Here is a 59,324-nt window from a genome sequence, read left to right as displayed (position 1 = left end):
GTTAATAAGCAAAAACACTCATATAAAAGAAAATAGTAGATGTAGGAATTGCTTTAAGCATCCGAACCACTATAAAATTTTCACTATCTTATTTATTATTCAGTCTTTGCACTTTATTGTAATCTTATCTTAACTCAAATTAATCACGTATAATTTCTAAGACCCTCTTAGCATTTTGCATGTGCAAGGTCGTTAGTGTCAAAATCATGCATCAACATATTAATTCATCACTAAACGAAGATGCGTCAAGGTTTAGACTAACACATACCGATAACAGAAGCGTAAGGGGCTAGTTTTTCATGGAAGATAGGATCATAGTTCTTTAGATGTGTGACAGGCTATTAACAAGTGTACGAAATCGCGCAAGTAATAGAGTTTGAGTAAACGAGTGTCGAATCCCAAGAGAACTACCTACCAAGTACCAAACTAGTCTATTTTATTGCTATTTGATGAAACAAAATTTTAAGAATGAATTTAATGAAAAAGAAAATAAACTAAAAACTAAACAAAAACAGAATTTTATTAATACTTTGGTAAAAAGATCAATATGACTAAACTTAGGGCACAGATTTTACACCAATTTAATCATATGCATTGACAATTATTGCTAACCTATTTAAGCTTATTCTAAAAGCTAAACTCTCTAATATTCCACTAACTTTCTCTCAAACAATTAGCGAATTAACCCTTAAGCAACAACCCAAAATATCTCTAAGTTGAATTTAGAAGCAAAGAGATCATTAAGTTCTATGAAATTTACCAGAGCCTCACAGATCGCGATAACCTATCTCTAGCGTTCGCTCAATCTATGGTTTTATTACCTTAGACTAATCAGGTTTTATCTCTCGATCTCAACCTAACCCATGATATCATTCAACTCTCGGATCCATATGAATTGAAAGCATTACACACAATAATAAAACTTAGAATTAATGCTCAATTAAAAATCAACAACAATAACGTCAACACATATTCATAAATTGGGCTACATCTTTAGCCCCAGAAAAGGGATTTAGTTCATAATTGCAATAATAAAAACAACCATTGTATTTAATAACATAAGTTCAACAAAGAAAAATAGAAAAACTTCTCTAATTGGCGAACGAGAACTGCAAGAATTCCGATCTCCAAAATAGTAGCCGTCATTTCTCCTTCTCTAATCGCCCCTAAAAATGAATTAAAACCCCTTATTTATAATGCTAGGGTTTGGAGGTTAATTAGGAAATAATTAAATGTCTTAAACCATTTAGATTCGGACTAAGAGAATACAATAACCCAAATAGGCCCGTGATCCATCCTTGCGGCGATCAGAAACGGTCGTTATGGCGATCGTTCTTTCTGTCCCACGAGTCTGTAATATTTAGAATTTGGCAAAGTAATCAACACTAACTTTGTAGCTCTCTGAATAAGCTTTCCAACACCACAAGAATCATTGAATTCCGATTTCTACAGCTCAAGTTATGATCGAAACATCGAAGCATGCTCATCTTGAAGGATTTCCACATTTTACGTTGTATCTTCAACGCGTCACAACTTTCTCGTTTCAACTCCGATTCTTGCACCGTTTATTCCTACTCATCACGAATTCCATTGACATCATTCTTTTTGCTTCAAATATTAGTTTTAACCTGAAAATACTCAAAATACACCCATGATCCCGTAAAAGGTATTTATGAAATAATTAACTCAAATTTCACAAATTAAACTCATTTTTCCACAAATAATCCAATTAAATCACCAACAAAATATATACTTTCAAGCTCTTATCAATGTGCATAATAGTCATCCTGAAAAGGAAAAACTTTTAATTTTAGCATATATTTGCCTTCATATGAGGTAGGTCAAAGACATTAGCATTCATACTTTCCACTTAAGGCAAATAACTTCTAAAAGAAGAAATGATATGAATGCAAAAATCCAAAATAGAAAAATCAGAGTTACTTTGTCAAATACTCTTGTGATATCTTTGTGTTCAACTATGTCTTCACAAGTCACAACACAACCATAAACTTGAAAGACTCTCTTCGTAGTCCTTGAGGAATCCTTGGCCTAAGGCAAAAGAAGAACTTAATTAATGAGATTAGTCCCAAAAGAATTGGCCGTATGTAACATCAAATAAACAAAACAGAGAACATCATATATAAGAAATTCTGATCATTGATCATTGACTAATAATGGCTGTATAGTGAATTAAGGATATATATTTATATAAATTTTTCGCCTTATCTAACAAAGGCATGTTTTCAGGCTGCGCCTTATGAGTATGAGAGAAGAATCCATAAGCTGGATCAGGAAGAACCATCTGCAGCTGCATTAATTCGAAACCAACATAAGAATTACATGAAAGCCGCTCTCAAGCTTGTTCCAAGTCCCAACATTGAATATAAAATATTGAGCACAGAGAACCCACAACCTTCGGCTTTTTGATGCCCAAGATAAGGCCACTTTCATATGAGTCATCTGATACATCACAAACAGCATCCTCATACTGTGCATCACTGAAGATACGCTTTGTTGATGCTGCACAGTAATACGTGCCACCCCTGATTTTTGTTTGCCTGCTATTAGAAGGCGAGCACAGTGTGATGGATTGAGAGGTGCTCTTCTTTCCCATTTATTCTATGTCTCAGCCAGAATGCCAACAACTCCATTGCGTACCATCGTCTACGCTTATTTACCTGTGTTCTTTTATGATTATAGACGTATTAATAAAAGGTTTCTTAACCCATCTTTTTATGTGTATTAAATAGTGTAATAAATACGTTTTTATTCAATAAAAATCATGTTTAACGTAATTTAACCCGTACTTTATGACAACAAATTATATATATATATATAGTTTTCTTTAAAACTGGACTGTTAAATATAAGCAACAGAAAGCTTTAACTTCCTGGGGTTGAAGTATATACGGTCTTCATCTTGAAGAAAGATGATCTATAGAAGATGTTTACATGGACTAAAACGAAACGGGTCTGGTAGTTTGTTTATGTAAATTAGATGAAAGAAGATGTTTAAAAGGACTAAAACGAAACAGATATAGTAGAAAACGCAAAATAATGGTGACAGAAATAACTCACCAGAAAGAATAAAAATGTATAGAAGGAAGTTATCAGCAACTGAAATGGATAAAACAGCAAATACTAACACCCGTGGAGTTAATCCATGAAAATAATCCGAGACTGAGAACAAAATCAACAGAAGATACAATTCAGTATTTTAACGTTGAGGAAGAAAGAAGTAACTCCCCATTGTTGAAGTGTATGGTGAAATCAATTGTGGATTGTTCACATGGCTGGACCACTCAACTGCAAGAGTAATTTGATTTCGTAAATGGGAAGAGATGAATGAGTAGTTAATTAAAGAGAATTTTCAGGTGAAAATATTTGTTTTTAAGCAGACTAATTGAAATCCAATTTGTTTTATTTTGTTATTCCAATTAAATGACACTTTATTAACAATTTAATATTCAAAATGGATCCCTTTCTTTATTTTTATTTTTACCGCTTCATTATACTTTTAAATACAAATTTCAATTTTTTTTAAATAAAATTAATAATTTCAAAAACATTAATCGTATTTTATTTTTAAAAAGTAATTACGTTAACTAACTTTAAAAAATAATAAAAATAATAATAATGAAAAAACACCTTTCCCAATCATTTATGCGATCATATTTATCCTTTAGGTTCATTACTCCAAATATTGCAGTTTAAAGTATTAGGATATATCAGTCTAATTATAGAAAATATTAAGAAAATATAAACAATTATTGGTAAACTTTTCTGAATAATATTATATTCTAAATATGATAGGATATGATCTAATCAAATATGATGGGATTTTGAGAATGTGTTTGTTGTATTTTTTTAAAAATGTTTTTTGAAAATATTTAAATTAATTTTAACACTTTACATTTGTCAATTTAGTTAAATATGTCTCATCCTCTACAATAAAAGTTTATAAATTAACAAAAATACTCACACTCGTTCAATTGATTGCTAGTAGCTGATCACCACCATCCGACGATGGCTGAAAATCGTTAGAATTGTGCACAACCAACTGAATCATCTGGTGGTAGTGGTTGACTGTCAGCAATCAGTTGGATAATAGAGGTGTTTTTGTTAATTTATAAACTCTTATTGAGAAAAGTAATTGTTAAATGTTTTGAATTGAGTAAAATAAGATTGGATTTTGAATAATATTAAAATAAGCACATTTTTCATTTTTTAGAATAGAATAGAATCAAAAAGTTGAACAAAAGGGGGTAAGTTTTTAAAATTTAATAATATCAAAATGAAAAATATCTTTTGTTTATGCTTTATGTCACGAGATGCTGATGTGGAGGTGATTGAACTCAACGCCTCTTTGTAAGGCGTAAGGATTATCTTTTTGTATGGTTCTTTGTAAGGTTAGTGTTACTCTATCTAAATTTCTTCAATTATATTGGACGCGTGTCACTTATTTAAAGCGTTGATCAAATTACTTCTCAGAAAATTACTTTTGACCGCCTCAGAAAAAATTATCTGGCGGAGTTATTATTCTTAAATGATATTATTTATTTAATATTCACTTGATTTACCAAATACTCACTTCATCTACACGATTTACTCCATTTAGTTTTAGGTGTATCAAAATTAGAGTTGTTACTGTTTTTTCCGTTAAATAATGTTGAGATTATATCTCTAATTTCACAAGTCTTATACTCATGTCTTATAAAAATGAATATTTATTTTAAGGACTAAAACAAAGGTATAATACAGAAAAATGCGATGGTTGACGCATAATGTTTTCCTTAAAATCTTCTGATTAATTACAACCTATAGAATTACAATTATATCCTCCTTTTAATTGGAATATAGGAAACTGGTGGAGCTTAAATAACATTTGTCAATAAAATATTGCTAAAACAAAATTCAGTCACAATTCATGTTAACATATTGGGCCCAAGTTATAATATCAGTCATCATCAGTTGGGTAGCCCATTAATGAATATTCAATAAGCTAACGATAAGATCACCCAAACCCAAAGCTTTAAAAGATGCGCTAAGCTAATTACGTCTTCCTTTTTTCTGCTACGGTGTATCGACAATGACTAGATAATAAAATGGAAAGAGGAAAGCCTAGACTTGAACTCCAATGATGCTGTGTCAGAGAGGGAGAGTGACAGACACCACTTTACACGACCAATACTATTTACTCTTACAAACTTTACTTACTGTCTCTATAGATGTAGTGATATTTTGTGAAAGCAATATTATATTTACAAATCCTTTTCATTAATTTTTTTTGTTTGTGAACGTGTTAATTCATAATTTATTAGCTTATAATGGACCTTATTTACCCAATAATAGGTCTTACTTGACTGAATATAAATTAAATAATTATGAGTTATCATATTAACATTTATGAGAGAAAATTATGGGAAGTATTTGTCAATCTATCTTTATTTTTTCTTTGAAAGAGCTTTTACATTCGTATACAGTAGTATTATTCTTTGAACGAATAATAGTTAGTTGACTNTACTGTCTCTGTAGATGTAATAGTATTTTGTGAAAGTAATACCAGGCTTACAAATCATTTTCACTAATTTTTTCTCACAAATCATAAATACGACGTGTTAGCTTATAATTTATCAATTTACAATAGATCATGTTTGCCCAATAATGGGTCTCATCTGACTAAATGTGAACTGATTAATTACGAGCTATTACGTTAACGTTTATGAGAAAAAATTATCAAAAATGTTTCTCAACCTATCTTTATTCTTCTAAAGAGTCTTTACATTTGAAGTATTATTCTTTGAACGAATAATAGTTAGTTGACTTTTCATTTTTGCTCTATTGATAATTTTACGCCACATCACTATGTAACTTTTATACCACTATTTAACCTTTATATGTTTTATATTAGTCATTAAAGGAATAACAACTTAGACAAACTATTATTACCAATATATCTTTGATCAAAATTACTATGTAAAACCCATTCTTCAAATTGAACCTGCATGTGAGATTAATTGTCGGTGTGCCCACTATTTACCTTGCATCCAATCATGGTTATATACAAATTAAATATACAAACTCTATATATAGTTCTTGTATATAAACTGATGTGATACAACTCTATTATTATTATTTTTTTATGATGTTCAAATCAGTTTACACATATTTTAACTAATCATCCAGAACTATAAAATTATCAGTCAAATAAGAGTTTCAGTGAACACCCTTATTAACAATCGTGAGGATTATCACATAATATATTTATTTTTATCAAACATTTATTGAGTTAATTTTTTATGAGCAATATTATGTTTATAATTAGTTATACAACTGAGTCATATAAATAGAAAAAAAACAAATGATAAAACAGTTATTTTACATAAATTTTATATAATTTTTGTTTATTTATATGACTCCATTATCAGCCCAACATTATTCAAATGTTATGTCAATTTGCACGAAATCATTTTTACCTGTACTGTTTTTTTCTTTCTTTCGTGCGGAAAGGATATTTTGAGATTATGCTTGCCCTTTTATGGCTTTTAGGATATGAATTAAAGGGCAAGTTGATGGAGTGGGCCTAGAGACTCCATGTGAGATCAACTTTGGTGTGTCGACGGCCCACCTCTAATTAGGACCCAGTATTTAAGAATAAATTTATGAGCCCGTTAAAATGTGTGAGAGAGTTAAGTCAACTAGTCAACTAAGCTTGAAGCTTTGATGTTGACGGTACGATAATGATGTCGTTGAATCTGAAGGACAAGGTGCGTGCCTCATCTGATTTTGTGTAATAAATTTTACTTACTTTCTGGTTTTATCATGTTCTCTCCATTCATGCAAATACCCAAACCCAACACATGCCCCAAAATTAAGGTGATCTTGTTGTGTTCCTTGCTGCTATACTTTGTAACTTACAAAATATCTTTATAAAGTTTTTGTAATATTATTGTATAAGAAATAATACTAATACATACTTTCAAATACACATGTTAACTGCATATAAGGAATTTATGTTATTACTATAGTTATAGAAGGTTTTTTGTTATTAAATTATACCTAAGAAGGTATTTTTTTTTTTTTTTAAATAATCGAAGGTATTTGAATCAGTTTACTCGAATTCTCAATCAATCATTTTAGGATCTTGAAACTATTGATCGGATAAGAGTATCGATAATTACTTTTATTATCAATAGAAGAAAAACTCAAAATAAGGATTTCTTGAATTAAAAGAGTCAATTCCTCAAAGATGGATAAAAGTGATCATGGTTATTAACCCTTGTATTCTAAATATAGCTTAAAATTTATTATAAAAAATTGAAAATAAAGGATACAAGTCGAAGTCGGATAAAAGAGGAATCAAAAGATTTTGGAAAAACAAACCCACTGACCAAAGCGTGTGTAATATGTCCCACTAAAAGATTTGGTCGTCGTGCTTTTGGTAAACCCAACAGATTAAAGTGGAAAAATTGGAGATTAATTAAATAATTAACAGTGAAAAAGATATGACCTCTTCATGGATCCTGCACATGAAACAGTCAGATGCATGGAATGGTGTCAATAATTTTGATTTATTAAGTCCTAACCCTAAGTCATTAATTATTATTCATTATGGTGGTGTAAAATAAATGTACTTTGACTCTTTGAGAGCTATTTAACTATTCTTTGAATCTCTTATATTTAATTAAAGTCACATGGTACATTCTTTAATAACCCCTAATCATTATAGTAGTTAATGTAAATTTATTACACAAACGTACATATGATTTTTATCCAAATTTATTTTATGTGAACAGTCATAAATTTTGTATTTAAATAATTCAATTTTTAACATATATATCTCTAAAATTATAAGTTATTTTCTTTTATTGTATATTATGGTGACCATTGAACCGTCCATGGGAATTTGGAATCTGATTGGAGCACAAATTGAAATTGTGAGGGATGGATTGTGATTTATGAGATCATATCCTTGCTCTCTGTTGATATTTGATAATGACAATGATGGTGAAGAAAAATTATACTAAAATGAAGTTACTTCTAGAAACAAGGGCCAATTTTTCTTCGTCAACGTCAAGTGTCGGTTCATTTTGCAGTCAACACCATTCAACTATTCTTTTTATTATTATTTTTTATCATTAACTATTCAGTTCACTTTGTCAACATTTCAACTAATTGTTTAGGGTCTTAAAACTATCAATCAAATAATGGCTTCAATGATCACCTTCAAAGACGTAGTAGGATTTTGAGTGAATGGATTTAAAACATCTAAATTGATAAATTTACAATAAAATATATATATAAAAGTTTCAAATCTTATAACTTAGGCTTTTCAAAATCTAAAATTCAATCTTCCAGTTTCAAACTCACTTATTAAACTCAACAAAAACCTATTCATGATTTTTTTATCAATTAAGAAAAAAAAAATCATCATTTTATTTTGTAACCTTCAAAAGAATAACTTTTTTTGAGTAATTTAACCCAAGAAAACAGGTAGTATGAAAGAGAAGGAGAGGAATTGGAAATTGAGAAAAGGTCAAAAAATGTTAATTAATTCAAGTTTTTGTGTGGTTAAAATTGTAAATTCGATAATATATAAAAACTTTTTTTTTTTTTTCAAAAGTTAAATTGGTTAAGTTGTAGCCAGTGTTAGTGACTATTGACTTGTGAAAGTCAAAAGGAAAATGCTTTAAGAATACGCTGCCATATGGCTGTTTTTCAATTAAAGTCCAATACGCTGCCATTTTATGTTTTCTTCTTACTAAGTGTAGTTTTAGCAGCAAAACGAAAGAGTAAAGCTGCTTCGTATATCTTTGTAATCTGTTTTCAACATTTCAATTTTAGTTAATGAGAAGAATGATTCAATTTTCAGCTCACTAAATCCTCTATCACACAATATTTCTCTTTTCTTAACTGCTTTGTTTTTCTTATATGGTATCAGAGCTACTGACTTGCGTCAATGGCGAATTCCTCCAGCTCTCTCAACGATTCTGACGAAATGTTGAAGCAATCTTCTAATCGCACTGCTTCGGCTTCAGCTGTTAGCTTACAAGTCATAAATCCGAAGCTTACTCAGAACAATTATCGTTTTTGGAGCTCTCAAGTTCTGTCTACTGTTGGTTCACACGAACTCGAAGAACATCTTCTCGGTAGAGTTTCCTGTCCTTCACCTTTGTTAATTTCTGATTCTACTATTGAACAAGAGTTAGGTCAAGTAGGTAATACAGTAAGAGCGAGTAGTGTTTCGATTGATGAAAAATTGAATCCTGCCTACATAATGTGGAAGAGAACTGATAAGTTCCTAGTGAGTTGGCTCTTAGCATCAATCTCAGAAAGTATGTTTGGATTTGTATCGAAATGTAGAAACTCTACTGAGATATGGTTTGCCCTAGAAAATGAATTCATTACTAATTCTAAAGCTAGAGCTTTACACCTCAAAAACCTACTTCAGACAACACAGAAAGGCAATCTAAGTGTAGGTGACTATGTTAAGAAGATGAAGGAGATAGCAGAAAGTTTGTCTGCCAGTGGTTTAATAATAGCTGATGAGGATATTTTACAATATGTCCTGGATGGACTTGGTCCTGAATTTGATGCAGTAGTAGTAAACCTCACTTCCAGGATTGAGTCAAAATTTGACTCAGTTACACTTCAGGAAGCCCAATTTTTACTTCAAAAGTATGAAATTCGACTAGAAAAATTCAATTCAATCGACTTGTATAACTGTTCAGCTCACCTTGCCTCAACTAGTAATCCTAACAACAACACTAGTATCCCTTCAAAAGCTGATACTACAAGTCACCAACCTGATAAAGTTCCTGTTCACAGTGGTATACCCTCTCTAATATCTCTAGGTAATCCCAATTATCCCCAACTTCCTGTTATCCCTACATCCCACCCTCAAATCTACAATCCTCATGTGTATAACAATTGGCCTTTTGGAAGTGGAGGAACATTTTATGGCCGAGGAAGGGGCAGAGGTGTTGGAAGAGGAAGACTCATCTGCCAATTGTGTAATAAAGCAGGACACTCAGTGGGCCAATGCTATCACAGATACAATTCTGCTTATACAGGCATGGTGCAATCTCTAGTTGGAAATGTGTCACAGCAGCCTATCTCTTACTATGAGGAACTACCCTATCAGTCACATAATGCACATCCTTATGGTTCTTCCTTTAACACTGCTGGTTCTCAAATTGGCACTGCTGGTTCAAATTTTTAGCAATTTGGCTCCACTGGCTCACAAATCGGTGCTCCTAGTTCACAATTTGGTTCTACAGGAACTGTTCATCAGCAACTGGATGGTCCTTCACAAACCTCACAGTTTGGTATGCAAGGTTCTGGCCCTATGAGTAATGCTGCTTTTGGAGTTCCTAGTCAACAGTTTCATAGTCAGAATTAGGCTCACTTTGCAGCTGTTGGCTCTCAAGTTTTTATTGGTACAGCTCCTGTTGTATCTGCTTTTAATCATCACTACAACACCTCTTTACAACACTCTTTACCATCAAACCAACAAACAGCACTTGCTACATCATTAACCCCAACTGATCCAGTGTGGTATATGGACTTCGGAGCTACGGATCATGTCACTGCAGACCTGCATCATCTGACTACCAGTAAGAACTACAATGGAGGTGATCAACTTCAGGTTGGCAATGGTGAGTGTCTACAAATATCCCATACTGGTCATACTTTTCTGCCTAGCAATTTACATACTAAGTGTTTGCATCTTAAAAACATCTTGTGTGTTTCCAAAATCACAAAAAATCTACTTAGCATTTCTAAATTCACCAAAGATAACAATGTTATAGTGGAATTTGATGCTCACTGTTGTGTTGTCAAGGACAAATCCACCGAAGCAATACTACTGCAAGGGGATCTTAAGGGTGGCCTGTACCAACTAAATGCCTTCTCCATCCTGCCTTCCATCATACCTCACATGTCCTCAACTAGTCAACATAGTACACAACCCTTTCAACTTGCCTATGTCAATACTGTTAATCATTCTGAATTCAATTCTTGTAATACAGCAAGTTGTTCTAGTAGTAGTCTATCTAATGTCAACCCTACAGTGTCTAATGTTAGTGCTGATGTTACTGTTAGTTCAGATGCTTTTGTTAATTCTTGTATCAGTAACTACACTTCAGTTGCTGATAATAAATGTGCTGACAATAACATAATTGGTGATAACATCTCAAAATGTCTTGCTTCTTGCATTGATAATAAACCTGGTTCTGTTTCTGATTTGAGTAACATTCATACTTGCACTGAAGACTCTGTTTTTGATTTGAGTAACACTGATATTTGTAATGAAATTACTGTTTCTGATTTGAGTAACACCAATACTAGTGCTGAAACTGTCTTTTCTGCTCCTGATATGCATTTTTCTGATTCTAATATGCATTGTTTAACTACAAAATTGCATACCACTGATAGTATGGTTTGGCACAAATGTTTGGGGCATCCACACTCCAAAGTGCAACATCAAATTTTAACCACTTTACAACATAAATTTCCTTTAAAACTAAACACTTCTCTGAACTCCAACTTCACATTCTGTGATGCCTGCCAATTAGGCAAGCTACATCAAAACAATTTCCCAATTTCTCATTCACATGCCACTTCTCCCTTGGAATTAATTCACAGTGATGTTTGGGGTCCTGCCCCTTGTCCTTCTATTGAAGGATTTAAATACTATGTTCAATTCTTAGATGATTATAGCCGTTTTACATGGTTGTTTCCTCTTAAAACCAAGGCTGAAGTAAGGTCTATATTTATTAAGTTTCATCACCTTGCTGAAAGGCAATTTGGATGCAAGATTAAGTACTTGCAATCTGATCAAGGTGGTGAATACAAAGCCCTTCTCCCTTACTTAGTTGAGCAAGGAATTCAGGTTAGGTATTCTTGTTCTTATGTACATCAACAAAATGGTAGGAGTGAGAGAAAACATAGGCACATTGTAGAATCCGGACTTACCTTGCTTGCTCATGCTTCTATGCCTTTGTCATATTGGTGGCTTGCTTTTGAAACAGCCGTTTATCTAATTAATAGAATGCCTACTGCTGTACTCCATAACATCTCTCCTTATCAAACTTTATTTCATCAAGTTCCTGTTTATGAAAACTTAAGAGTATTTGGTTGTTCTTGTTTTCCTTATCTTAGGAGTTTTAACAAACACAAATTCGATTTCCATTCAACAAAGTGTACTTTTGTAGGATATAGCTTAATACATAAAGGGTACAAGTGCTTAAAACCTGATGGACAGCTCGTAATCACCCCTAATGTTCAATTTAATGAGTCTGAATTTCCTTTTGCCACCAGTGGTTCAGCCTTTTCTTCTCAATCTCAATCTTCTTCTACTTCACCTCAACCGTGTGTCCTTGACACTCTTAGCCATACTTCTGTTTTGACATTTCCTTTTGGGTTTACACAACCTACTGCTACTAAATCTTCAACTCAACCTAACACTTCCACTCAATCAGCTGCCACTAAATCTTTATTTCAACCACCTGCCACTAACACTTCAGCTTAACCTACTATCATTAACTCCTTTGCTGCCCCTAATTCCCTTATAGTGTCTTGCTCCCTGGACAACTCCAGTTTTGACAATGCAACAGTTGGTAAGAATCCTTATAATTTTGTTAATTCTCATACTGATTACTGTAATAATTACTCTACTAATTCCAGTGATCAAAACACTTCAAACAATACTTTTACATCTTCTTCTCCACACACATTTACACCAACTATGTCACATACATCTCCAACGCTAACCAATTACTCACCAAATGACACATCAAACCCTTCTCAATCACCTACTATCTCACCACCTGTTGTAGCTCCAATCCACTGTCCACTTGTTGTTGATCTTACCTCCTCTCAGTTTCCTGGTAGTTCAGCTGATTCTGGTCTTATCAGAACATGTAGTCTACCTGTTCCTCACACTGTTTCAGCACCAGTTAACACTCATCCTATGGTCACAAGAGCTAAGTCATCTGCTCAGTTACAATCTGTTCCTTCTGACCAAGATAGCATGCACATAGCATACGTTATTGATGGGTCTGAAACTGTTGAGTCAGAACCAATTTCAGTATCTGCAGCACTTAGTAGTGATAATTGGAAGGCAGCAATGAAATGTGAATATGATGCCCTTGTTCTTAACAAAACCTGGACTTTTGTTCCACCATCACCTGATATGAATGTAGTTGGGAATAAATGGGTTTTTCGAGTCAAATATAATGCTGATGGCTCTCTACAGAAGTATAAGGCAAGGTTGGTTGCTAAGGGATTCCAACAAACCCCTGGACTGGATTATTTTGAAACTTTCAGTCCAGTAATTAAACCCTTCACCATTAGGATTATCTTGACACTTGCAGTCACAAAAGGGTGGGATGTGCAGCAAATTGATGTCAACAATGCATTTCTGAATGGAGTTTTAACTGAAACTGTGCATATGAAGCAACCTCCTGGATTTGAGGACCAGTCCTTTCCATATGCTGTTTGCAAACTCAATAAGGCACTTTATGGCCTTAAGCAAGCCCCAAGAGCCTGGTTTGATAAGTTGAAAACAGCTCTTCAGCTAAAAGGTTTCAAAAATTCAGTTTCAGATTCAAGCTTATTTAGTCTCCAACAGAATTTAGGTTCTACTTATATCTTGGTGTATGTCGATGATATATTGATTACTGGTTCAGATGGAGAGTTTATTAGAAATCTGATGAGAAATCTTAATGATGATTTTGCTCTAAAAACCCTTGGGTCACTTAAGTATTTTCTTGGGCTGGAAGCAACAAGAACACAGGCTGGTCTTCATCTCAAACAGTCCAAGTATGTTTCAGATCTTCTCATCAAAACCAAAATGATGGAAGCACATTCTTATCCTACACGTATGACTGTTGGTGTTAAATTGAGCTCTAATGACAGTGAACTATTCCCAAACCCCAGCCTATATAGAAGCACTGTAGGAGCACTTCAATATTTAACACTTACTAGACCTGACATCAGCTTTACTGTGAACAAGTTGAGTCAGTTTTTACAAGCTCCTACTGAACTTCAATGGCAAGCTTGCAAAAGGGTTTTAAGGTACATCAAAGGAACTATAGACTATGGACTGTTGTTCAAACCAGCAAATGCACTTCATATAGAGTGTTATGCAGATGCTGATTGGGGTGGAAATCTTGAGGATAGAAGGTCCACAAGTGGATATTGTGTCTACCTAGGCCCAAACTTGATACAATTGAGCTCTAGGAAACAAAAGGTTGTAGCACTCTCTTCCACCGAAGCTGAATATAGGGCTTTAGTTCATACGGCAACAGAAGTAGCCTGGTTGGAGAGTATGTTTCATGAACTAGGGCTGAATTTTCACACTATTCCAGTCATTTGGTGTGACAATGTTAGTGCTGGAGCTCTTGCATCCAATCCTGTGTTTCATGCCAGAACCAAACATATTGAGATTGATGCTCACTATATTAGAGAGCAAGTATTAGCAAAAAAGGTAGCAATTCAGTATGTCCCATCCAAGTTACAAATAGCTGATGTTCTTACTAAAGCATTATCAGCCGCTCATTTTACTGAACTAAGAGCAAAACTGAATGTAACTCATTCTGGTGAAAACTGCATTGGATGATTACTGAGATGAACTGCTCTGTTGAGTGTGTGTTGCTGAATTTTGATATAGTGCATAATTGCTCTGTTGTGTGTGTGTTACTGAATTTTTGAAAAAGTGCAGAATTGCCTTGTTGTGTATGTTGCTGAGTTGAGGTGCAAAACTACTTTGTTGTGTATGGTACTAAATTTTTGAAAAAAAAAAAAAAAAGTGCAGAATTGATTTGTTGTGTATGTTGCTGAGTTGTGGTGCAGAACTACTTTGTTGTGTATGTTGCTGAGTTGTGGTGCAAAACTACTTTGTTGTGTGTTGCTAAGTTGTGAAATCATGCAGGAGCTACTATGTCAGTAGTTAATATGGGTTGAAAATTCATTACTGCATTGTGGTCTGTTGTGGAAGAATTCAGAAGATGTTATGTTGATAGTTAGTCTGAATGCACAAGATGTTTATGATTATGGTTGGCAGTTGGTATAAATGGAGAGGCTACTTTGTTGATAGTTGGACTGAATGCAAAAGTCCTTAAAGGTTATTGTGTTGTTAGTAGAGTTGTTTGCAGTTCAGAAATTGGTCATCAGGTTCTTGAAGAAATTGTGAAAGTCTGCAGCAGTTTATTGCAATTGTGAAATTCTGCAGTAGTATATTGTGAAAGTTTGCAGAGTGTTATGAAAAATGATGCAGTAGTATGTTACAATTGTGAAAGTCTGCAGAAGAAAGTGTGAAAGTCTGCAGGAGTATATTGTGAAAGGTTAATTGTGAAAGTCTGCAGCAGTATATTGCAATTGTGAAATTCTGCAGTAGTATATTGTGAAAGTTTGCAGAGTGTTATGAAAAATGATGCAGTAGTATGTTACAATTGTGAAAGTCTGCAGAAGAAAGTGTGAAAGTCTGCAGGAGTATATTGTGAAAGGTTAATTGTGAAAGTCTGCAGCAGTATATTGCAATTGTGAAATTCTGCAGTAGTATATTGTGAAAGTTTGCAGAGTGTTATGAAAAATGATGCAGTAGTATGTTACAATTGTGAAAGTCTGCAGAAGAAAGTGTGAAAGTCTGCAGGAGTATATTGTGAAAGGTTAATTGTGAAAGTCTGCAGCAGTATATTGCAATTGTGAAATTCTGCAGTAGTATATTGTGAAAGTTTGCAGAGTGTTATGAAAAATGATGCAGTAGTATGTTACAATTGTGAAAGTCTGCAGAAGAAAGTGTGAAAGTCTGCAGNTATTAGAACACCAACTCTTGTGGTAAGGCTCTCTCATCTACACTCTTTTGGTGGGATTAATTATAACTATTTTCTCTTCTATCTCATGACCACTATTTATAGGTGTAAAGAATTTTTTTTATTACTAGAATCACATTACTTCTTATATGATTTGTATCCCTTCTTAAAATCATTCTTCACATAATACAAATCTTATAAGGAAACAAACTTTATGAGAAAAATGCTCCTAAATAATCTCTACAACAATAGTTTTTCTTCCTAGACCATGGAAACAGATTATTCTCTGACTAGAATCCTTTTTTAAAAAATAAAATAAAATAAAGGCTAGGAAATATTCCACAAGCATCTTTACTTTTATCAACCATCTATTTTCTAGCTTAAAAGAAATCTCATTGCAACTTTAAAGAGTTACTTTAATGATGGCTTCTTGACTTAAAAATTCATAATTTCATATAATTTTCCAAGTAATTGGACCGATCACGTTTTAATTGAATTATACACATTAATAAATTATGTAGGAGTATCACGACAGGTCATCGACAACATCTTGCAAGCAAAGCGAGCTGGATAAGATCACAAAGTGGGTTTGAACGAGGGGAGGCCATGTGTTGTCTAGTAAGGAGTTACAGACCAAGCTAATAGAGACTTAGAGAAAATGTAAATACTTCACTTTTGCTTTAATGTTCTAGAAAAAGACACATGTACATAGGAGAATTAAAGTAGGGACACTTGTCACTAGGGTTGTCAAGATTAGGACGTGTAAGAATTATGTAGCTAGGTTCTTTTAGGGTTTTGTACACCTATATAAGGGTATTATTCATAATGTAACAGTAGCTTTTGGAAAAGAATATACAACAAAACTTTAAGTAACCTTTGTGGTCACTCTTAGAATCCTGTGTGAGTTCACCATCCTTTGGGCTTACTCCATCCTGAGTCCTTTCCTTTTGATTTGTCTTTCAGCTCCACTGATTGCATCACCCTTAGTAGGAACAATTTACCCCCTGGTTTCCTGCATCAGTTTGGTATCGGAGCAAGTTTTGGTTTTGGGAGAGTTTTTCGGTTACAACAAGCTTCTTTTGTTTTTGTTTCAAAGTTTCAGAAGTGATCAGTTGTAAAAATGGTAGAAACAAGCAATGTTTGTGGGCATGGAAGAAACGTTGGTCGGGGAAAAGGCTATGGTCCAAAATCAAAAGATGAGGCTCGTGCCAATTTGAGAGAATTGAGTGATATAGAGATTGAAGAGTTGAGGAGGTTGCTTCAAGAAACCTAGTTGCAAAATGATCAGCTCCAGTAAAGGGTACTACCGTTGGAGAACACAGTTGAAATGAACCAGGTAAATGGGTCGATTGGAGCATTTATTAGTGGAGACGAAAACGACGAATACAATAACCCATTTGGGGAGTCTCTAAGTGGAAGGGATTGAAAAAATGAGCAATGACAAAGAAAAACATCATCAATGTTGGTATAAAGGTGGAGATTCCGAAGTTTGATGGAAAAGCACACCCAGATGACTTTTTAGACTGGCTTCACAAGTCAAAAGAGTCCTTGATATTAAAGAGTTCGTGGAAGAACAGAAGGTGAAGATGGTCACTATTTGCTTAAGAAAACATGCTTCTATTTGGTGGGAACATGTCAAAAAGCAACAAGCTTGAGACCACAAGCCTAAGATAGCGACATGGGAAAAGATGAAGAAACTCTTAAAGTGCAAATTTGTTCTTGAACACTATAGATGGGAGGCTTATATTGACTATCCCAATTTGTCGCAAGATAGTTTGTCAGTGGAAGAGTACATCGTAGAGTTTGATCACTTGAGAATGAGATGTGATGTCATGGAAGAGGACGAGCAGATAGTCACGAGGTTCTTGGGAGGTTTACGACATGAAATATCTAACAGTGTACTTGCAACAATACTATGGCTACAATGATGTTTGTCGTCTAGCAATGAAAGTCAAAAAACATTTAAAGGTAAGAAACGCAAGCTTTTTGCATTATACGAAGAAATTTGTGGAAAATGAGAGCTCGAGTGTGCAGAAGAGTGTGAAACAGATTCCAAAGGGCAACCCAAATCCACTAATAAGGGACATGAAGTGAGTGAAGCAAGCTACGGGGGCAAGCAATGTTAAAGTGTCAAGGTATCGGACATTTTGCAGCTAATTGTCTGAACAAACAAGTTATTACTCTGATCGAAAAGGAGGAAGACGTGGAACTGATCTATGACAAAGAAGTACCAAAATGGGAAGAGTTAAGTGAAGGAGAGATCGTTTATGGCGATTAAGGGGAGTGTTTGGTCGTTAGGAGGACATTAAATGTGGAAACCGCGGGTAAAGATGACTCATGTCTTTGCAACAATATCTTCCATACAAGGTGCACAATGTTTGCCAAAGTGTGCAACATCATCATCAACAGGGGGAGTTGCAAATATGTGATCGCATCAACTATGGTTGACAAGTTAAGTTTACAGACGAGGAACACCCTAGACCCTACAAGCTTTCATGGTTTACAAAGGCAATGAAGTGTGAGTTCGCCAGAGATGCCTCATACAATTTTCGAAGGGGAAGAACTACAAAGACGAGATCTAGTGTGGCATTGTTCCCATGGATGCATGCCACATTCTATTAGGAAGACCATGGCACTATGATCGGTGAGTTTTGTATGTTGGGTACAGGAACACTTACTCATTCAACAAAGACGGAAAGAAGATTATTCTAGTACCATCAGACTCAAATTAAGTTGAAAGGTCTGGAGAAAACCATTATCTATCAAAAGCCAAATTAGTGGAGGAGATCAACAATAAAAAAGAAGTCTTTGTTTTAGTCATTGTCGAGGAGAACAAAGAACGGTTGGATGTGCCAAGACAAGTGTGACCAATTCTAAAAGAATTCAGAGATGGTACCAAAGAAGGATGGTTCATGGAAGATGTCCATAGAAAGTCCAACTGTCAATAAAATAACCATCAAATATTGATTCCCCATCCCGAGGTTCAATGATTTGCGAAATGGTTACCATCAAATCAGAGTGCAAATTGGCGATGAATGGAAGACTGCATTCAAAATGTGAGATGGTTTGTATGAGTGGATAGTTATGCTGTTTAGTTTATCGAATGCGCCAAGCACGTTTATGAGACTAATGAATCAAGTGTTTCGAGCATACATTGTCTAGTATGTGGTCATGTATTTCGAAAACATTCTTGTCTGTAGTAATAATCTAGATCATCACCTAGAGCATCTAAGGAAAGTTTTCAAAATTTTGCAAAAGAAAAGGCCATTCAAAAACCTGAAGAAGTGTCAATTCTGCTTTCCCGAGGTGACATTTCTAGGGTATGTGGTGTTCGCATAGGGAATTAGAATGGATGAAGCCAAGGTCAAAACGATCTTGAGTTGGCCAATTTTGAAGAGCATCCATAATGTTAGAAGCTTTCATGGGTTGGCTTCGTTTTATAGATGAATTATTCAAAACTTCAATATGATCATCGACCAATCACTAAATGTCTGAAGGGTGGAAAATTTGAGTGGATCGAGGAAGTTGAGGGTGCATTGTCGCTTTTAAAGAAAAGGGTAACAAAGGAACTAGTGCTCACATTGTTAGACTTTGAGGAGGTGTTTGAAGTACATTGTGACACCTCTAGAGTAGGAATAAGGGAATACTGAGTCAGAAGACCTAATTGATTGCATTTTCAGGAAGAAGTTGAACAAAGCTTGGAGAAAGTATTCGGCCTATGATAAAGAGTTCTAAGCGATCGTGAGAAGTTTGGAATGTTAGAGGCACTATTTGTACTCCGAGTTCGTGCTAAATTCTAATCATGAATCATTAAAGTGCATCAACGGACAGCACAAGCTCAATTCAAGGCATGTGAAGTGGGTGGAATTTTTGTAAGCTTTTACGTTTGTTATCAAGCATCAATCTGAAGTGACGAATAAGGTCGATGATGCCTTAAGCTAGAGACATGTACTGCTTGTGACCATGGATGTCTGGGTCAAAGGGTTTGAGGAGTTTTAGGGACTATACCACAATGACCCTTATTTTGAAAGAATTTGGGAAAGATGTCAAGAGCGACCATATCAACAGTTCTTGTTGTAGGAAGGTTATCACTTTAAGGGAAACACACTCTGCATCCCTGACTACTCGTTGAGAGAAGCAATCATTTAACAGACTTATGGTGGAGATTTAGTTGGTCACTTTGGGAAGGATAAGACAATGGCCATGATCAGCGAACACTTCTTTTGGCCTCGCATTGAGAGAGATGTGATGGGGTACATCGAGCGATGTCGGACATGCCGATTAGCGAAGACCCAAAGTGCCAACAATGCACTATATACTCCTTTACTAGTTTTTATGGCACCATGAGAAGATCTAACTCTAGACTTTGTGTTGGGTTTGTTGAGGACTCAAAAGAACAAGGATTCAACCATGGTAGCGATTGACCACTTTTCCAAGATGGCGCACTTCGTTTCGAGTAACAAGACCTTCGATGTCTCACATATCGCAAGATTATACTTGAAAGAGGTTGTTCTTTTCCATGGGGTTCAAAGATCACTCACCTCATATTGTGACATGAAATTTGCGAGGCACTTTTTGAGAATGATGTGGCAAAAGATGCGGACAAAGTTCTAGATTAGTTTGGCTTATCACCCCATACCGATGGATAAACAGAGGTCGTTAATCAAAGCCTGTGAAATCTTCTAAGAAGTTTAATTGGTGACAATCTGTGACAATGGGACCTGGTGTTACCATAATCTAAGTTTGCATGCAACATATTACCCAACTGCACCACGAGAAAAAGTTCATTTGAGATAATCAATGGGACAAACCTATTTACACCGTTAGACTTAGCACCATTGTCGATTATACATCACTATAGCTCTATAGAGAGGAACAGGCCAAGATGATCAAGGATTTGCATGCCCAAGTAAAGAAATAGATTGCGAAATAGAATGAAATCTACAAACAGAGGGCATACAGTCATCGTAAAAGAGTAGTGTTCCAATCTAAAGACCTGGTTTGGATCCATCTAAGGAAGGAAATGTTTCCAACATAGAGATTCAGTAAACTGCAACTATGATCTCACAGACCCTTCGGAGTGCTCAAGAAAATCAATGATAACGCCTACAAGATATTTGAGCTACCAAGTGACTATGAAGTCTTAGGTACCTTCAATGTGTCTAATTTATTGCCTTACCTAAAGGAAAACATCTAAGAAAAAGCAGAAGAAGATGACATCAATTCGAGGTTCAATCTTTTTCAAGGGAAGGCAAATGATGCATGAGCATCAAGACAGGTCATCGACAACAACCTAGAAGCAAAGTGAGTTGGATAAGACCGCGGAGTGAGTTAGATAAGATCGCGAAGCGAGCTTGAACGAGGAGAGGTTATGTGTTGTCAACTAGGAGTTACAGACCAAGCTAATAGGGACTTGGAGAATAATTGTAAATGCTTCACTTTTGCTTTAATGTTCTAGAAAACGACACACATACGTAGGAGAATTAAAGTATGCACACTTGTCACTAGGGTTGTCAAAATTGGGACAAGTTTAAGAATTCTATTAGGTTCTTTGAGGGTTTTGTGCACCAATATAAGGGCACTATTCACAATGTAACAATAGCTTTTGGAAAAGAATATACAACAAAACTTGAAGTAACCTTTGTGGTCACTTCTAGAATCCTGTGTGGGTTTATTGTCCTCAGTGGGCTTTTCTCAATGAGTCCTCAGTGGGCTTACGCCATCCTAAGTGGGCGTACCTTTCCTTTTGATCAGTCTTTTAGCTCCATTAATTGCATCACCCTTAGTAGGAACGACTCACCCCTTGGTTTCCTGCATCAATATATATCTTGACATTAATTTTATGAAACACTTTATAACAATGAGAGGAATCTTATTGGGTGCGTTTGTTTAGATATTTTGAGTTGTATTTTTAAAATATTGTTGTTAAGTAGAGTTGGGTAGTTATTACGAAGTAAAATTTGACAATTAAAAATAGTTAAATAATTTAGGATAGGATTTTGAGAATAAGAAAATAAATATGTATTTTGATTTGGAATACAAATAGAAGAGAGAAACAAACGCGTATTTGAGTTATTTGGAGTAGTATTTTTTAAATATTATTATTTTTTATACATCAAATATTAAATTTGACTTAAAGTGTCAATTATTATAATTATATTTTCTTTTCTTAATCTCATTAACTTGGTATTTAAATCTATACTTTCGTTTAAAAATATTAAAGAACAAATAAATTTAAATGATATTGAATTTAAACCCTTAACTTAAAATCAAGAAGACAACCAAAGAAGAGAGGTCTTCGTCAACAACAACCATGGGATGTCAATGAAAGTATGCGTCGACCAAGCCGTGTAGAAAGCTAAATGAGAAATTATTAAGTGTTTGGATAACTTTACCACTTTAGAATTTAGAGGGATCTAGCTAAATGATGACATCCAATACTTTAGAATTTAGAGGGACCTCGCTAAATGATGATATCCAATACTTTAGAATTTAGAGGGACCTAGCTAAATGATGATATCCAATATTTGCTCTTTCGCAATTCTAACGCTATACAATAAAAACTTCATCCACTTGCTTTGAACTCTTTAAAATTCATCAATTTCATATTTGTTTTAGAAATTTTATTTGAAACTTTAAAAGTTATCATTAATTATTTTTTACTCTTTCAGTAAAGCTCCATAGAGAGGAGAAAATTTTATTAATTTAAACCCAAAAAAAAAAAAAGGGAAGATTTTTTATAAACGTTGACAGAATCAGGAGAAATTTATTAATTTAAGAAAAAAGGAAGAAGAAGAAAACTGATAGACATAGGATGTAATTAGCGTGATGCCTCGTGAGGAAACAAAGTACATAATAGAAATGCAAATGAATGAAACAAAAACGTGTTTTTTTTTATGGATAAGAAATAAAATTACTTTATAAATTAACTTTCCGATAAATATATGAACAAGCAAAGTAGACACCTTGCATAATGTATATGCAGTTAAGCAATTTAGACCAATATTAGTTTTTTTTATGGATAAGAAATAAAATTACTTTATAAATTAATAAAGTATAATCATCAGTCATCATAAAAGTTAAAGGAAGCCTTTCTTGATGTTAGCAAAGTATAATAAATCTTATGGCCACCTTTTTTTTTTTTTTTTAATTTATTTTCTATTGACGAAGACTGAGCTAAACATGCAGCCCTACATGTACACACTGAAAGCATTTCTTCTCAGACCACTCTAGTCTTCTGGAGTTCAACATTGGTGACCAAGATCTATTGAGAATTTGAAATCTTTCTGCAATCAACTCGATTCGGTGTATCTTTCATCAGGTTGTTGTTTTCTTTTTCCTCTCTTCCAAGCTAAAGTTTTCTTTGCCTTAGGTTTTGTATGGCTTGCTTGCTTTAGTTCAAGTTTCTGTTTTCTAGTTGTGTGTTTCTGGGAATAATTTCAGTCGCCTCATCGATCCAGAAGGACAAGGGCATATCCTGACCTAAGTCTATAAATTATATGGTCAAGATATGTTACAACCAAAACGAAGTTTTTTGATTGATTGGTGTTATATATGAATCACAGTTGTTTATGAGTTTGGTTTTGTTTTAATGATGCATAGTTATTAGTGGAGAAAGTTGATAACAGGTTAAAATTGTTTTGAGTTTTTTTCCTTTTTAAAGTGCACATTGAGGAAGATGATAACATAATACTGTGGTATGATCAATCTGTTAGTGTCGATCTACTGGCCACTAACGGCAAAAAATTCTATTTGACGACTGATAACATAATACTGTGGTATATAGACTGACTCTTGGTAACGGTTGGTTACCACCACTGTTGGTAAATAGCACAATTCCAACCTTAGCAAGGAGCAGAATGTCAAACAATGCAGAATGCCAAACAAGCTGCAGTCTCGTTTGAGGGAAGAATGCCAAAGTGTTCAGACTCCAGCAAGTTGCAGTCTCGGTTGAGACCAACTAACATAGTTAAATAAAATCTGTATAATTAACTAAGTCGTTAGTACTTAAAATTAGCTTGTTATACAGATTTTATTTAACACTTGGTCTCAACCGAGACTGCAACTTGCTGGAGAGTGGAGACTGCAACTTGCTGGAGTCTCCACACTTTCTGCACTTTACCAACTTGCTGAAGTCTGCACACTTTCTGCACTTTACACGAACAACCACCAACAGTCGTCCCATGAATCTATAGGCTATTTTTTATTTAAAACTTATTTTGAAACATATTTTAGTAATTATAAAAATAACTTTTTTAATAAAAATGTTTATTTTTTGTTACTTTACATGCAACATTAGCAAAGTAATTTAAATATATATAACAAAGAGAAAAAAAAAAAAAAATTTACCAACCAGACTGTCTGTTTTGTTTTAAAATATTTAATATAAAAATTATAACAATTTCAAACTAGACCAGTAAACCTACATCTTATGGTAGATATGATTGAGGCCGGTGAGCCATCACCGATCTCCATCTCAATCAACCAATTACAAATTGTATGATCAAGTGTCAGTGTTTGAATATTTACAAACTCGTACAATTAAATCTTTTGTTGCTGTTAATAAAATCAAACACTATTATAGAAGTGTGTGGCTTTTAGAACACTATATTATTTGCATGGAATCTTTTGATTTTGATTTAGTATATTGGCATGTATGCAGAAGAATTAATGGCCGAAAGAGATGTGAATTCAATCCATGATCCTGAAATACAAGAATCACATTCAAGTGCCATACAAGAAATAAAAATCGAAATGGTTGTTGATCCAATAAATAATGCTCCCCAAGTGCCAGATGATCAGGTTCAGAATGGTACTTCAGCTGAATCAACTCAAGAGACGCCTTCTAGTGAGCTCCCTCTCTTTAATTTCAAGCTAATGACATTTTATATTATTGATTCAATCTGATGACAATTTATTTTCGTTATTTTAACTTAGGTGAAAATGGAAAGTTTTATGCCCAAGAAAGAGTGGATCTTTATAGGGCCGCATTAAAAGGTGACTGGGCAGCTGCTGAAGGTTTGTTAGGACGAGATCGATCACTGTTGCGTGGCAAGATCGCAAAGAATGGCGAAACTGTTCTTCATATTGCAGCAGGAGCAAAACAAATTGGATTTGTAGAGAAGTTGCTACGATGGATAGAACCTCAAGACCTTACTCTGACAGACAGAAATGGAAACTCGGCCTTTTGTTTTGCAGTGGCAGCTGGAGCTATCGAAATTGCTAAAATTATGTTGAAAAGGAATGGAGAACTGTTGGCAACTCGAGGGGGGCAAGATATGACTCCAATCTATCTAGCTGCGATATTTGGTTACAGGGACATGGCATCATATTTATATAGGAAAGTTCAAAAAATGGAAGTTAATTTGCGCGACGAGGACAGAGCTTCTCTTTTTTTTGCTTGTTTGTATACAGCATTATACGGTAAGAGTACCTTCAATTTAATTCTGTTCTTTCGTTATCATTTGTTATTGGAATGAATAATTTTACCCATACATATTATATCTCATATAAAAAATTCCATCTTAAATGTAAGTGTGTGTATATATATATATATCTCATATAAAAAATTCCATCTTAAATGTAAGTGTACATATATATATATATATGCAAATAATAACATACCGCGGTAAGTGATATAATATAATGTCACATTGGATAACACATCAAAAAAGACATATAATATTGCTTTCATAACTGCATGAAGCGTGTTTTTTACACTGTTGCGCTTAGAATTTGGTGAATTTCTCAGATCTTGCAATGGTCTTGCTAAAGGATCTTCCAGATTTAGCTATGGCTCGTGACGAAAATCAAGATACGGCCTTGCAGATTTTGGCACGACAGCCTTTGTCATTTGCTGGCAGAAAAGGAGGACTATTGAAGAGGCTAATCAGCTCATGTTAGTTTCTCCATATATGGTTGTTTAGTGTGGTTATCTATTTAATGATTATACTCTATTTCTATATAATTGACCTAAAAAAACAAGTGATTTTACATATTGCATAAGTTAAAATTCTATATATTGCCCTTCTCTTTGAACATTTAAAAAAAAAAACAAAATTTTTGAGTATCCTGATATAAAATTTTGATTGAAATTCTATCTATTTACCTCAATTACTCAGTGGTGCAAAAGACTAATATACTTAAAAAAAAACATGGGTTTCCACACCTAAAAAAAAAATTATTTTAAAACTAAAAAAATTAGAAATAGCTGATAGAAAATTATTCTTTTGGATGTCTTGCTTGATATCATCAAACGTGGTATGGAAAAGCATTTTTTTTTTTTTTTTTCAGTAGTCATCACTAAGTTAACTAAGGATTAAACCATTTAGTAGTAATTTTGGTTATTCTTATCATTATCACAATTGTTATTTAGCAAGGATTTATTATGTTCATTGTCAGTCCCGGGAGTGAAGAATAATCACAAAACGGATTCGGCATCAACCACAGCTCCTGAATTAGCATAACGTCTTTTGGACATATTATCAGAAAAAGGTGAATTGGAGGACCCAAACCTAAACTTCATGTTTGATGCAGCTAAATTGGGAAACTTCAAGTTCTTGAACCTGTTCATTAGCCGTTATCCAAATTTGGTTGACAAACTTGATGAAAATAAATATAGCATATTTCACATTGCGGTTATACACCGTCATGCTGATATATTCAGACTAATATTTGGGATACTAGACTTGAACAGAGAGGTAATGACCATCTTAGTAGACAAAGATGAGAATAATATATTGCATTTAGTTGCGAAACTTCCAGATCCAAGTCGACTTAGTATCGTATCAGGTTCAGCTCTGCAAATGCAACGAGAGTTATTATGGTTTAAGGTAATTCATTTTTTTAACTTCTACAACTTGAATTGAGAATGTCTTAATTTCATTTTTGGAGCTACTAATTATCTTTCAATTATAGTTCAAAGTATTATCTGATCTAAAATATTACGAAACATAACATTTTAATGCTTCATCTTAATGTTTATATACAGGAGATTGAGAAGGTGGTGAAACCTTCTTATAGAAAAAAGAAAAATTCAAGCGGCAAAACACCTCAAGAATTGTTTACGGAGAAGCATAAAGGGTTGTTGAGAGATGGAGAATCGTGGATGAAGAAGACAGCTAGCTCATGTATGCTTGTTGCGACAATCGTCACCTCTGTAATTTTTGCAGCGGCATTTAGTGTACCTGGTGGCTATGAGGACAAGACAGGAATACCTAATCTTTTGAAAGATAATTTATTTCAGGTTTTTTCCATATCAAATGCAATAGCATTGTCCTCCTCTATCATCTCAGTTTTGATGTTTTTGTCCATCATTACCTCGCGTTATAGAGAAGACGATTTTCTTAGGTCATTACCACTTAAATTGATTGTTGGACTCTTATCTCTCTATGTCTCCTTAGTAACCATGATGATAGCTTTCATCACATCCTTCTTGCTAGCTTATCATGACAGATTAAATTTCGCCACCATAACTACTATACTAATGTCTGTGGTAGCCACTCTTTTTGTTCGGTTACAATATCCCCTTTTGAGAGACACATTTTATTCAACATACGATTCTGGGTTTCTGTTCAAGTCAGGTACTGCTATTTTTAAATGAGCCAGAATAATAGAAGTTAGTGGTATTGTAGCATCTAAATTGATGTTAAATAAGCTTTTCAATTAAATNTCGAAATTGCTGCAAATATGTTGAGAAGGAATGAAGAACTGTTGAAAACTCGAGGGGGGCAAGATATGACTCCAATCTATCTAGCTGCGATATTTGGTGACAGGCGCATGGCATTATATTTATATGGGAAAGTTAAAACCATGGAAGTTAATTTGCGCGACGAGGACAAAGCTTCTCTTTTTTTTGCTTGTTTGTATACAGCATTATACGGTAAGAGTACCTTCAATTCAATTCTGTTCTTTCGTTATCATTTGTTATTGGAATGAATAATTTTACCCATATATATTATATCTCATATAAAAAATTCCATCTTAAAGGTAAGTGTGTGTACATAAATACATACATACATATATATATATATATATATATATATGCAAATAATAAAATACCACGGTAAGTGATATAATATAATGTCACATTGGATAACACATAAAAAAAGACATATGTAATATTGCTTTCGTAACTGCGTGAAGCATGTTTTTTACACTGTTGCGCTTAGAATTTGGTGAATTTCTCAGATGTCGCAATGGACTTGCTAAAGGATCTTCCAGCTTTAGCTATGTTTTGTGACGGAAATAAAGACACGGCCTTGCATATTTTGGCACGACAGCCTTCGTCATTTGCTGGCAGCGAAGGACTATTGAAGAGGCTAATCAGCTCATGTTAGTTATCTATTTAATGATTATACTCAACTTCTATATAATTGACCTAAAAAAACAAGTGATTTTACATATTGCATAAGTTAAAATTATATATATTGTCCTTCTCTTTGAACATTTTAAAAAAACAAAATTTTTTAGTATCCTGATAAAAAAAAAAAAAGTTTGATTGAAATTCTATCTATTACTCAGTGGTGAAAAAGACTAATATAATTTAAAAAAAACATGGGTTTCCACACCTAAAAAAAAAAAAAAATTATTTTAAAACTAAAAAAATTAGAGATAGCTGATTGAAAATTATTCTTTTGGATGTCTTGCTTGATATCATCAAACATGGTATGGAAAAGCCTTTTTTTTTTTTTTTTTTTTTTTCAGTAGTCATCACTAGGTTAACTAAGGATTAAACCATTTAGTAGTAATTTTGGTTATTCTTATCATTATCACAATTGTTATTCAGTAAGGATTTATTATGTTCATTGTCAGGCCCAGGAGTGAAGAATAATAACAAAACGGAGTCGGCATCAACTAAAGCTCTTGAATTAGTACGATGTCTTTTGCATTCACCTTTTTCTGATGAAAAGTTATTATCAAAAAAAGGTGAATTGGAGGACCCAAACCTAAACTTCATGTTCGATGCAGCTAAATTGGGAAACTTCGAGTTCTTGAACATGTTCATTAGCCGTTATCCACATTTGGTTGACAAACTTGATGAAAATAGCTATAGCATATTTCACATTGCGATTATACACCGTCATGCTGATATATTCAATCTAATATTTGGGATAGTAGACTTGAACAGAGAGGTAATGACCACCTTAGTAGACGAAGATAAGAACAATATATTGCATTTAGCTGCGAAACTTCCACATTCAAGTCGACTCAGTATCGTATCAGGTGCAGCTCTACAAATGCAACGAGAGTTATTATGGTTTAAGGTAATTCAATTTTTTAACTTCTACAAATTGAATAGAGAATGTCTTAATTTCATTTTTGGAGCCACTAATTATCTTTCAATTATAGTTCAAAGTATTATCTAATCTAAAATATTACTAAACATAACATTTTAGTGCTTCATCTTAATGTTTATATACAGGAGATTGAGAAGGTAGTGAAACCTTCTCATAGAAAAAATAAAAATTCAAGCGGCAAAACACCTCAAGAATTGTTTACGGAGGAGCATAAAGGGTTGTTGAGAGATGGAGAATCGTGGATGAAGAAGACAGCTAGCTCATGTATGCTTGTTGCAACAATCGTCACCTCTGTAATTTTTGCAGCGGCATTTAGTGTACCTGGTGGCTATGAGGACAAGACAGGAATACCTAATCTTCTGAAAGATAATTTATTTCAGGTTTTTTCCATATCAAATGCAATAGCATTGTCCTCCTCTATCATCTCAGTGTTGATGTTTTTGTCGATCCTTACCTCGCGTTATACAGAAGGCGATTTTCTTAGGTCATTACCACTTAAATTGATTGGTGGACTCTTATCTCTCTATGTCGCCTTAGTAACCATGATGATAGCTTTCATCATATCCTTCTTGCTAGCTTATCATGACAGATTAAATTTGGCCACCATAACCACTATACTAATGTCTGTGGCAGCCACTCTATTTGTTCAGTTACAATATCCCCTTTTGAGAGACACATTTTGTTCAACATACAATTCGAGGTTTCTGTTCAAGTCAAGTACTGCTATGCTTTAATTAGCCAGAATAATAGAAGTTAGTGGTATTGTAGCATCTAAATTGATGTTAAATAAGCTTTTCAATTAAATTATGTACTTCAGTCTTCAATGACTATGAACTGGTGTTTTATGAATCTTTCTCTATCATTTTCTGAAATTATGTCTAGTTTTTCATAATTTATGTATATATTAATTTTCTGATGCGGATATCTTGAAATTTCTTACATAAGAATTCAGTAATTGACTTAACGAAAACAAAAACAACAAAATATTTCTTAACCTTTACTCTACACGTTAATAATTTCAAGACATTTTTGTGCAAGAGTTGAATACATGGTAACTCAAATGTTGACCATCTTCTATTTTTCCACTTCCAGTGATGCATCCTTTTGGGAAGAAAGTTTTTGAGTTTTTATTTTCCACCTAGTCTCCAATTCCTGGCCATCTCAAGAAGTTATTCAGCCATTTATTTTTTCTTATTGTTGATCACTATCTGTTGAAGTGCTTAAATTTAGATACAATCTTTAAACTAGAAGAGAAATTATTTATTTCTTAACAGTATATGAAGTTTACTTATATGTACCATATTCATATTCCTCTTATTTACTCACAATTTCCTGGTATTCTAGTATATTTCTGTTCATTATTATTGAAGATTCAAAGATCATAAATGGGTTTTTAGAGTAGAAATTATTGGATGCAATGTGTTTGGTTTTAGATAAAATTGAGAGAAAACAGAGAGAATGCTCTGAAAATTAGATCGATTGTATTGCTAGAATGATTTTTGGATCCCAAATTACAAAGGCATTCCTTCTATATAGACCTTGTGAACTTGGAGAGAATATACTAAAAATTATTTTTGTATTTATTAAGCCCAAGCTCATAATTTGTGCTGTTTCTTCTTTTATTTAGTCCACTCTTTACCTCATTAACAAACTCTTTTCTCCTATGATAATGAGCTTAACCTTCAACTATTTTTAATAGCGCAACCCCACCGGAGAGATTACTTATTGTCGACTAAACAGTGTTGTGTTGAGTACTCAGGATGAATATATATAGATATATTATTTTAATAAGTTGTTAAAGTAAATTATTGATTAAAATTAATTAATTTTCAAGAAGGAAACAATATTTTAAAGTAAATTTCATATATATTAAATTTGATATTCACAAATCTTTACTTTTTATCTATTATGAGAAATGGTTGTTTTTATGGGATGTAAAACTTCTGAAGGCAGGAGCAGGAAATTTCTGGAAACAGAGCAAAATTGCAAAAAAAAAAAAATATTACAGAAGTTGTTAACCTTTTTTTTTTTTTTTTTTTTTTTAAATTTATTAAGTAAAAAACAATTGTTTTACAAAAGTTTTTATAGTACATTATAAGTCGAGGTAGGCAATCCTTGTGAACCTAATCTCAACCACTCAGTCAAATAACAAACAAACACAATTGGAGCTAAACTGAGCCGTTCGATCAGTCCATTCTAGCTCCAGTAACTTTGAAGAAAAAACAAAAAACCTTGCTCTCTGATCTTCACGAAGATTTATTAAAACTGTAATGTTTGTAATTGAAACGTTGCCGTCTTATCAGACTAAAATAACGGACTCGACATACTTGAGCTTCCGTTAGTTTCCTTGTCCTTCGCTTCTCATAGCACTTGAAGCCATGAGCCGTTAGTCTTATTTAACTTGTTTGTTCTCCCTCAAGCAAAGCAAAAAGTAGACCTGCTACAGCTAGCAAATAGATTGAACCAAATAGAATCCACTTTTAAGTAACGTTTCTTTTCTGTTTAGTTGAACAAACTGATGCAATATGGAACGATTGCTGGAATTACTCATCCTTAAATTATGCTAATCAGCATAATTGATACAATCCTACATAAATATTAGTTGATTGATTTTATTATGATTTCATGTAATTACACCCTTGATTGTATTTCCTTCATTTCTTATTTCTCTCTTGTATAAATACATCATTGTAAAGATCAATATAAAATTCAATATAGACATTACAATTGAATCTTCTTCTTTAATCTTTTGGTATTCTTCGGCAACACAGTTTGCTTCTTTTGCCTCTTCCTGCTTAGATTCTGACATGGTATTAGAGCAAGCATCTTAATTAGGCTTCCGCCCAACAATCCTCTCTAGCCAGTTGTTCCAGAAAAAAAAATATTTTAGCTAATAAGGAAAAAACCGCAACTTGCACAAAACTGAATGAGACATCAGCTGTTAGTGCAGTAAAAAAGTGTGCACACAATTGCGATAAAATGTGAATTAATTTCTAGCATGTCTAACATAGTTGTGCAAGCATACATCTATTATGCACACACATGAAATGAAATGCAACAGGCATAAGCTTGGCATAGTTGTGTACGCAAAAAAACATACAATGCAAAAATGCAAAAGTCTGACAAAATTGTGCAAGCACACAACAACTGTGCATGCATAATAACGTAAGTTTGGCAAAATATTCAACAATCTCCCTCCTTATGAGCAAAGCAATAAATTGATTACAAGATCAATACAAACTTGTCTCATATAAACAATCAATCATCATATAAACAAACAATCAAAGACATGAACAAAATCAATCAACAAAGGCAACACAAAAACAATGTTAGCCACACAATTATAAGCCAAAGAAAATATGAAACTGAAAACATCAAATAGTTCAACAAGTAATCAAGCTAAAATAAGCTCCTCCTCAGCAGGGGATCAATAAAGCGACTAGTTCATATGAGCAACATAACTAAAAAACAAGTTCAGCAAAAAAAAATAAGTGGCCAGTAAAAACTCAAATAAGCAACCCCTTAGAATATCATATCAACATCTTTAACTCAAGTAGTTGCACCACAAAAACAACAAAAACAGTAGCAAACCTTACTCCCCCTCTTTGTTCATAGGGACACGTGAGCTTTCGACCACCGTGCAACATCGAACAATGTGGCTGATGCATTCGCTATCATGACATTCTGAAACTCTTTTTCCATATAAAAGGGTAGCAGCCAGGATAAGAGGGGGAGATGAACAACAAGAAGAAAAACAAAAAAGACACAAAAACACATAAAAAGAAGTAATAGAGAATTGCTCTCTCTCTAATCCCAAGCCTCAAGGCCAATTAGAAGAATTTTTCTAATCACCTGAAAAATTCTTCCTTTGTACCCCCAACACCACACAAAGAAATAATATGTCGGTGGGCATAGTCCTTATTCGCTTTCCCGGCCAAACCACTTTAAAAACGTCTAGTTTATCTATCGTCTATTGAAAGGCTTGTCACCACCTTGAGCATCGCCACATGTGACATGGGTCCCTTACACTAATTCTCAGGAATCACACACCGATCTTACTCAGTTCTCCTAGGAGTCAACCGAATATCTCTAGTTGAAGCGTGTTTACATCTCCGCGATTTAGTCTTTATAGAAATTCGCATCAACAATCAACAAATGCATTTACTGAACAGTATGTTAATAACTAAGTTGAAGTTAAATTTCATTTAAGAAGTCTCTCTTTGAATTACAAATGCTTTGGCTTTGCCTTACAAATGCTATGCATGCATAAGCAATAAATGTGAAAACACGGCTGTGTTTGTTTAGATTTTTTAAACACTATCCTATCCTACTATCTTATTCAATCCAATAAAATAATTACTTTTCTATTCAACTCAATCTTATTATATTCAACTCAAAACATTTAATAATTATTTTTCTCAATAAAAGTTTATAATTTAACAAAAACGCTTCCACCCATCCAACTATTATCGGTAGCTAGCCACCACCCACAAACGGTGGTTGAAAGTCGCTAGAATAGTGCACGACTAGTTGAATCTAGCCGGTTGTGTGCTGATATGATCGTTTCTGTTAAGATTATCATGGATCTAATCGAAAATAGCCAGATCTACAGCTAAAGATCTATCCATTGATGGCCAGATCTAACCGTTGATAACGATCATATCTTGGTTGTAGTTGATGGCTAAATGACGATCAGAAATTTAGTCGTTAACGACAATCATATCTTTGTGTGGATGAGAGTGTTTTTATTAAATTATAAATTTTTTATTAAAAAAATATTTGTTAAATGTTTTTAATAGAGTATAATTAGATTTTGAATTAAATAATTAATATTAAAACAGATGCACATTCACTAGATTGGATTGGATTGGATTGGATGATAGGATAGTATAAAGTTTGGAAAGTATACCAAACATAAGGCTAGCTTTTCTTCTTTTCATAAAAAGGCGAGCCAATTAATATTCAATTGCTATCTTTAGATAAAGGAAATTTCGTTGCGCCCTTTTATAAAGAGTTGCTTTAGTTAAAAAACAAAAACTCATAATTTCATGTAACTTTTCCGAGTAATCCAAGCGGGCCGCATTAAAAAGACAATGTGGGGAGCTTGTCAAAGAAAGCATGCGTTACAGCTCAGCAGAAGTTTTTTATATCCCAATGCGTCCCTCCCGCGCAGAAAGTTAAAATGACGGTATCCAATNAAAAAAAAAAAAAATTCATGTAACTTTTCCGAGTAATCCAAACGGGCCGCGTTAAAAAGATAAGAATGTGGGGAGTTTATCAATGAAAGCATGCGTTACAGCTCAGCAAAAGTTTTTTCTATCCCAATGCGTCCCCGCCGCGCAGGTATCCAATGTTTGTTCTTTGGCAGTTCTAACCCCAATAATTACACCCACGATTTTTTTTTTATGGGAAATGATACATCATCATCTTTTTTTCATCTACTTTCTTTAAACTCTTTAAAACTGCAAGCAAATGTCATCAGTATCAAAATGGTTTTAGATATTTTATTCGAAACTTTAAAAGTTACCATCTATTTCTACTTAAATTATTGAGATTTTTTTGAAATTTCATAAAATTTATTTATAGAAATTTTATGAAGTTTCAAAGACAGTTCGTAAGCATTTTCAAGTAAGCTCTTACGAATTTTCTTGGTGGATAATTAAGCAATTTCATTTTCATCTCAAGATCCCAAAGGAAGAAAGTTTAATGAATATTTTGTAGTTAATAAAGTCGAATGGATAAAGTTAAGGAATAAGGATGCCTTTCTTGGTATAAGTAAAATATAAATCTTATCTCACCAATTTTTTCTTTTAATTTTTTGTTTGTATCGATGAAGGCTCAGCTAACCGAGCAGCCTTTACAGTCAACCGAGCAGCCCTATGAAGAAACACTGAAAATATTTTTCTCATACCACTCTTGTCAATTGAGAATTTGAAATCTTTCTGCAATCAACTCCATTTGGTGTATCTTTCATCAGGTTATTCTGAGATTTTTTTCAATAACTGAGGTATCCCAGCATAATTGTCAATCTTTTTTCCTATCTTCCAAGCTAAATTTTTTTGCCTTTCATTTTTGTATGATTTACTTTCTTTAGTCCAAGTTTTTGTTTTCTATTTGTGTATTTCTGGGAATAATTTCAGTCGACTCACATCCGTATATTTTTATAAAAAAAATTTCAAATCAAAAGCTCATTATGTAAATGTAATAACTAAAATGGACCAAAATCTGAGAACGCTCTTCTGACCTGAGCTTTACTTGAACTTTGTTAACACATGGCATTATATCTTATGTCGTATGCGCATTATGTGATTATTAGTCACAAAAAACGTGAAAAAATAAAATATTGGCATGTATGCAGAAGAATTAATGGCGGTAAGAGATGAGAATTCAATTCATGATCCAGAACCACATATAATCAGAATAGAAGAAACAGTTGTCGATTCAACAAATATTGCTCCCCAAGTGCCGAACAAGGTCGAGAAAAATGGTGATTCAACTCAAAAGACACCTTCCCCACATCAACTTTCTGGTGAGCTCCAGCTCCCTCTCTTTATTTTCTCTCAGAGTCATACCCATGGAGGGATCCGCTTAGTAGCTAATGGGGGCTAGTGACTCCACTCAACATATTTTCAATGAATTAGAGAAAATATTACCCCGACAGTAATTTAGTAATTGTTTAACTCTCTCACCCTGACCCCGCTCATATGAACATAAAGGTCTTGATTTTTAACATTTATTTGTTTTACATAAATTTTAATTTTCCATATTGAATTGAATTTGCCCCCTTTGATATTAAATTCTAGGTTGCTCCTTGGATGTAAATATGATTAAGTGCATTTTTTATTTTTTTTAAATTATTGAGAAAAATTCTTGGCTATGCAGTGATTATTTGTTAATGAATCTAATGACATTTTATTTTCGTTATTTCAACTTACTCAGGTAAAAACTACGGAAAGGTTAATACCAAAATCTGTGTGGCTCTTTATTGGGCTGCATTAAAAGGTGACTGGGCAACTGCCGAAGTTTTGTTAGGACAAGATCGATCACTGTTGTGTGCCAGGATCACAAAGAATGGCGAAACTGTTCTTCATATTGCAGCAGGAGCAAAACAAATTGGATTTGTAGAGAAGTTTCTAGAATTGATAGAACCTGAAGACCTTACTCTGAAAGACAGAAATGGAAATTCGGCCTTTTGTTTTGCAGTGGCAGCTGGAGCTATCCAAATTGCTGAAAATATGTTGAAAAAGAATGAAAAACTGTTGGCAACTCGAGGGGGGCAAGATGTGACTCCAATCTATCTAGCTGCGATATTTGGTTACAGGGACATGACATTATATTTATATAGGAAGGCCAAATTCAACGGCATTATTTTGTCCAGGGACGACAAGGGTTCTCTATTTTTTGCTTGTCTGAGTACAGGACTATACGGTAAGAGTACGTTCAAATGGTAGATTTGTGTTAATTAGAAAGTGCAGTTCATAATTGTCCTAACTGTATGAAGAAAGTTTTCCACTGTTGTTCTTAGAATTTTGGTGAATTTCTCAGATCTCGCAATTGAGTTGCTAAAGGATCTTCCAGAGTTAGCTATGGCTTGTGACAAAAATCAAGATACGGCCTTGCATATTTTGGCTCGACAGCCTTCATCATTTGCCGGCAGAAAAGGAGGACTATCGAAGCCGCTTATCACCTCAAGTTAGTTTCTCCATATATATTTACTTGGTGTATGTAACCTTCTAATGATTATAGTCAACTTCTATATATAATATTTAGCGAATTCGAGTCCAAACAAAAAAAACAAGTGATTATACTATATCTGCTGCCTTTTTTTCCAAATTAAGATCATATTTATTACTATTGAAACTATTAAAAAACAAAATTTTACAATTTTCTAACATATGAAAGTTTGGCTAAAATTTATATTTTCATTCTTAGTCCCAGGAAGGAAGTTCAATCACAACACGGATTCGACATCAACTCAAGCTCTTGAATTAGTAGGATGTCTTTGGGACATATTAACAGAACAAGGTGACTTGGAGCACACAGACCTAAAATTCGTGCTCGACGCAGCTAGATTCGGAAACTTTGAATTCTTGAATGAGCTCATTCCCCGTTATCCAGATTTGATTCATGAAATTGATGAGAATAATCATAGCATATTTCACATTGCAGTTGTGCATCGTCATGCTAATATATTCAATCTAATATTTGAGATAGGTTTCACTAAGGATGTAATGGCAACTTTGGAAGATAATTATGGCAATAATATATTGCATTTAGCTGCAAAACTTCCGCATCCGAATCGAGTCAATATTGTACCAGGTGCAGCTCTGCAAATGCAAAGAGAGCTATTATGGTTTAAGGTAATAAATATTTTTTTCATGAATCAAGTCTTTAAGGAATATTGAAAAAATAAACATTTTAATTATTGTTTCACGTTAATGTTTATTTGTAGGAGGTTGAGAAGGTGGTGCAACCTTCATTTAGAGAAAAGAAAAATACAAATGGCCAAACACCTCGAGAATTATTCACCCAAGAGCACAAAGAGTTATTAAGCAATGGAGAATCATGGATGAAGAATACAGCAAGCTCTTGTATCCTTGTCGCAACCATCATCGCGACTGTAATTTTTGCAACGGTATTTAGTGTACCAGGTGGCAATGATAATAATCGAGGAATACCTACTAATCTAAGAGATACTTTATTTCAGGTTTTCATCATATCAGATGCAATAGCATTATCTTCATCGTCCTTCTCGATACTAATGTTTTTGTCTATCCTTAGCTCGCAGAATACAGAAGATGATTTTCTCAGATCCTTACCATTTAAGTTGATTTTTGGGCTCTCATCTCTCTTTATTTCAATAATAACCATGATGATAGCTTTTACCACAACCATCTTCTTAGCTTATCAGGATAGATTAAATTGGGTCACCATACATGTAGTTCTACTAGCATCTGTGCCAACCACCATTTCTGTTCTGCTACGTTGTCCCCTTTTAAGAGAAATATCGTATTCAACATACCGTTCAAGGTTTGTGTTCAAGTCAAGTACTACTATGCTTTAATTTGCTAGAATTATTGAAGTTGGTTGTATTGTAACATGTATATTGATGTTAATTAAGTCTTTCAATTCAGTTATGTAGCATATTCATATTCCTCTTATTTGCGCACAATTTCCTGGTAATCTAGTACATTTATGTTAATTATTATGGAAGATACAAAGATGTTCAATGGGTTTTTACAGTAGAAATTATTGGATCCATAGTGTTTGGTTTTAGATAAAACTGAGAGAAAACAGAGAGAATGCTCTGAAAATTAGATCGATTGTATTGCTAGAATGATTTTTGGATCCCAAATTACCAAAAATTTATTTTTATATTTATTAAGTCCAAGGTCAAATTAATTTGTGCCGTTTCTTCTTTTATTTAGTCCACTCTTTACCTCATCAACAAACTCTCTTCTCTTATGCTTATGAGCTTAATTTCCTCTCTGTTTTATAGTGCATTACCTTATCATTGTTTTAAAAACGGACCGGAGGGCAACCCGTTTTGCTGGCCGGGTCACGGTTCAACCGGTCCAACCGGTTGGACCGGTGACATCATCACACATCATGATGACATCAAAACATTTTTAAAAAAACTTTTTTTTTAGATTTCTATTTTTTAATAAAACAATAACAATTTAATCACTGTTCAATATGATTCAAAGTTCAAATTCAACAACAATCCTAATATAATTTAAGTATTTAACAATAATTCAAAGTCCAAATCTAAACATAATGTATTTACATATTAAATGACAAAATACATAATAACTAATTACAAAACATTTGATGCAAGAGTTTTTTTTTTTATCCGTCTTTATGTTGATTGAGCTTTACACACTAGCATCAAAATTCATCACCAACTTTATATGTACAAGAGTAAACGACATGTTCCCACCCAAAGATTAGCGAAATGGTAAGTTTCCACCCCTATTTTTATTTATTCCATATTCCTCCTTTTAAATTAGTAGAAAATTGTTTCATGTAACAATTAAGGGATAAAATGGTCATTCTAAACACCAAAACCCTCATGAATTCCAACCCATTACATTGCCGACGCCACTGCCAACTGTTCAATAGGCTCCTCATCGGTTCTAAGTTCTAACCACCAAAATCGGTAGGCCTGAGGTCCTCGTCATCGTTCAAAAGTTGCTTGCACCGTTTTCTCGTGACACCCATCTTCACCCGTTCGATCGTCGTTTTCTAGCTTGATCTGGTCGGATAGCACCACCGAACCCTCCAAACACTTCCATCTGAATCCTCACATCACCCTAACCAAAACCCCTCTCTTTTCCACCCCAACGCACCCTCAAATCGCCAATGAACAGCCTCTAAACTTATGCGCAAACTCACTGTTTCTCATCCAATTTCTGACCGTTTTGGACACCAAAAATTCCACTTGTCGTTGCCATTTGAACGTCCATCCTCGCCCCTTCTAAACCCCAACCTCCATCCCCACTTGTCATCGCAAAAAACTGCGTAGCGCAAAGGGAGAAAGTAAGAAATTAGGGTTTTTTTAATTTTTCAAATTGGGCCGGTTTTCCTTGCGGTCCAACACTGTTTACGCGGTCCAATGACGGGTTAAAACGGTTTGTTACGTATAGCGGGTTTTATATTAAGTCGAACCGGACGCGTGATCGGTTCACGGTCCAACCGGTTGGACCGGCCGATCCGATTCGGCTTTTAAAACAGTGTACCTTATGAGCAATGCTACAGTTACCGAAGAATGCGTACTAAATAACGTGACGCAATCCTAACCATCGATTAATTATAATTTATAATTAATCGAAGGTTAAGATTGCGTCACGTCATTCGATGCATGAATTCGGTGCGCATTCTTCGGTAACTGTATTATTTTTCTTACCTTATAGACCACTAAATAGTGTCGTATTTTTGTGTGTGTGTGTATATATATATTTGTGTGTGTGTAAATTGTTAAAGTGAATTATTGATTAAACTTAATTATTTTTCAAGAACGAAACAATATTTTACAATAAATTTCATAGTAAATTTTATATTCACAAATTTTTACTTTTATTTCTTATGAGAAATCGTTATTTTTACAGGATATAATCGAGGAACAGATTTTTATCCTCTATCAAATTGATTAGTATCCCCCATTTTTAAATATTTTTTTTCTTTTTTTAACAATTTTAACTTTAGTGAAAATTACTAGAAATAGTTATTATGTTTGCAATCTCAGCAATTCCTACACCGTTGAATTGTATTAAATCCACAGGTAAAAATTTGTATTAAAAAAAATGTTGGGTTAAAAGATCCCATCCCATTCTAAATACAATATATACTCTCTTTTATATTTTTGTTTTAATTTTTAATCTCTAGTTCTTACATAAACCCTAACATTAAAACTTCTAAATGAGTGAGAAAACAAAAAAAAATCGTTTCAAATATTTCTTTGTTGAGGGAAATATATTACTGAATCTATGAAAAAGTAATCATACAATGAGATGGATATGACAAAGAAGAAAAACTAAGTTTCAAATTAGAAACTGGATAAAAAGAGTATTAAAAAAAAAAAAAAAAAAAACTCATCAGACTTAAGTAAATAGAGCTATTTTTGGTATTAAGTGGAGTTTAAAAAGATTTTTAAGAAATATAATAAATATTTATTTAGCAACGGAGAATACTGATCGATTTGATAGGACTTCAAATAACCTCCCACAAAACTGTTAGCCCTCTTATAGACGTGTCCTTTGATATTCATCTATATTTGCTTGTAGGAGCTGTTAAGGTTTGTTGGGTTAGCTCAAGCAAGAGTTTATTACTTTTGGCCTCTCTTATTCAGTAAATCTTACACTTTCGCCCCTTTAAATGTAACTTCCTAGATTATTTCTATACAAATTACAAAACCTCTCTTACTTCTTAAATACTACATTTTGGCCCCTCTGAATTTTATTTTTTTACTCCACCCCTAATTGCTGTAACTCAAACGTAATTGTAAGCTTTTCTTTTATTTGTCTTTTGCAAGAATTATTGCAATAGCTTGGACTTTGGTACATTTGCTTTTGCATGTTATATATACAATGTATAGGCCATAAAAGTTACATTTTCTTCTTGTAGTTTGTCAACATCTAATGCGACTGCCGTAAAAAATTTTAATATACTAACCTAATGTAAGCATTCGATCGTTAACTTCACAACCTAGAGATCAAAACCAACAACTAAATGCTCACTTTTTATTTGTTTATAAAAAATTTCAAATATCTATACTCAAGAATTTTTGTGTATATATATAAGAAAGCAATTTTTGAATATATACTTACAACTGAGTCTAGAGGTAAAAAAGCAACCCGCCCGGCCCGGCCCACGGCAGGTTGCTATTAATGGCGGGTCGGTCCTGACCAGCCCGGTGACATTGGCGGGCCGGGTTAGGCCCGCCAATATTAAGGAATTGGCTGGCCCAACCCGAAATGCCAACCCTAACCCGCCGGGTTAGGCGCGGGTTGGGCGGGTTAACCACTTTTTTTTTTTTAAATTTGGTTTTGTTTTTTTTGTTTAAGTTTAAGTTTAATTAACTTTTCAAATGAATAATTAACAATTTATAAATGATAAATGAACTGTTTTTAATTAATTGTAAACTCTTTTCCAATATCAATAATTAAACTAATTAATTTTTTTTTTTTTTTGTTTTAACATTCCAAATATAATTCAATTTTATACATTAAAATTGTAAATAAGAATAATTAAATTTATTCATTATTAAAAAATAAAATAAGAAATTACATAATTATTGCCTCGTTAAAAACCTCACCAAGAAAAAACCATAGGCAAAAACTGGTAAGGAAAAAGAGTACAAAATTGACAATTAATTTGTCAAGTTACAATTTACAAAACAACTAATTTGGGGTTCACTAGGACCTCCCTCATCCGTATCACTCGATTACAAAATTGAAATGATCTATTAAAGTATCGTCGACAACCTCGTATTGACCTTGATGGCGCGACCGTTCTCAATCTCGAAGACATATGAGGACTTCAATCAATTGTGGTGAAAGTTTAGTCCTCCTTTCATTTAAAATTCTTCCACTTGCACTAAATGTTTGTTCGGACGAGACGGTTGAGACAGGAACAGCAAAACATCCAAGGCAAGTCTTGATAATACACGGAAAAATATTTTCTGGCTCTCCAATAGTCTAAGAGATCAATGTTGTCTCTCTGTTGTGGTTGGTAGCGTGCCGAATCCTCCAAATTAATAACCTTCCTAACCTAACTACTTAATTACATAAAGGGAAGCAAGGGTCGATCCTACAGGGAATGGTTCGATTAATTCTATGTTCTAACAATGAAAACAACAGAAAAAAAAATAAAACGCTAAACAGTAAACAGTAAACATGACAATAATGAAAAGGGGTTGTAGTAAGGCAAACTAAAGTAAAACAGAGAAATCTCTAATGGAATAAAATATCAGGTTAAAAACAATTAGTTCTCGGTTCAAGATCCACCTAAACATGCATTGGACATGAACTAACCGTAACACTATTCTATCTCGTTTAATGGAACTACTGACCTAGGAAACAACAAGCTTTGTTACCGAATTCTCCCTTTTGTTCACTACTGAAACAAGCTCTTCGGTAGATACTAACCCTTGAACAACCTAGAACAAGCTCTCTAAATTTAATTCAATGGCAGCCTTAAGAATTAGGAGAATAGATCAATCTAAGCAACAATCACGCAAGCTTGGATTATTTAACTTAGGTTATGTTATTCAAGACAGTAGACCGAAAACTTGTCCATAATCAGCTATCATCATGTGTCACTCATTGAATAGAAAAAGGACAATTACGGATCACAATTCCTAATTCTAACAGATAAAATTCCGATGAAATAATTCAGCAGGCCATTACTAAATCAAAACAACACAAATAATAAACACAAAAACATATAAAATAACAATACACAATATAAAAAAACAAACAGAATAAAATGAACATGTTACTGAAGTTAGGCTACACCAATGACATAATAGGCTTAAAATCCCCTTGAACGAAGAAGAAAAATCAGCCTCACATCTTGACGTAGAAGATAAAAACTTAGAAAATACTCTACTGCTGTTCTCCCCTGTTTAACCTAATAACCCTGAATAAATAACATGTTTTTCTCCTAATTCTACCCCAAGAATCACGGAAAATCTTTCCTAGATGTTTCTAAAAGATAGACTTCCAGATTTGACAAAATCTTATCAGATATGGATTCCAGAATTTGTCTCCAGCTTGCACCAGGATTTCTGTAATGTAAAGATCTTTCTGGGCTCAGTCACTTCATAAACATTATAGTCCCGGATGTGTAGATGAATCTGGGCTTTTGAATCACCGCTTTCAATATTTGACGCTCAATTAGGCCCGTTTGAAGATTCAATACTCAGCCAGGAAATCCTTCCACAACTAGGATTCCAGGTCCGGTTTTGCAACAACAATGAAGACCCAAACGAACTCGGATCTCGCCCATAATACCTTTCTGGAAAGCGATTTCATCAACTTTATTTTTTTTTTTGAAGAACATTGTGCAATTGAGAACTCTAACTCCATTAAAAACCTGAAAAACGTAGCACTGGTCAGAATAACAAAAATCTGGAATTTTCTAATCTTTTATCAATCATTTCCTAAGTCTATCCAACTATGTCAAACTCACAAAATAAACTCTAATCAACTCAAATAGGCATAAAAACATGACAAAAAAAATATGGAAGGAAAAAAATATAAAATTACATCTTATCATGGATCTACTGGTAACATTTCAGGGGTTGCCAAATTATTGAAGCTCATTACTCTACGACTGCATGGAAGACAGTACATTAGTTGTGTTGGTGGTGGAGCTTCTGAAGAGGAGGTTCTGCTTCGGATTCGAGTCCTCTTCGGCCTATTCAGTGCACCCCAAGAGTAGAAGTCTTCATTTGTTTCTTCTAATGTAGCTTCCCTGGATGTTTTGCCTCTTTACAGGTCCCATACCTGTTTTCTTACTAGAAATATACTTCGAAAAGTGTATTTTTACCTCTCCTATTTGATTGGCATATGCTTCGGTTTGTAAATTTTCACATAAACTGTCAAAACATTTTCTAAACCTGCTAATTTAATTCTAGGATCAAATATAGCATCCAAAAAATGAAGAAAAGGAATGGGTTCCAATATTTTAAAAAAAAAAATTCCATTGCCTTTATTGGTGCATTTAAAATTACATTGTCTTTGTTTTTTAAAATACTCAGAAATTTTTATAATTGATATATTACCAATGGACTAGTCGGATAATACACACTAGAAGTTGTAAAGTGGATTGGTAAAAGTTTTAAGAAAATAATGAAATATTTTAGCTATATGCCAATCATTTTCTATCAAATAATGAGGACCTCTATTATTGCTACAAAATAATTAATTATTAGCATAAGGAAACATGAATTAAGCATTAAATAAGTACTATTCCATCTAACATGCATGTCTAATGCAAAAGTTCTAGGAGACATATTTGATTTTATACAAGCGTCTGAAATTCAGCATTTCTTTATATTACTAGTAATCCAAGCTAAACAATTCTTAATTCTATTAATATTTTCTAATTGTTTTCATACCACTTTTCATAATTAAATTAATAACATGGCATGCACAACGTTGGTGAAAAAACTTCAAATTGTTATATAAAGGTAATACTTTGAAAATAATTATAGTTTTACTATTAGAACTTGCATATCTAAAGTTAAACTTATCACTTTACTAACAACTCATAATCTTCTAAAACTTCAATAATTTTATTATAAATGTTCACTATATGATCAACATCCATTAATCTAAATCCTAATAAATATTTATTTAATTACTTCATTATCAAAATAATGACTAGTCACACAAATATAATATTGTTTAGCTCTACCACTCCAAATATCGACAGTTAGAGCCACACTAACATGAAAAGTATGTATTTTATTTTTAATTCTAATTTCATTTTTTTAAACAATTTATTAAATCATTTCTAGTTGCAGTTTAGAATAACTTTTAAATCCTGGAAAAATGAATTTTGAACAAATTTCAAAATATTTATCTTCAGAAATTAATAGGTTGATCACTTGCAGCAATATATAAAGCTAATTGTTCTCTATATACATCAGAATTATAACGCCAATTAGTACTCATATTTGTTATTTGAGTTTGATTGCTTTCTCTATTTCCATGTTGATTAATATGTTATTAGCATGCCTTTTTAAAGTACTAATACAATTACCTGAATCAGCTTTATAATATTTCCACAGTATTTGCTCTCACTTTCTTGACTTGAACGTCATTTTCTGTCTCGTAAACTTGTCGAAATACGCCCAAACGTCTGAGTGTGTCTGTCTTTGCTTTAACGGCAGTGATGATCTCGCCTCAGCTTGAGGAAGTTGGACGAGCACAACGATTACGAGGACGACTTCTAGAACCACTGGGAGCTGTTGGAATCGGGGGCATATTTTGAGGTGTATCGGATTCTGAGAATGGGAAAGCGGGACTATTTGAATCTCCTCCTGCATTTATGTTAGTAAAATCAGCGAGACTAAGACTAGGATAGTAGTTTCCGTCATCATTGTAATTGATGGGAGAGAAATATTTATCCATTGTAGTTGAAAAAAAAAATTGATGTAGAAGAAATAAAAATCAAAGAAAGAGAATTGGAATATGGAATTTGGAATCTGGAATTTGGAAAATTGGAAATATGAATTAAAAATTGCAAAAACTAATCAAAATTAAACTACGAGCAAATTGATAACAAAGAGATTAAGAGAATAAATGAATAATTGAGAGATTAGAGATTAGAGAATATGAGAGAATGAGAGAATTTGAGTTGTGAAAAAAATGTGAGAGTTTAGGGCCAATTTATAGGAAAAAAAAAGGAAAGAAAAATGATTAAAAAGACCCCTCCAACGGCTATAAAACGGCTGTATTTCAAGAGTAAATGGGTAATTTAAAAAAGAATAAGTCTATCCTTACAAAGAACTCTACAAAGAAACGTACAAAGTGAAGAAAAAAATAAAAGAAAAACGGAAAAAGAGAAAGAGAGAGAGAGAGAAATGATGAAGATGAAGGGTGGAGGTTAACTTTGTATACCTCCTTTGTAGGCTTCTTTGTAAGACTAGCATTGCTGTTTAAAAAATAAAATAAAATTTTTTAATTTTATTTTTATTTTTTTCGGCCAATCCACCGGGTTGGCTGTTGCAACCCGACGGGTTGACGGGTCTCTTTCAAAAGAGACAAAACAGCAACCCGCTGGGTTGCAAGTTACCATTGTGCAACCCGACCCGCCCGGGGGTTGCTGCAGCGTTAGGGTCAACCTGGCCCGCCATCTTGGCGGTTCGGGTTTAACCCATGTCTTTACGGGCCGGGTTAGGGTTGACCCGCCTAACCCAGCCCAAATGTTCCACCTCTAAGTGAGTCATCCAACTGAGTCATACAACCGAGTCATACAACCAGACAAAAAACAAAGGAAAGAGTAATCATTTTACATAAATTTTGTGTAATTTTTGTCTGTTTGTATGACTCAATTGTATAACTCAGTTGTAAGTAAAACATTATTAAAAAATTAAAGTAAAATACAAGGTCTGTTGTAATCCCAGTGAATTATAAATTAACAATTTTATCCTCTCCAAAATAAGAAATGGAGGCTAACGATGAAATAAACGGGTTTCAAAAATCATTTCCCATATATACAGCTGGCAAAGCCCAATAAAGAAGCCCAGGTAATAAAGCCCAAATTAATGAGTACAAATATAAACTAAAAGGGGCTGGAAAAGGAAAGAAATCCTAAACCCAAATTACCCAAAAAGCCTATGAATAACGGCCAAGTTATAACTGCCCACTATGTGCAGTTGAACCCTGTAACTCAGGCAGTTATTAAACTATCAATAAGCCATCAAAGCATGAGCAAGATCAAATAATACAATTTTCTTTGTTGACTTGAGTGTTGGAGAATCCACACTTATAATTTTATTGACGCTTAATCGATTGTAATCGAGTCAATCTTTATTTGAACTCGAGCCAGTCATGTACAGTCGGGCTCGAGCTCGAGCCTGAATATTGAAGTTTGAGTTTCGAGTTTTCTAATCAAATTGAGCTTGAGTTTCTCAATACTCAATTTGACTCGATTCGATTACACTCCTAGTTATTATATCAAGACGATCAACACTTTAATCAAAACTTTCAGTTATTTGTCTAAAATTGATAAGTGATTGACAAAAAAAAACTAATAATTTATTTTAAATATCTTTTATATCCTTAAATTGTTACGATCAACTAACATATTTAATTTCTTAATAATCGAGGGCAAGTTTTTCCATGTTAAACCTCATGGCGAATTAATAAATCCCTATAAACACACTATACAATTTTTTTAAAGGGGTAATTTCGGTACTTAGCGGATAAATAGGTTATATAAAAATTATTTTGGTTAAATTTAAAACGACCCCTGGAATAGAGTTATCTCCACAGATCCCCTAATCATCTACTTCTTTTCTTCCAGTGAAGATCCAAACTTTCGTAACCTGTATTTGGAGCCTTCGCTCAAAATACGCATCGGGAGAGGTACCTTTACTTTCTCATACGCACAATGTTCTCAATACTAGCTCAAGAAACTGAATTTTTCTTCTGTATTTCGTCTTCTTACAGTAAATGAACGGACGGTTGGATCTTCAGTGGCGAATATGGCGGCGGCTGTTCATCTCAAAATCAAGCTGGTAATTTAGTTCTAATTACTATTAAAATCTGTTTATGATTTCTATTCTTAAATGTTTTTTTTTTTTTTTTTTCCAATTACGAATTAATTTTTATTATTTATAGGAAGAATTAGCTGAAGAGAATAGAGAAAAAGAGAAAATTTAAACTGTAAGCATGATACACAGTTTAGGAGAAAGTGAGTTGAAAGTTTGAGCTATCAAGATTGATTGAATGTCACATTGTGAATTGGAAAAATATGAAGAAATTATAGCCTATTAGGAAGACGTCGGTGCTGACCGAGACTTTGGCGTGCTAGATGATTTATTAGGGAGTTGTCTTCACTCCATGACCAAGACTTGGGGGTAAACCATTGATGGAGATGGAGTTGTCCTCACTGCATGACCAAGACTAGTTGTCTTCACTGATGGAGATGGAATTAAATTTTAATGTCATATAATATTTATCGTAACAATAATAATGAACTAGCCATTTGAATCATCAAATTGATAATACGAAGTCAGGAAACTAAATACTAATTAATCGGACCTTACATAATTGAAAGTATTTTTTTTTTTGGCTAATCTAAAAGCCCTAGTGAAAAATAGAATTTGAAATCACCAAATATCACCTTTAAGACTACATTGCACACCTCACCTGATGAATGAATTTGAGAATTAAGAGTATTTTGTGCTTGTCGGATTATAGAATTTCAGTTCTGTGAGTTCAGAGTTATATATTTTGGGATGGGAACTGTATATGCTTTTGCTGTTAACTAGTTTTGTGCTCTGGGGTCTACTTTAATGCACATTTAGTCACTGAGTAAAGTCTCTGTAGGTGTTAAACTTTAATGTTAGTCATTGTAGAGTAAGAGGAAGACCATGGTAGAAAACAATTTTTTTTTTTTTTTATTTGTTGGTACCTTAATACTTTTTAATACCTTAATTGAGAAACCTAAATCATGAACTCATCATAATAAGAATTGCAATTATCATATGTTTTTTTCTTTCTTTGGATTCTTGATCCTATTAGTCTCATAGGCTGTTTGGAAATTGGGGGGTGTGGGGGAAGATATATAAGTTTGTTTACAAGACACACATTCCAATAAAAAATGAAATTAGATAAGTTCAATCTAATTTATTTTTTTGTTGTAAAAACAAATTACTATATAAATTCAAAATTAGGTATATTCAATATAAATCGAATAAATTTTTATGAAGTACTTAAGTTTTCAAAAATTAAATAATAATGAAAATAATGTCTATTAAAAATAAAATGAAATATAATTTTGATAAGTCACCTTAAAAGAAACAATATACCTCAAAAATAATATGAATATAATAAGGGGGACCATCATTCACCCGATTTGTTTCCTTAATATTAACACGGTCCTAATTTTTACTTTGTGTCAAAGTCACTGTATGTTTTCAAATCGCTTGCTTTTATCATTAAAGTATTGTTATAACAAGTTAGCCTCAGTTTGAACTTTGTGGTTTCTAATGAGTTTAGAATTCATTTTCCACTGTGTTTCCGCACAAAGATTATTGGGCCCCCTTTTGTGTTAATATCGTTGAAATCTGAAATATTAAAGAAATAAGAAAAAATAGGACCATTGCAGAAGCAGTGATATTGATTTGGTTGCCTGTGTAAGTAGCTTTCATTTACACAGTTAAATACTTCCCCCCATTCAACAAAATTAGCTGTATTTATATATTTTTCAACAATACAAGGAGAAAAAATATAAAATAAAAGGCTTTATTATTTACTGGTGACTTGAATACGTACACAGTCTAGAGGGAGAAAATTACTTGAAATTGAGACTTGAAGATTAATAGAATGGCAATATGTGAATCCAGTTTAATTTATCATTTCGGGCACTGTGTGGAAAATGATTTTAATCTTAGAAGACATTCATGACCAAGACTTGGATGCTAGATAATTTATGGAGTACTCTTCACTCCATGACCAAGACTTGGATGCTAGATAATTTATGGAGTACTCTTCACTCCATGACCAAGACTTGGTGCCAAATAATTAGTGGAGTAGTTAGTGCATGACCATGAAACTTGGTTATTGATGTAGTAGTCCTTACTGCATGACCAAGACTTGGTGAGAGTAGATAATATTTTTCTAGATGAGCACGTAGTCCTCACTGCACAACCAAGACTTGTGCTACATGAATCTAACTTTCGGTTTGAATTACTGAAAAAAACTTGCATACTATAATGGTTCAAGGAATATTCCTTCTATGAAACTTTCTTTGCAGATTCTTTATTGACTAATAAAAATTTAACTAATTAAAAAAGACAGCTGAAAATGGGTTCTATATATACTGACCCTCCATTTTCGTTCCATTTACAAATATATCCATTCCTCTGGTTTCATACATAAAAATGGCTTGGTACTTAACATGGTCTTGTCAGATTTTCTGCCTCCTGTTATTGCTCTTGCATTCTCAGTGTTCTGCAAAACTTTGTTCTCACGACCAAAGTTCTGCATTACTCCAGTTTAAGCAACTCTTTTCCTTGAAGAAGCTTTCACCATCTTCCGCTTGTGATAAAATGGTTCCTTCTTATTCAAAATTGATGTCCTGGAAAGAGGATAAGGATTGCTGCTTATGGGATGGGGTAACATGTGATACGGTGACTGGTCATGTGATTGAGCTTGACCTTAGTTGCAGTTGGCTTTATGGCAGCATCCCTTCAAACAGTAGCCTATTTTTCCTTCCTCACCTGCGAAGGCTAAATCTTGCTTTCAATAACTTCAATTCCTCTCAGATTTCTTCAGCTTTTAATAAATTCCCCAGTTTGAGGCTCCTTAACCTCTCTTCGTCCAACTTTCATGGTCAACTTCCTTCCGAAATCTCTCACCTCACTAAATTGATTTCACTTGACCTCTCTCACAATCATTTGAGACTTGAAACACCTGTTTTGTATGGTCTATCTCAAAACCTAACAGAGTTGAAAGAACTCATTCTTGATGATGTAGACATGTTTACCGTAGTACCTAGTTTCTTGGTAAACGTATCTTCTTCTTTGACATCTCTAAGTCTAAATGGTTGTCTGTTATGAGGGAACTTTTCAAATGACATCTTCCGCTTACCAAAACTTCATACGCTTAGTTTAGCGTATAACTTTGGACTGTCAGGTGCTTTTCCAAAAGTTAATTGGAGCTGCCCCCTCAGATTTTTGGATGTTTCTTTCATGAGCTTCTTTGAAGAATTACCTAATTCAATCGTCAATCTGAATTCCTTGAGGCATTTGAATCTCCTAGCCTGCAAGTTTATCGGGTTAGTTCCTACGTCACTTGGTAATCTTACACAACTAACACATCTATCCCTCTCATCTAATTTTTTTACCGGTCACATTCCATCATCCTTTTCAAATCTTCAGCAGATCAGGGTGTTAGATCTTTCAATCAATAATTTTACTGGTGAAATTCTGGATATTTTTGTCAACCTAACGCAACTTTCTTATTTAGACTTTTCAAAGAATCAACTCGCTGGTCAAATTCCTTCTCAGGTATCTAGTCTTCAGAATCTAGTTAGCATTGATTATCATGATAACTTACTCAATGGGACTATACCATCAGGGCTCTTTATTCTGCCATTATTGGAGTTCATGGACCTCAGTTATAATCAATTTGCTGGCTGTATTCATGAATTTCAGAATAATTCTTTGCGAGAAATCAATTTGAGTAATAATCGGTTGTCTGGCTCAATTCCAAGTTCAATTTTTGAACTTGTGAATCTAATTGATCTCGAACTTTCTTCAAACAATCTGAGTGGCATTTTAGAGCTTTACATGTTTGCAAAACTCAAAAACCTTGAAACACTTGCTCTTTCTCATAACAATCTGTCATTGAGCACCATGTTCAAGGCAAACTCTTCCTTTCTCCGAATTCACTCTTTGAAATTATCCTCATGCAACTTGAGTGAGTTCTCAGACATCTTTAGACGTCTAGACAGAATAGAATTTCTAGACCTCTCAAACAATAAGATCCAAGGCCAAATTCCCAGCTGGGTTTGGAACATGGGAACTGATACTTTGAATTTTCTAAATCTTTCCCACAACTTCTTGACTGTCATAGAGAAGATTCCATGTAAAAACCTTGAATATCTTGACCTTCATTCCAATTTGCTTGAAGGATCACTTCCAGTTCCCCCATCTGACTTGAAAGTCTTTTTGATCTCCAACAATACATTGATTGGAAAGATTCCGCAGTTAATCTGCAACATGAGTCTCATTCAAATTCTTGATCTTTCCAATAACAAATTGAGTGGCAGAATTCCAGAATGCATAGGAAACTTCAGCAACAATCTCAGCGTGTTGGATTTGCGACAGAATAGATTTTATGGTACCTTACCTGGGACATTCATGAAGGACAATAATTTGAGGACTCTGAACTTCAATAACAATCAATTAGAAGGGACAGTCCCACGGTCTTTGATCAATTGTACAATGCTTGAAGTAATTGATCTGGGAAACAACAAGATACATGATGCCTTCCCATATTGGTTGGGAGATCTTCCGGTGCTCCAAGTTCTTGTTCTGCATTCTAATATGTTTTATGGTTCCATCACCCATTTTGGCGAGAAAGTTTCTTTTCCTCAGTTGAGAATTTTTTATCTCTCAAGCAACAGTTTTACTGGTTCTTTGCCAACGAGGTATTTTGAAAATCTGAACACTATCATGAATGCTGGTGAAACTGAAAAGAAGCTGAAATATATGGGGGACACTTATTATTGAGATACTGTGGTGGTGACATTAAAAGGATCCACGGTTCAACTGGAAAAAATACTTACTCTTTTCACAACCATAGATTTTTCAAATAATAATTTTAAAGGAGAGATTCCTGAATTAATTGGGAATCTTTGTTCCTGCCCTCCTCAAAACCTCTCTCAAAATATCTATCCGGTCATATACCTCACGAGTTGGGAAATTGAGAAGCTGAATCTTTAGACCTCTCTTCAAACGGCTTGTTGGGAAGATTCCATGGGAGTTGGCAAATTTGAATTATCTTCAAGTTCTTAATTTGTCACAAAACCAACTTGTTGGACCCATACCACGAGACAACCACTTTGAAACCTTCCCAAATAGTTCCTACATGGAACTGGGACTCTGTGGATTTCCATTGTCAAGAATGTGCTCCTGAGGAGTCCCCACAATCTTCCCAATATAAAGGATAGTGTGGAGTCTGTATTTGATTTTGGTTGGCAAGTTGTGCTGATCGGTATGGATGTGGATGGTGTTGGAGTGATTATGGGTTTTCTTGTATTCTTAACTAGAAAACCTCGATGGCTTTTCAATAGTTATGTTGAACTTCATAGAAAGGTGGGAACGTTGATCAAATGTAAGGGGGATGAAGTTATGTGGGAAGAGTTCTCTTCAAAGAGAACAAATTTTCATAAACCACATGTTGGTTATGTTATCTTAGTAATGATCAGGAGGTACGGCTGATTAATCTCCCTTGAGCGTGTGTTTTTTTTTTTTTTTTTTTTTCTATTTATATATTTTCTTGTATCATCTGGTTTATCTAAATATAGAAAGTAGTTATCTTTGGTAAGTATTGCAGATAGAACAATTTTTTTGCCCCTAAGGTTTGTTTGATTTATTGGATCCAAAGTGTCATCCAGCACTGCAAGATCCATATAGTTTAATTTTGGGGTGTGAATTGCACTTGTGGACAACATCACCTCTTATTATATCAAGAACTTCAGCTTCCCGTGCTGTGTGGGATGTCACGGACCTAAATTAAAATCAAATCCAAAACCATCAAGCCTGGAACCAAGATCCTTTGATGGTCTACTAGGACCGAGTGGAATTTTTTTTTTTTTTTTAATAAGAAACTAAATACGTATTAAAGTTAAGGCTAAATTCGTACGTCTGTAGAGGGGGCCAACTGTCCACAAATAGCATAAAATAAATGAGCAACAAAAGCTATACAACAGCCGTTAGTGCCCAAAAAAATCAGCTAACAAGCACAATGCCCCTTTCTCTATACAATATCTATTTTAAAAACCGGATCGGACTGGCTGGTCGGATTGGGACCCGGCAGCTTCTCTGGTTCAGTTCAGGTCTTAGGGGGGTTTTGTAATATTTCAAAATTATAAGGGTTAATTGAATTTTATAGGGGTGTTTTGGAGATATGTCAAAAGTTAAAAGATTAATTGGTAATTTTTTGGGGTATATTTGAAATAAATAAATATTTTAGGGACTAATTTGACCTTTTTTAGGGGCATTTTTAATATATTAAAATTTGAGGGATTAATAATTATTTTTTAAAAATAAAATTGTTGCTGACTCGGTCCAACCAGTTAACTCGTGACCCGGACAGCAAAACGGGTTGTCCTCTGGTTCGGGTTTTAAAACAATATATACAACACTAAACAAGTGAAAGACTTAACCCTTCAAAACCCAGAAGAAAGATTAATCTTGGAATTCTTTAGACACTAAAGCCCAAAGAGAAGCAAGAAGCCGAGCTCTATTTCATAATTCTTCACTATCATCATATCTAGCTTAATTTTTTTTTTTTTCTTAATTGGTACTTTAATACTATTTAATACCTTAATTGAGAAACCTAAATCATGAACTTGTCATAATAAGAATTGCAATTGTCATATGTTTTCTGTTTTTTACTTTGGATTCTTGCTCCTATTAGTCTCATAGGCTGTTTTGAAATTGGGGAAGGTGTGGTGGAAGATATATAAGTTTGTTTATAAGACACAATAAAAAATGAAATTAGATAAGTGTGATCTAATTTATTTATTTTTTCGAAGAATAAATTAGTATATAAATTCAAAATTAGGTATATTCATTATTCATCAATATCAATAGACTAGAATAATGTCTTTTAACAAGCAATTAAGTTTTCAAAATTTAAATAATAATGAAAATAATATCTATTAAAAACAAAATGAAATATAATTTTGATAAGACACTTTAAAAGAAACAATATACTGTACCACAAAAATAATATGAATATAGTCTAAGGGACCATCATTCACCCGAATTGTTTTAAGATCTCACATTCAGAGAGAAAAGAGGTGGGCGTATAGTTTATAAGGACTTAGACATCCTCTCTTGGTAAACCGAATTTTTAGAAAGAGTTCTACTCAACCCTATAAATGGGCCACTTTTCAGTCTAATTTCTATCAATTTGGGAGTGGATTCCTATCACAACGTCCATAATTTTTAACTTTACGTCAGAGTCCCTGTATGTTTTCAAATCGTTTGCTTGTCATTGAAGCATTGTTATAACAAGTTAGCCTCAGTTTGAACTTTGTGGTTTCTAATGAGTTTAGAATTCATTTTCCACTGTGTTGTCGCTCAAAGATTATTGGGCCCCCTTTTGTTTTAATATTATTGAAATCTGAAATGTTAAAGTAATAAGAAAAAATAGGACCATTGCAGAAGCAGCGATATTGATTTGGTTGCCTGTATAAGTGCCTTTCATTTACACAGTTAAATACTTCCCCCCATTCAACAAAGTTAGCTGTATTTATATTATTTTTCAACAATACATGCAGAAAAAATAAAAATAAAAGGCTTTATTATTTACTTGTGACTTGAATATGTACAGAGTATAGAGGGACAAAATTACTAGAAATTGAGACTTGAAGATTAATTTATCATTTCGGGCACCGTGTGGAAAATGATTTTAATCTTAGAAGACATTCACAACCAAGACTTAGATGCTAGATAATTTACGGAGTACTCTTCACTCCATGACCAAGACTTTTAATCTTAGAAGACATTCACGACCAAGACTTAGATAATTTACGGAGTAGTCTTCACTCCATGACCAAGACTTTTAATCTTAGAAGACACTGACGACCAAGATTTAGATGCTAGATAATTTACGGAGACTTGGTGCTAAATAATTAGTGGAATAGTCAGTGCATGGCCATGAAACTTGGTTATTGATGTAGTAGTCCTTACTGCATGACCAAGACTTGGTGAGAGTAGATAATATTTTTCTAGATGAGCACGTAGTCCTCACTGCACAACCAAGACTTGTGCTACATGAATCTAACTTTCGGTTTGAATTACTGAAAAAAACTTGCATACTATAATGGTTCAAGGAATATTCCTTCTATGAAACTTTCTTTGCAGATTCTGTATTGACTAATAAAAATTTAACTAATTAAAAAAGACAGCTGAAAATGGGTTCTATATATACTGACCCTCCATTTTCGTTCCATTTACAAATATATCCATTCCTCTGGTTTCATACAAAAAAATGGCTTGGTACTTAACATGGTCTTGTCAGATTTTCTGCCTCCTGTTATTGCTCTTGCATTCTCAGTGTTCTGCAAAACTTTGTTCTCACGACCAAAGTTCTGCATTACTCCAGTTTAAGCAACTCTTTTCCTTGAAGAAGCTTTCACCATCTTCCGCTTGTGATAAAATGGTTCCTTCTTATTCAAAATTGATGTCCTGGAAAGAGGATAAGGATTGCTGCTTATGGGATGGGGTAACATGTGATACGGTGACTGGTCATGTGATTGAGCTTGACCTTAGTTGCAGTTGGCTTTATGGCAGCATCCCTTCAAACAGTAGCCTATTTTTCCTTCCTCACCTGCGAAGGCTAAATCTTGCTTTCAATAACTTCAATTCCTCTCAGATTTCTTCAGCTTTTAATAAATTCCCCAGTTTGAGGCTCCTTAACCTCTCTTCGTCCAACTTTCATGGTCAACTTCCTGCCGAAATCTCTCACCTCACTAAATTGATTTCAGTTGACCTCTCCCACAATCGTTTGAGACTTGAAACACCTGTTTTGCAAGGGCTATCTCAAAACTTAACAGAGTTGAAAGAACTCATTCTTGATTATGTAGACATGTTTACCGTAGTACCTAGTTTCTTGGTAAACATGTCTTCTTCTTTGACATCGCTAAGTCTCAATGGTTGTCTATTACGAGGGAACTTGCCGAATAATATCTTCCACCTTCCAAACCTACAGGTGCTCATTTTATGGGATAACTTTGAGCTCACAGGCATCTTTCCAAAAGGTAACTGGAGCAGTCCCCTCAAGCTTTTGCATCTCTCTGACATCAGTCTGACGGAAGGGCTGCTTGATTCAATCAGCAATCTGAAGCACTTAAGGCAATTGCGTATTTATAATTGCACTTTCAGTGGGTCAATTCCTGGATCACTTGGTAACATTACACAACTTGCTCATTTGGACCTTTCAGGTAACAGTTTTAGGGGTCAGATACCATCATCTCTTTCAAATCTTGTGCAGCTCAGGCATTTGGATCTTTCTCTCACTAATTCCATTGGTGAAATTCCATATACTTTTTTCAACCTAACCCAACTTTCTTATCTTGACTTCTCGAGGAATCAACTAGCTGGTTCGATTCCTTCTCTAGTAAGTCAACTTAGAAATTTAGCCTCTATCCATTTAGATCATAATTTGTTCAATGGGACCATACCATTCACGCTCTTCAATCTACCATTGTTGCACATGGACCTTAGCTATAACCAGCTATCTGGCCACATTGATGAAATTAGAAATAATTCATTACAATTCATCGATTTGAGTAACAACAGATTGCATGGTTCACTTCCAAGTTCAATCTTTGAATTTGTGAATCTGACTCATCTGTCACTTTCTTCAAACAATTTCAGTGGTGCTTTAGATCTTTCCATGTTTGCAAAACTCAAAAACCTTAAAATGCTTGATCTTTCTCATAATCGTCGACTGTTGAGCACCAAATCAGAAGTACCCAGCCCATACTTTCCTCAGGTTCAGTATTTGAGTTTGTCTTCTTGTGACCTGACTGAGTTCCCAGACAGCTTAAGAAATCTAGACCAATTAGTCTTGCTGGACCTTTCGGACAACAAGATCCACGGCCAAATTCCCAATTGGATGTTTCATGTGGGAGAAGTCACTTTGAATTTTCTAAATCTTTCCTACAATTCCCTGACAAGCATAGAGAAGATTCCATGGGAAAATCTACACTATCTTGACCTTAATTCCAATTTGCTTCAAGGACCTCTACCAATTCTGCCACCAGATTTGTATCTCTTTTTAATGTCAAACAATAAATTAACGGGAGAGATACCTCACTCGATCTGTGATATCAAAACCATTGGAATTCTTGATCTTTCTAATAACAGCTTGAGTGGCATCATCCCAGAATGCATGGGGAACTTTAGCGAAAGTCTCAGCGTTTTGGATTTGCGGAAGAACAGATTTTATGGCAAAATTCCCGGAACATTTGTAAGGGGCAATCATTTGAGGACCCTTACCTTCAATGGCAATGAATTGGAAGGGCCAATCCCACAATCATTGATCAATTGTACAATGCTCGAAGTTCTAGATCTTGGGAACAATAACATAAATGATACCTTCCCATATTGGTTGGGAAATCTTCAGAAGCTACAGGTTCTTATCCTTCATTCCAACAAATTTTATGGTGTTATACGGGATTCTTTTGAGGCCAATAATGTTTTCCCTAATTTGAGAATCTTTGACGTCTCAGACAACAACTTTGGTGGCTCTTTACCAACAACGTATTTTGAAAACATGAAAGCTTCGATGAATATTGATCCGGGTGTGTTAACATATATGGGGGAAACATATTATCTAGATTCGGTGACGTTGGCAGTAAGAGGTTTCCAAGTCCAATATGTAAGAATACTTGCTTTCCTTACTGCCATTGATTTTTCAAATAATAACTTTCACGGAGAGATTTCAGAAGAAATTGGAAAACTCCACGCACTTCGTTTCCTCAATTTATCTCGAAATAGTCTAACAGGTCATATCCCTACATCATTGTCAAATTTGACATCTGTTGAGGTCTTGGACCTCTCTTCAAATAAGCTTGTTGGAATGATTCCAATGGAATTAGAAAGTTTGACCTGTCTAGGTCTATTAAACCTTTCATATAACCAACTTATGGGACCTATACCTCATGAGAAACAGTTTGCAACGTTTGAAGAATGTTCCTATATTGGGAATTTGGGGTTGTGTGGAAGACCATTGTCAAAAGAGTGTGCTGATGATGAGGCACCGTCGCCCAAACCAAGGTCATCGATGTTTCATGAAGAGCACGATACTTCGAGTTGGTTTGATTGGAAGGTCTCTATGATGATGGGTTATGGATGTGGACTGTTGATTGGCTTGTTAATGGGGTATGTTACATTTTCAACGGAAAAGCCACAGTGGTTTGTGAAGATGGTTACAACAGGAAATGCTCGCTCAATCAGGTGGGTATTCCAATCTTCTTTTTGCTTATTATTTTAAATACTTTCATTTCATTGCATAGCTATTTTTTATTTTATCATTGACCTATTGAAGAAGTGATGATACAAATGAGTTATGAACCAGAAAATTGTGTGACTGAAATCGAATCAAGCATATAAGCTTTATTTTGAAATTTCTGAGAATTCTGAATGTATTTGAATGTTTGTGGAGCTTGCCTAGATTTTGAATTTTATTATCATCATATCTTTAGTAGGATTTTACGTAGTGCTTATT

At 34.0% G+C, this 59,324-nt stretch overlaps 5 protein-coding genes and 2 long non-coding RNA genes across 10 annotated transcripts; all 7 read left to right on the top strand.

Annotated features, from left to right (window-relative positions):
• Window positions 1–23,032: 23,032 nt before the first annotated feature.
• On the top strand, window positions 23,033–24,557 carry LOC116114012. The gene is made up of 2 exons (XR_004125496.1): window positions 23,033–23,135; window positions 24,477–24,557. It is a non-coding gene; the product is annotated as an uncharacterized LOC116114012 (long non-coding RNA).
• Window positions 24,558–24,795: 238 nt separating this feature from the next.
• On the top strand, window positions 24,796–29,942 carry LOC116114034 (ankyrin repeat-containing protein At5g02620-like). The gene is made up of 5 exons (XM_031400185.1): window positions 24,796–25,032; window positions 27,491–27,695; window positions 28,004–28,147; window positions 28,628–29,079; window positions 29,238–29,942. The coding sequence occupies exons 2-5, from the start codon at window positions 27,503–27,505 to the stop codon at window positions 29,844–29,846; spliced, it is 1,398 nt and encodes a 465-aa protein (XP_031256045.1). The 5' UTR covers window positions 24,796–25,032; window positions 27,491–27,502; the 3' UTR covers window positions 29,847–29,942.
• On the top strand, window positions 26,603–27,430 carry LOC116114035. Its single transcript, XM_031400186.1, has 2 exons — window positions 26,603–26,646; window positions 26,805–27,430. The coding sequence occupies exons 1-2, from the start codon at window positions 26,620–26,622 to the stop codon at window positions 27,414–27,416; spliced, it is 639 nt and encodes a 212-aa protein (XP_031256046.1). The 5' UTR covers window positions 26,603–26,619; the 3' UTR covers window positions 27,417–27,430.
• A 4,964-nt stretch (window positions 29,943–34,906) lies between the features above and the next one.
• On the top strand, window positions 34,907–38,350 carry LOC116114075 (ankyrin repeat-containing protein NPR4-like). Of its 4 annotated transcripts, none has more exons than XM_031400230.1 (6): window positions 34,907–35,089; window positions 35,474–35,641; window positions 36,052–36,540; window positions 36,658–36,804; window positions 37,045–37,472; window positions 37,565–38,350. In XM_031400230.1, the coding sequence occupies exons 2-6, from the start codon at window positions 35,479–35,481 to the stop codon at window positions 38,174–38,176; spliced, it is 1,839 nt and encodes a 612-aa protein (XP_031256090.1). In that variant the 5' UTR covers window positions 34,907–35,089; window positions 35,474–35,478; the 3' UTR covers window positions 38,177–38,350. The 4 variants fall into 4 exon arrangements, with proteins under 4 accessions (XP_031256090.1, XP_031256089.1, XP_031256088.1 ...); XM_031400229.1 differs by having other exon boundaries at window positions 34,907–35,119; XM_031400228.1 differs by having other exon boundaries at window positions 34,908–35,089; window positions 35,471–35,641; window positions 37,565–38,349.
• A 9,249-nt stretch (window positions 38,351–47,599) lies between these two features.
• Window positions 47,600–48,325, top strand: LOC116114077. The gene is made up of 3 exons (XR_004125504.1): window positions 47,600–47,711; window positions 47,796–47,863; window positions 47,967–48,325. It is a non-coding gene; the product is annotated as an uncharacterized LOC116114077 (long non-coding RNA).
• A 1,908-nt stretch (window positions 48,326–50,233) lies between these two features.
• LOC116114053 (receptor-like protein Cf-9 homolog) lies at window positions 50,234–52,588 on the top strand. Its single transcript, XM_031400208.1, has 2 exons — window positions 50,234–50,857; window positions 51,362–52,588. The coding sequence occupies exons 1-2, from the start codon at window positions 50,234–50,236 to the stop codon at window positions 52,586–52,588; spliced, it is 1,851 nt and encodes a 616-aa protein (XP_031256068.1).
• A 3,493-nt stretch (window positions 52,589–56,081) lies between these two features.
• LOC116114024 (receptor-like protein 7) lies at window positions 56,082–59,053 on the top strand (the record flags this gene model as incomplete). Its single annotated transcript, XM_031400175.1, has 1 exon — window positions 56,082–59,053. A coding segment is annotated over exon 1 (2,972 nt), but the record flags the coding sequence as incomplete, so codon positions are not given.
• Between the last annotated feature and the right edge of the window lie 271 nt (window positions 59,054–59,324).

The sequence above is a fragment of the Pistacia vera genome, unplaced genomic scaffold (assembly GCF_008641045.1).
Source record: "Pistacia vera cultivar Batoury unplaced genomic scaffold, PisVer_v2 Contig7, whole genome shotgun sequence".
Lineage (NCBI taxonomy): Eukaryota > Viridiplantae > Streptophyta > Magnoliopsida > Sapindales > Anacardiaceae > Pistacia > Pistacia vera.
This window is presented reverse-complemented; position numbering and strand designations above follow the sequence as displayed.

Coding starts and splice junctions, on each gene's coding strand:
- LOC116114035 (XM_031400186.1), top strand. CDS start 26,620: ATGCAACGAGAGTTATTATGGTTTAAG. Junction 26,647..26,804: donor GAGAGTTATTATGGTTTAAG/GTAATTCATTTT, acceptor GTTTATATACAG/GAGATTGAGAAGGTGGTGAA.
- LOC116114034 (XM_031400185.1), top strand. CDS start 27,503: ATGTTGAGAAGGAATGAAGAACTGTTGAAAACTCGAGGGGGGCAAGAT. Junction 27,696..28,003: donor TTTGTATACAGCATTATACG/GTAAGAGTACCT, acceptor TGAATTTCTCAG/ATGTCGCAATGGACTTGCTA. Junction 28,148..28,627: donor GAAGAGGCTAATCAGCTCAT/GTTAGTTATCTA, acceptor GTTCATTGTCAG/GCCCAGGAGTGAAGAATAAT.
- LOC116114075 (XM_031400230.1), top strand. CDS start 35,479: ATGGCGGTAAGAGATGAGAATTCAATTCATGATCCAGAACCACATATA. Junction 35,642..36,051: donor TTCCCCACATCAACTTTCTG/GTGAGCTCCAGC, acceptor CAACTTACTCAG/GTAAAAACTACGGAAAGGTT. Junction 36,541..36,657: donor TCTGAGTACAGGACTATACG/GTAAGAGTACGT, acceptor TGAATTTCTCAG/ATCTCGCAATTGAGTTGCTA.
- LOC116114053 (XM_031400208.1), top strand. CDS start 50,234: ATGGCTTGGTACTTAACATGGTCTTGTCAGATTTTCTGCCTCCTGTTA. Junction 50,858..51,361: donor CCGTAGTACCTAGTTTCTTG/GTAAACGTATCT, acceptor ATTCCTTCTCAG/GTATCTAGTCTTCAGAATCT.